The sequence below is a fragment of the Solanum dulcamara genome, chromosome 1 (genome assembly GCF_947179165.1).
Source record: "Solanum dulcamara chromosome 1, daSolDulc1.2, whole genome shotgun sequence".
Classification (NCBI taxonomy): domain Eukaryota; kingdom Viridiplantae; phylum Streptophyta; class Magnoliopsida; order Solanales; family Solanaceae; genus Solanum; species Solanum dulcamara.
The window spans coordinates 58905424-58977512 of NC_077237.1; the positions used below are offsets into that span (position 1 = coordinate 58905424).

Sequence of the window (72089 nt, forward strand, 5' to 3'; positions counted from 1 at the left end):
GTATTGACCACTGATGTATAGAACTGTTTTGTCTATTCAGGGGTACGACGGGGGCCCTGTCCCGCCATATGTTGTCATTGATATTGTTAGAGGTCTGCAGATATGTATATGTGGGTTGTGTATATCAGTTTGATTCAGTTGGGTCTACATGATGTATGGTATATATTATTATTTTATGGAATCCTTGTCGGCTTGTATGCCCTTTCATGTTATGATACAAACGAAAAGGGCTACAGGTTTATGAAAATGTTATCGCCCAATGGGGCTCTGTTACATTATATTGTTTTATTTATAATTTAATTTGACAACACCTGATAGTTAGGTATACGGGGGGTATTGGTCGGACCCCCATCGTGGCCTGTGGGGTTGGGACATGAAATAAGATACAAGTAAACCATCTCAACATTACATAATACGACTCCAAACAACTAGCTCAAAACTATGATACGAAAATAGAGATTTTAATCTTTATTTCACAAAAACTTTAGCCATACAAAACAGAGGGTCGTGTGGCTGCAACCATAATCACCCACACCCTTTTTAAAATACTTTAAATCCCTGCAACACGCAACCCAACTATCTTCACCCGCAGCACCACAATGACAACCCACTACTCGACTTCAATTTAGTTATAACCACTTCAATTTAGTTTGTTTCTAATGTCAAGCATCCTTATGCAATTTTTCCACTTCCAACATTATTTAAGACATGTAATATACCTCATAACGATATCATAAACTCCAATTTGAAAGGGAATCCCTTACCTTGCTCAAAACTCGTGAAACTCATCAAAACTTGCCTCTGCAGTTCCTTCAGCGCGCCTAAAATTTCGTGGATGTTTTCTAACGTTTTGGGATGATACAAACCATGAATTTTCATTACTAACACCTTCATAACATCGTACTATGCCCTAGATAATTAATTCAAGGAGCAAAATTGAAGAACTCACCTTTTTTTTCCTTCAAAAACCGTAGCTCTCTCCCTCTCTAGTTTCTTCTCTTGTTTTCTTTCTTGTTCTTGAATTTTCTAGATAAGTATGGAACTTTAATAAGTCATAATACATATATATATATATATATATATAGGCCACCTAAGGGGGTGACACATGTCAACCCCTAAGTGGTGACATATGTCAAGCCCTAAGTGGTGACAACTGTGAAGCCCTCAATAGGCCAACATACCCCTTTCCTCCAGTCACTGGATGCCATATGGCATGTGGGGTCCACCACTCTTGCTCCATCTTCTTCCATGTGACACTCTCTCATGCTTTCATGTGGCACTCTCTTTTCCCCCTCGTGGGTTCGTAATCTCGTCTTACTTTACGAACCTATGTAATCCTTACTACGTAAGCTTGGTATGTACTCTAGTAGCTTAAGTATGTAAGATTTCCAAGTTGGTAGCTTACGTAAATAAGTCATGTCCTATGACTAATCATTCGGTCTCCAACTTCTTCCGGATTCTTATCACTTTATTTCCAATCTTCTCTACTATGGGGTATCGCATTCTCCTTTCCTTAGAGTTATTTGATAGCGTTATATATTATCCGTCTCACATGGAAACTCTTAAGAAGCTTAAAAGTTCTTAAAAAGTCTTAAGAAGCTTTTAGAAGCTTTAAGAAACTTTAGGAAACCTTACGAAACTTAAGAGGCTTACGGTCCTTCCATGAAACTTAAGAGCCTTTCAAGAGACTTAAGAACCCGTTCCAATATACAAAAGTATGGGGTGTAACAGTATGGCATGCATTGTAAATCATAAGATGCAATGATTAAGAACATACATAGTAGGAATGCTAAATAAAGATATTAGGAGAACCATAATGAACAAAGCATTTAAAAGACTTATTTGAAAATCATAAAATAACATAATAAGCATATACATATGCGGGATAGGAACCATAACCAACAATAAGACCATGCGAGCTAGAACATGGAATCCCGTTGTCTTCACATACAACGAAGGAAAAGGTGAATCTACTTGCCAAGGTAAACTCCACCTAGCTAGGAGGTTCATGTACATATGATATATGTGGATCCACTAGCTACAATATAAGGAAAACTACGGTGGCACGTAGTGAGGCTGCTACTAAGGCTTTTGGTACCTCATGTCCGCTCGGTGCTAAGTCAAATTTCATTGAATATGTAACATATTAAACAAACTTAGTATATATGCTAATTTATTCATACAATTCATAATTAATAGAATAGTTCACTTCATAACATATTTGGAATGTGATTATTGACCTTTCATGATTACAATATCATACTTGCATAGTTTATATCATAAGGTCCTAGGTCACCACATAAGGCCTTAAGTTACCTTTTTCCATAATTTGCATGAAATTCATATATTATACATTCTTATAATTCGTGATCATGATTCATACTTGAATTTAGAGTAAAACTCATATGCATAATCAATTTGATTGCAAACCATAAGTATACCTTGAAAATATTAAACTCCAAAATCATAATTCATATAATTTACAATAGTAAATTTCTTCATGCATGGTCATTCATAATTCAACTTGAAATCATGTGATTTACGTAGAAATATACTTATAATGATCATTAGTAATGTTTGAAATAGAATTGACTCAGCCCAACCCAGTTCATAAAAATTGAACCTTAAAAGTAATGAGATATAATGACATTTTTTAAATAAACCTTGGAATCCATGAGTGTAAGGGACACATGAATCAATCCACACATAACATGATTAAAATTAGACTTGAATTTGAGAAAGGAGACTTGATGTTGAAGAAACCCTAACCAAAGCTTGATGAACTTTTGAGGAACCTTGGTAGAGTAGTATAGAACTAGTTTGGGGAAATAATGAGGGAATAAAAGAGTTTTAGAAGTTTTTAGGATACAATTGGTGATGAATCTAGTCTTTAAAAATGTCAACATACATTATTAGAATATACGGAAAATACCAAACTACCCCTCATTAAATTTTGGATTGGCCAACTCTACGACTAGGTTCTACGATTCGTATATGTAGTGATGAGTCATAGGAACGATTCATCCTATAATCCCTGAGAATGGTTTGAGAATAAGTCTCTAAAGTTATCAATATGAGTCTTTTTTACAACTCATCATTCAGGTTATGGGTCATCAAAGTAATTCATCTTGCAGGTCAGAAAACCTGCAAGTTTAGGTAGTCTCTAAAGTTTCCATACGACTCATAGAATGAGACATAATCTTCTCTACGACTCGTCCTATTGAGTGGTAGATGAGTTCTTGAGGCTCAATGGTTTGAAGGGTTTAAGGCGAGCATTACGAGTCCTTTCTACAAGTTGTAGACTCTTCCAAGAGTCATCATATGACTCATATACTCTCAATTTGTCTTAGCTAAAATTTCCAGGCCTAGACCCATGTATTCGACTCATTTCTACGATCTGTACAAGTCCTTATGACTCGTAGACCAACTCGTAGAGTTGGGGCCAGTCGACTTTTCATCGTATGGGTTCTTAAAATATATCCCTCTTCAGAACATTTATTCTCGAATGAGATTCAACTAGCATGGGAAAGAAATGGAATGACGACTAGCAACCCAACAAGCACATAAGGACACCTTAAAATACATAGAATATAAAAACTTTAAATTTAACATAAAACATGGATTTGAAAATCAACTTTCATGAAAATGCATGCATATGAATGACAAAGGAGTGACTGAATGCGTACGAGTTTAATCGACTCGATCATGAATAACTTACCTTAGGCTTGAGTGGGAGGAAAGAGATACGAATAATGCTTCATCATGTTTGCTTCTACTTTCCATGTGTCACTCTCTACTTTCTGATTTCTCCAAAACACCTTGACGGACTCAACATCTTTATTCCTTAATATCATCACTTGTCAATCTAAGATTTTCACCGGAACCTCCTCATAATTCAAATTCTCTTTAATGTTCACAATTTCCAATGGCACTATCACGACCCAAGACTAGGGCCTAGACGTTACACATCAAATGAGACACTCGGAGGTACCTCACCCAAGCCTCTTAGCATTCACATAGCTTCTCATTGCTAATGATATTAATCACAAGTAGAAATAAGAGGGCTAATGGGACTAAGGGGAAACCACACTTGATAAGAGTCAACAAAAACATTAGACAACTCCTACTTGTCCATCAATACCTCTACATCTTTATACTTGTAGGGGCTACGGCATGTCCCTAGCTTAACCTCATAATAAATAAATAAGTACAAAAAGGAAATCCAAATATTTATATAAATCATAAGCTAGAAAGAAATAGTGGTATTATTCTCGAAACATGGGAACTCACAAAAGTAGTAGTAGCCTTCAACGATCAAAGTAGCCACATAGAGGTGAATGTTGGGAAATGTCGGTCCCTACATGATGATATAATGTAGGCAAAAGAGTAAGCATTAGTAATTTAAATTTACTAAGTATGTGAGCATGCATAAACCTTTAAGAAACATTCGAACACTTATGTAATAAGAAACATAGTGAAATGCATGAGTAATCAATCATATACATAGCATTTGAAACATTCATTTTGTGGGAATATGACCATAACTGACATTTAAGACCATGCGAGCTATTACATGGAATTCAATATAAAACCATGTACGTTGGCACGGGGAGACTACTTGCCGAGTAGAACTCCATCAACTTTAATTATTTCTTTAACTTTATCATAAGGGATAATTGTGGATCCACTAGCCTAAATAGCCTATAAGAGCTCCTATATTGGTGCATAGTTAATGCAATATGACACTTCACTCAAGGACACTTTAGGTCGAGTTCCCATCTACATTCTACATTCGGTGCTAGGTCAAATCGCATGGAATAGCAAACAAATATCATAATGACATAAGCATTCATATAACTTTAGACATCAAAGAATCATTCAGTAGAATAGCTCATTAAAATCTTTCATTTGATTCAAATATGTGAGAATTTTCCTTTCACATAAAATCATTTTTTGGATAAGAAGCCCTTTATTGTCATTCTTTTATTTTATAAGACTCCCTTTTGTAATAAACATTGCTTTCATAAACTTTCATTTGGATTAAAAGCCTCAATTCAACTTCATTTCAATAATATGAAACTAGATAGGTTCATTTTGTTCAACCTTCAAGATAGATTTTAAACAATGCAAGAATGCATGAGAGTGATGGAAATGCATTTACATAGGTCAATATTAGTCCCTAAAATGACCACACTTTAATACTATAACACAGGAAAAGACCAAAATTCCCCTTTTAAAAACTGACCGGACTAGCCTCACAGAGACTCTACATGGTTCTTGGTGCCCACCACAGCCCGTGGTGAGGTCCCGTGATGATTGACTTGGGAAAAGTTTTTGGGTCTCTGAACTTTATTCACGAAGACCTTTATGGTCCATGAAGAGCATCACGTCCGTGAAACATGGCTGTGGTGCAGGTCTTGCAGGAGGCCTGTAGAGTGACCATCATAAAAAATTACTATAGTCTATGAAGGGCTTTATGGTCCATGGTGGTCATCATAGCCCTTTCCTTGGGATGTTTCTTGGGTCCTTTGGGGAGGGGTCACCACGGAGGGATTCATGGCCCGTGGTGCTCACCACAGTCTGTGGTCCCTTCCCTACCGATCTAAGCCTTTAAATCACCACAACGATGGCTCACCATGAGGAGTGGTGTGTAGCATGGCCCATCATGGCCTCCCTTGGTGTACACATGTTGCTACATTCTTTATTCCTCATTCTAAGACTTTCCAAATTTTCAGTGTCTTACAATATCTCCCCCTTGAGAACATTTGTCCTTGAATGGGAATTATTAGCATTGAAAAGGATATCGCACGAGGACTAGCAACCCAACATGAATACAATGGCACTTGAAATACATAAACATGAGATCTTTAAACTTAACATAAAATATGACTTAAAATTAAACTTCATAAACATGCATGCATATGAACACTTAGGAAAACTGAAACATAGGGGTCTCTAAACATTTGAGCTTGAATAACTTAGTACCTTAGGCTTTAGTGGAATGAAAAAAATGAGGGTAATATTTCATCATATCCGCTTCCGCTTCCAATGTAGCTCTTTCAACTTGTCGATTCCTCCAAAGGACTTTAACGGATGCAACTTCTTTGTTCCTCAATCTTTTTACTTGCTGGTTCAAAATTTTAACTGGAACCTCTTCATAGGGTCAAGTTCTCTTCGACATTCACTATCTCTAATGGCACAATAGAACTAGGATCACCCACACATTTTTCCAACATAGACACATGGAATACTGGATGAATAATGGCCATTTCCAAAGGTAACTCCAACTCATAAGCAACCTTGCAAACCCGTCACAAGATTCTATAAGGCCCTACATACCTAGGGCTCAATTTCCCTTTCTTACCAAATCAAACTATACCCTTCAAGGGTGAAACCTTCAAACACACCGAATCATCCACATTAAACTCAAGATCCATTCTCCTAGTATCAGAATAGGACTTTTGATGACTTTGAGTCATCTCCAATCTTTGTCTAATGACTCTCACCTTATATAAAGCATCAATAACAAAAGTGGGGCCTAACAAGGTCATCTCACCTACTTCAAACCAACAAATTGGATACCTACATCGTCTCCCATACAAAGCCTTAAACAATGCCATGTCAATACTTAAGTGGTAGCTATTATTATAGGCAAACTCAATGAGCGGTAGATGATCATCCCAACATCCTTTAAACTCTAGTACACAAGCCCTTAACATATCCTCTAGTGTTTGAATTGTCCTTTCAGCTTGCCAATCGATTTGCGGATGGAATGTGGTGCTTAATTTTACTTTAGTATTGAGATCCCTTTGAAATTATTTCCAAACATGAGAAATGAATTGGGTACCACGATCAAAAATAATTGACAATGGCACACCATGCAATCTCACCAACTCCTGAATATACAACTTAACATAATATTCGCGACTATAAAAGGTCATGACCGTTAGGAAGTGATCCGACTTAGTCATTCCATTAACAATTACCCAAATCAAATCATGACATTTTCGAGTATGAGGCAAACCCACTACAAAATTATTATTAACATCTTCCCACTTCCAAGTACGTATTTTGATATCTTGTGCTAGGCCACTCGTCCTTTGATGTTTGGCCTTCACTTGTTGGTGATTTGGACATTTAGACACGAACCTTTTTACGTCATTTTTTATGCCACCCAACCAATAAAGCTCATTTTAGTCTCGATACATTTTCATCTAATCGGGATGAATAGAGTATAAAGAATTATGAGCATACTTTAAAATTAAACCCCTTAAACTATCCACATCTGGAACACATAGCCGACCTTGGTAGTGTAATACCCCATCTCCTCCTTGTGAAAAGACCGCCACTTTCTTTTTCTTCACTGACTTTGTTAACTCCACAAATGTCGGGGCAAGGTCTTGTTTTGAATTAACATCCACCAATAAAAAGGATTCGGACCCATTATTAACAACCATACCACCATCATCGGCACCACTCAACTTCACCCCTAATCTAGCCAACATGTGAACCTCCTTTAATAACTTTCTCTTCCCTTCATCAACTTGGGACACACTACCCATAAACACTCTACTAAGTGCATCAGCAACCACATTGGCTTTACCCGGATGAGAATGCACACTCATGTGGTAGTCCTTGATGAGTTCTAGCCACCTTATTTGCCTTAGATTGAGGTCCTTTTGGGTAAAAACATATTAGAGAATTTTATGGTCGGTGAACACATCTACATGTACCCCATAGAGGTAATGCCACCAAATCTTCAAAGCAAAAATAACAGCCGCTAACTCAAGATCATGGGTAGTCTTTAACCTTACCGTGTTGCACCAAGACACAACCAAAACTAATCTTTGAAGTGTCATAATAAACCACAAACCCTTCTAATCCTGGTAGAGTCAAAATAGGAGGAAAGGTAAGTCGATCTTTAAAGTTTGAAAACTCTTTTCACACTTATCCGTCCATATGAAATTTGCCTTCTTTTAGATTAATTTCATCATAGGAGATCAGATGGAAGAGAACCCTTCAACAAATATTCTATAGTACCCTGCTAAACTCAAAAAGCTCCAAATGCCCAAAGGAGACAATGGTCTGGGCCAATTATTGACCATCTCCATTTTCTTAAGATCAATCTTGATCCCATCACCGGACACTATGTGACCAAGAAATGCCACCACTTTCAACCAAAATTCGCACTTACTAAATTTTGCAAATAATTGCCTATCTCTCAACGTTTGAAGAACAACCCTCAAGTGATTCTTATGTTTTTCCTCACCTCGAGAGTAAATCAAGAAGTCATCAATAAAGACCATAACAAAAGTATAAAGGTAGGGATTGAATACACTATTCATGAGATCAATAAACACCAATGGTGCATTCGTTGACCTATATGACATCACTACAAACTCAAAGTTACCGTATGTTATTCGGAATGCTATCTTGGGAATGTCAATCTCCCTCACTCTTAGTTGGTGATAGGAAGACCGAAGATCGATCTTGGAGAAGTGAGTTGCCCCTTGTAATTGATCAAACAAATCATCTATTCTAGCGATTGGGCACTTGTTATTAATGGTTACCTTGTTCAATTGATAGAATTCTATGCCCATTCGAAGTGACCCATCCTTCTTTCTCATGAAAAACATAAAAACACCCTATGGTAAAATGCTTTCCCTTATGAACCCTCTTTCTAACAAGTCCTTTAATTATTTTGTCAAATCTTTCAATTCCATCGGGGCCATTCAACAAGCAGGAATAAAGATAGGTTTAGTATCGGGGAGGAGATCGATACCAAAATCAATTTCCCTTTTGGGAGAGACACCAGAAGTTCACCTGGAAAGACATCAGGAAACTTATTAACTGTAGGACTGACTCAATGGAAGGACTTTCAGAGTCGACATCCCTAACCCTCATAATGTGGTAAATACAACCCTTAGCAATCAACTTTCGTCCCTTAAAATAATAAATGAACTTACCCTTCACTACCTATCATGGCCTTTTCAATCAAGAATAGACTCATTTGGGAATTTAAACTTGACTCGACGAGTCCTACAATCTATCGAAGTTTAAGATACATGTAACCAATCCATCCCAAGAATAACATCAAAGTCCACCATATTAAGCTCTATAAGGTCACAAGGATCCACTTTATCTAAGATAAACACAGGATAACCCTTACATACCTTCTTAGATATAACCAATTCACCAACGGGGGTAGATACCAAATAAGGCTCTACTAACATTTTGGGTAACACATCAAACCTATTAGCTAGGAATGGAGTAAAAAACAACAAATTCACAACCAGATCTATTAATGCATACATATCAAAAGAAAAGACCTTTAATATATCGGAAACAACATTAGGTGCTTCATCAATCTCTCATCTCTTATGCACAGCATAAAAGTGGTTGGTGCATTGGCTACCTGCTTGAGCTAGTTGACCATGAATAATTTGTCCTTTAGGCCTACCACTACAACCTATATAATCCCGAGCATGATGATCCAGTTTACCACACTTGAAGTATGCATTAGAGACGGCTAATCACTCCTCCCATACTTCTTGCAAGTGGGAGAAACATGATAACTAACATTCTCTCTTGGGACCCTTGGGTTAGCAACCTTATCCTTGTCGAACCTTGGAGGAGGATTATTGGTGAAACCTTGTCCCATGACTTGTTCTCCACCTTAGCCCTTTCCATTACCACTATAACCAGACCTTTGAGCATTGAACCCTCCTCCATCAACTCTAGCCTTCTTAAACCCTCTTGACCTCTCCCTCAACTTCTCTTCCTCGATTTGTTCCACATATGTCATTAGTTAGGAGATGTCCATCTCTTTCACCAACATGCCCGTCTTGCATTCTTTGGACACCAAGTTAAAGACAATTTTTGCACTCTTGCCCTTGGGTTTGAGACTATGAAATGAGCATACTTGGACAATTTCGTGAATTTGAGAGCTTACTCCCTCAAACTAATAGTACCTTGACTAAGGTTAATGAAATTTTGTATATTTTCTTCCCTTAGCTCCAATGGAAAGAAGTGGTCTAGGAACTCTTCCCATTTTATCAGCCTTATATTTTCACCTCTCTTAATGACCCACTGCTCATACCAAACTCTTGCTACACCCTTGAGTCAATAGGACACTAACTCATCCTTTTCATTTAGAGGCATACCCATAATGGCCACAATTCGATACACTTCTTCTATGAACTCCATAAGATCCTCATCAACTTTAGAACCATTAAACTCGGTGGATTCATCCTCTTAAAGTCCTAAATCCTAAAAGATGGATTTTGCACTTGAGGAGGAGGAGGAACGTCGTGATTCCCTTGGTTGGCTATGACTTGAACCAACAATGTGATGATAGTCCAAAATTCTGCATGGGTTACCCCTTCCTCAGGATGTGGAGAATAAAGGAACAGAGGAGCTTGGTTCTCATTTTGAACCCTTTTTCTTGGAGGTTCTCTCTCTCGAGGCATTATCTAGAGAATATAAAATAGTTCGTTAGTTAGAGAAAGTCTTAGGACACTCTAGGGCACGATATTGATTTGTAAGAAGTGAAAACTTTTACTAAATGTCTCATAGTTTCCTATTCATAATTGTGGCATGCTTCACACCATGAATAAAACCCTATTTGAGGCAGTATGGTAGACTCTGAGAACTATTTCAAAACCTCGAGCTCTGATACCAAGTTTGTCATTACTCAAGCCTAGGGCCTAGATATGACACAGTGAATGAGACACTTGGAGGTACCTCACCCAAGCATCTTAGCATTCACATAGCTTCTAATTGGTAATGACATTCAATCACAAGTAGAAATAATAGGGGTAACGGGACTAATGGGAAAACACACTTGATAAGAGTTAATAGATATATTAGACAACTCCTACTTGTCCAACAATACCTCTATATATTTAGACTTGGCGGGGACTAAGATATGTCCCTAGCACACCCTCATAATAAAGAAATAAGCACAAAAAGGAAATCCAAACGTTTATAAAAATCATAAGTTAGAAAGGAATATGGATAGCTTCTCAAAACATGAAAACTCACCAAGGTAGTAGTACCATTCAATGATAAAATGCCTATAAAAACCGGCATGGCCCGGGAACCTACAGATACCATTTACAGAGATAGGAGGAGACAATTTCTCTATCACCTCTATCTTCTCCTTATCGACCTCCAACCCTTTTTAAGAGATATGGTGACCTAGCACAATACTTTTTTGACCATGAAGTGGCATTTTTCCCACTTCAGAATTAGGTTAGCCTCTTCACATCTCTGTAACACCCTAGTAAAATTTAACAAAATGTCATTAAAATTATCACCTAGCACTGAAATAATTATCCATAAATACCTCAAAAGTATCCTTCACCATGTCAGAGAATATGGCCATCATCCAGCGCTGGAATATGGTGGTAGCATAACATAGTCCAAATGGCATACGCTTAAACATAAAGGTGCCATAAGGACATGTAAAGGTGGTCTTCTCCTGTTTCTCTGGTGCTATGGAGATCTGGTTGTAACCAGAGCATCCATTAAGAAAATAGTACCAACTTCTGCCTGCCAACCTATCTAACATTTGGTCCATAAAGGGCATTGGAAAATGATCCTTCCAAGTCCATTTGTTAAGCTTTCTGTAGTCTATGCAGACTCGCTATCTAGTGACTGGCCTAAGTGGGACCATCCCGTTCTTATCATTTGTGACAATTGTCATACCCCCATTCTTAGGGACACATTAAACAAGATTTACCCAGTTGCTATCAGATATAGGATAGACCACACTTGTATCCAACCACTTAATGATTTCTCTCTTTACCACCTCATGCATAGGTGGGTTTAATCTTCATTGGTTTTTAATGGGAATGCAATCCTCCTCCAACTTAATTTGGTGGGTACAAATGCCTGGAGTAATAACTATGATATTAGCAATTGTCCACCCAATAACTTTTTTATATCTCTGTAATACCTCCACCAGTGTTGTAACTTGTTCTTCACTTAAATCTATAGTAATAATGATGGCAGGGTGTTATGCTCACAAAGAAACACGTACCTCAAATGGAATGACAATTATTTGAACTCAAGCACATGTGGCTCCTCTATGGATTGTTTAGCAGGTGGAGTTGACATGTTCTTTATGTCAAGGTCAAGCTTCTAGGGAGCATATGAGTGGGAACCCACACCCTGCTAAGTATTTGCAGATTTATCATACCCCTTAATACCATCACCATCAAAATTCATGATTACAGTTTCTAAAGAATCAACAGCGAGCCGTTCCTCAATGGCCATATCAACGACACTTTCAACCTCAATATCAAGAACATACATCACGGTCATACCCTTTGGTTGTTTCCTAAAGGCACATACATTAAACTTGACTTCTTTATTATTGAGTCTGAATATGAGTTCGCCATGCTCCACATCTACTAATGCTCTACCAGTCACCAAAAATAGTCTCCCCAAGATGATAGGAACCTCAAAATCAATTTTGTAATCTAGTATGAAAATATCAGCACGAAAAATAAAACTGCCCCCTCACACCAACACATCACACAAAATTCCAACTGGGCATTTCATAGACCTATCTGCCATCAGCAACCGCATAGAAGTCAGTTTGGAGGCTCTCAAGCCCAACTGTCTATAAATGGCTAGCGGCATTAGATTTATGCTAGCACCCAAGTCACATAGATCCCTTGCGAAATTGAAAGCACCAATGGTGCAAGGTATGGTGAATGCACCCAGATCTTCTTTCTTTTCCACCAATGGCCTAGTATCAATGGTACCCATAGTGATGTAAGTTGTTGGCTGGCTTAAAATAAACCATCTTCTTCTTTGTAACCAAATCCTTCATGATTTTAGCATAACCTAGCATTTTCTCAAGTCTTTCTACCAATGGGATATTGACTGATATTTCCTTAAGAATTGAAATAAATTTCATAAACATGCCATCCTCGGCCTTTTTCTTCAATCTATGTGAGAATGGAGGTGGTGGCTTGCGAATAGGTGGAAAAGGGTGAGGTCTGTCAACTTCTATTTGTTGTGTACCACAATTCTCTTAAGCTTTTTTCTGTTCCAATACTATCTCATCAATCTCATCATCTCCAACAAACAAAACTTCCTTATCTATCTGATGTCTGGCCTGCTCGTATGTCTTAGAAGCTGTATCCTTATTCTGCTCATTGCCTGCAATAATAGTGTTAGAAAGTACCTTACCACTCCTCATTATCACTGCCATGCATTTCCCATCTTTTCTAGGATTTTGCACTATGTTGCTAGGTAGAATACCACTCATCCTCTGATTAAGTATTGCTGACAACTAGACCATCTGATACTCCAAATGTTTCATAGAGGTAGAGTGTAAATCTACCAACTAATTGATACTAGACATGTTGCCTCGCATATCTCTTACTCTAGACTCAGTCGCCTCAACTTTTTGTAGGACCTTTGCCATCATCTCTTCCATATTAGATCAACCATTATTGTTACCGGCTCAATCTCGGTTTATATGTGGCACATTCACCTCATTTCTATCATTCTTGAAGTTTTCTTTATTCTACCACCCTCCTTGATCATGATTTGCAGTTCGGTCATAGTAGTTTTCTCTTTTTAAGTTCTGACCTTAATTCCAGAGTTGTATGTTAAGAAACCCCCTAGGCTATTTAGAAACTTGGATTCCTTCTCATAGTTAAAGTTTGGCTCACCATATCGACTTCCAGTATCCACAAATTTCACCTTCTCTAATCCTCCACCTAACAGGCTCATTGTCAATAGGTTCATCTGTGTTCTCATGCGAGCCATGTCTTGATGACACTCATCCTTTTTTCGCTTTTTTCTGCTGAAAACTCAAATGTGAATCCTGAACAATCTGCATATTTCGTATACCAAGACCTATTATTCTTTACGATTTGATCTAAAATTGTCGTGGCCTCCTGAAATGTCCTAGCCATAAATGATACCCCACAAGTCACATCTATCACTGGCTTGGTCACGAAGTTGCAAGACTTGTAGAATATCTATTTCAAGTGCCCGTCAGTCAAATTGTGATTTGGACATTACTTTAGTTTTTGCCTGAGTCTTTTACAAGTCTCATACATGACTTTATTAGGTCATTGCATATGAGAATTAATATCATCCTTGATCTTCAGCTTCTTGGTTGGTGGAAACAACCTTTCCAAAAATGCCTCTCTCAACTCCCTTTATGTCATGATAAAATCATGTGGAAGTTCATTCAGCCATTTCATTGCCTCCCCAAATAGAGATAATGCAAATAAATGTAGTCGCACGACTGATTGGATAACCCCAAGGATTTCAAATAACTTGCAAATGGCGATGAAGTTCATCATGTATTGGTTGGCATGATCACTAGTTGTTCCACTAAATAGTTCCTTCAAATTCAGCATCTACATCATAGTACTAGTGATAGTGAACTTCACACCTTGAGGTAGTGGTGGGAGAACTGTAACTCTAGTAGCTCCTGCATCATCCGTATCAGCATTATCATCAATAAGAGAAAAGTTCACAGGTTTATGACATCTGCCCCACAAAGCTCCATTGAGTTCATCCCTGTTGTCATCACCATTCCTTACTTGATTTTTAGCCAGCTCTCTCAGACTTAGCTCCTTGCACTCTTGTGCATTTATCTGGCGAATTGATCTTTATAGTTTAGGATCATATGGAAGTAGAGGTTCACCCTTGCTTTGGGTGGTTGTCATGCACTATTTGTTCCCTAGAAAACACAAATAAGAAACCAAAAGTAAAATTTGGAAATAGAACCACAAACTAAAGTAACAACTAATAGAATATTTTGAAAACTGTATTCCCCTACAACGGTGCCATTTTGATGACACTCAATTATACCTCTCAAAAGAGATATAGATGATCGCTAGCAATATATTTTACCCAACTAAGAGTTAGGGTCGACCCTATAGGGAATAGGTTAAAACAAGTTCTATTAGCTATCAATTATTCAGATGTAGTAGCTATTTCTCAAAAATAAACTTGCATAAAGTAAAAGTGGGGGTTTTGGTCTTTCTTTCGAACAAGTTAAAAATGCATAGACGAGTAAATAAGATTGAAGTTGTAAAAATATGAAGATTAGACTAGGATTTTATTCCCTATGACTTGTAAGTTAATAGGCTAATCGTATTCATGATATTTTTAATTGTATTGCACGTAAAATCTAGTGAGTTAGGTAATATATAATTTATATCCCGGTCCTTTTTAGATGTATTTCATTCATCTCCTCTCGGTCTCAGAATCTATACTTTATTAACCCTCGCCCTGGATGCCAGAGTACTATCTCTCCTCGGTCTCAAGTAACTTATACGAAGTTTATCCCTTCTTGCGAAGCCAAACTCTTTGAATTTCTATTGTGAAAGTCTTTTCCTAATCACTACCTTCCTCCTGGGCAAGCAATGAATACGGGAAAGTTCTTAATTCATGCACTCACTAAGAAATACTTTTAAATGAAGAAATCACAATATATGCAAACGCAACTCACGAATCTCAATCCTACTTTCGGCTATGTTAGTTATGTCATCATCGTTCCCAAAACCCAAGTTGTAGGTTTAGATACTCATACTTGTAAGTAGAAGAATAAGAATTTTAGAAGAACTCATGAACTAATACCTACACAGACAAAGATGTCAATCTTGAATCAATCAGACGAATCACAAATAAAGGATGAAAACCAAAATGATTTATCAAGAATCAATCTCCAAGAGTAACTTTGAATAGATTCACAATATTCATAAACTACTGAAAAATTAGTAAAAACACTCAACCCTATAAATAAAATAAATTTAGGTATTTATAGAAACACAAAACCAAATCCTAAGCCAACCAGAAAAACTAAAGTCGGCAGGCTTCACGATCACTCCCCACGGACCTTACTGAACTTCACGGTCTATGGTTTTTACTATGTTCAATATTTCCTTTTGTGATGATATCCTTCAAAAATTTCAACCTATCTTCCATCAACCTCTACGGGCAGCCACTATGGACCATGGTGGGCTAGAAGGCCCATAATAGGTTCCGTGGTATTACACTTGCATATTTTCAGCATTTTCCTCAAGTAGACCCTCAGCATCACGGCAGCCACCACGGCTTGTGTAAGTCATGATGGTCCCTACTTCACTAAAATTCAACAACCACTTTCTCCTTATCAGCACTATGCCAGCCACCACGACCCATGTAAGGCACTACGATCTGTGGTGGGGCTCATATTCCTCAGCCTACAGCCAAACAGTACTTAGATCCACAAATTTGTCAAATGTGTGACTTAGTTTTCATGCAACATAAACAAAACACACATTATATCTATAAAAACATATTTGCAACGTGCACTAATTCACCATTTTGAACGTAGAAAATGTCGTGAATAGGCGACACATCAAGCCTCTGAATCATCACTATGGTGGATCACCATGAGGCATGGTGCATCCCACAGCCCATGATGGCCTCCCGTGGTTAACACCTGGAGCTATTTTTCTGCATTTTCATTCCTTTTTCCTTGTTCTAGGACTTTACAAATTTTTAGGGTCTTATGGTCACAATAGAGTTTGGACCACCCACAAATTTCCTCAATATTTATACATGAAATACCAGATGAACCATGGCCAACTCAAATGTCAATTCTAACTCATATGCCACTTTACTAATATTCTTCATTATTCTATAGGATCCGACATATCTAGGACTCGACTTCCCTTTTTTCCCAAAATGCATTACCCCTTCATAGGTGAAATGTTCAAATACACCAAATCATCCATCTCAAATTCAATCTCTCATCTCCTAATGTCGGAATAGGACTTTTGAAAACTTTGAGCAGTTTTCAATATTTCTTTTATGAGACTTACTTTCTCCATTTCATCAACTACCTAATCGGGACCAACCAATTCCATCTCACCAACTTCAAACTATCCCACCGGGGACCTATGTCTTCTTCCATATAAGGCTTCAAAATGAGCCATTTGGATGCCAGAGTGATAACTCTTATTGTAGGCAAACTCAATCAACGGCAAATGCACATCCCAACTTACTTTAAGATCAATCTCGCATGCCCTTAACATATCTTCCAAAGTTTAGATTGTTCTTTCTGCTTGTCCATTGGTTTGAGGATAGAAAGTGGTACTTCTCTTAAATCTAGTACCAAGACCTTTTTGGAATTACTTCTAAAAATATGAAGTGAATTGAGCACCTCTATGTGATATAATCGACAAAGGAACACCATGAAGTTTCCCAAGTTAACGAATGTACAATTAAGCATAGTCTTCAGCACTATAAGAAGTCTTAATATATAGAAAATGTGTCGCTTTAGTCATTTGGTCCACAACGACCCAAATAGAATCATGTTGTGTTTTTGTACGAGCCAAACCCTTCACAAAGTCCATATCCACGTCTTTCCACTTCTTTGCAGGAATCTCAATGTCTTGTGCTAAACCTCCTAGTTTATGATGCTCAATTTTAACTTGTTGACAATTTAGACATGTAGCCACAAACTTTGCTATGTCCTTCTTCATGCCATTCTACCAATACACTTTTCTTAAATCACGATACATCTCGGTGGATACTAGATGAATTAAATACCGAGAACCATGGGCGTCATCAAATATCAAATCTCTTAACTTGTGAACATTAGGAACACACAAACGAGCTTGGTAAGGTAGTGCCCCATCTTTCTGTTTGGATAAATCCTCAATGGATTTTTTGGCAACCGAATTCTTCAAGTCAACCAACACTGGATCATTGTCTTGTTTGGCCTTAACATCCGCCATTCTGAGCCATTATGTCCAAGAACACCTCCATCATTGGAGTCAACTAAACACATGCCTAAATGTTCCAATCTATGGACATCTTTAACCAACTCCCTCTTACCCTCATCAACATTATTCATGGACAACCGACTAAGACAATCAACTATAATATTTTTCTTACATTGATGTACAACACACTCATGTCATAATCCTTTAGAAGCTTAAGCTATCTTCTTTGCCTAAGGTTCAAGTCCCTTGGGCTAAACACTTGTATCAAGCTTTTGTGGTTGGTAAACACATCAACATACACCCCATAAAGGTAATGACGCCATATTTTCAAAGAAAACACAACTGCCGCAAGTTCAAGATCATGGGTTGGATAGTTCTTTTCATGCACCTTGAGTTGCCTGAAACCATAGGCTATGACCTTACCATGTTGCATCAAAACAAAACCCAAATAAACATATGAGGCATCGAAATAAACAACAAACCCATCCGAACCTTAGCCAATGTTAAAATAGGAGCCGACGTAAGTCGATCCTTTAATATTTGGAAAATTTTCTCACATTCATCCGACCATTGAAATTTCACCTTCTTTTGGGTCAATTTAGTCAAAGGACAAGCAATAGATGAAATACCTTCAATAAACCTCCTATAATATTTGGCTAGGCACAAAAAAACTTCTAATGTCCGAAGGAGATAATGGTCTAGGCCAATTCTTAACTGCCTCCATTTTTCTTGGATCTCCTTTAATCCCATTACCAGAAACTATATGGACAAGAAAGAAAACTTCTCTTAGCCAAAATTCACACTTACTAAACTTGGAAAATAATTGCTTCTCTCTCAAAGTTTGCAACACAATTCTTAAGTGACCCTTATGATCTACCTCATTTCGAGAATAAATCAAGATGTCGTCAATGAACACCACTACAAATATGTCCAAGTATGGCTTGAAAATACTATTCGTCAAATCCATGAAGATGGAGGGAGCATTGGTAAAACCAAACAACATTATTATAAATTCAACATGACCATACCTTGTTCAAAATGTCATGTTGGGGATATCACACTCTTTCACTCTAAATTGGAGATAACCGAAATGGAGATCAATCTTAGAGAAGTAACTTGCTCCTTGTAATTGATTGAAAAAGTCATCTATCCTTTGAATTGGATATTTGTTCTTTACGGTGACATTATTACATTGCCGGTAGTCTATACATATTTAGAGCGACCCATCTTTATTCCTAACAAATAACACGGGAGTACCCCATGGTGAAAAGCTTGGTCTTATGAAATCCTTATCCAAAAAATCCTTCAATTGCTCTTTCAACTCCTTAAGTTCCATCGAAGCCATACGGTATGGAGGAGTAGAAATAGGTTGAGTATCATAAAAGAGATCTATGCCAAAGTTAATTTCCCTTTTGGTAGAAATATTGAGTAATTTATAAGGAAACACAACGGGAAATTCATCAACTATAGGGACCAACTCAAGATTAGAAGTTTCGGAATCAATATCCCTAACTCTCACAATATGATAAATGCACCCTTTGGAAATTATTTTCTAGGCCTTAAGACATGAGATGAATCGACCATTAACCACCGAATCATTATCCTTCCATTCAAGAATAGGCTCATTAGGAAAGTGAAACTTAACCTCATGGGTCCTACATCATATGGATGCATAAGCGGCATCTAACCAATCCATACCAAGAATGATATCAAAATCGGTCATATCTTATTCCACAAGATCAAATTGAATAACTTTATGAAAGACAGACACGGGACAACTTCTAGAAACTCTCTTGGCTAATACTGAATAATCAATAGGAGTATAAATTGAAAAAGGTTCTAGTAACATTTTGCAGCACATATCAAATCTCCTAGCAAGGTAAGGAGTAAAAAAAGACAATTTGGAACCTGGAGAAAGCAATGCATAAACATTAAAGTTAAAGACCTGCAATATACCCGCGACCACATCGGGAGTCTTATCCACATCTTACCAGCATGAAGAGCATAGAATCGATTGTTATATTAGTTATCCTTAAGTCGAGCTTGGGATCCTTATTGCATTTGGACCCCTTGAGGATGACCTTATCAACCTTTGTTGGAGACATTAGGAAACTGAAATTGCTTATGGCCTATCTTGCAACATCCATGACAACCATCCATCACATCAAGCATTTATCCCCATGATTCTTTCCACACTTTGCACACTTAAGAAAAGAGTGGTTACTAACATTCACACCTCCACCTCCTTGAAATTTAGGGTATGGCACCCTATTCTTAGAAAACTTCTTTCCTGAACTTTAGCCCTGTTGACAGCAGCCACTACTACCACCACTGGTCCTAGAATTGGTCTCCATGATCTTTTTTCCTTCAATTTGTTCGACGAAAGTCATGAGCTAAGATATGTTCTTTTCTTTCAGAGGCATGGCAGTATGGCATTACTTAGCAACCAAGTTAGACATTCCCGATAGGAATTGACTCATTTGGGCACATGGATTGGAAAGTAATGAAGGTGCATACTTGGATAGCTTAGTAAACCTGAGGGAATACTCTCTTATTCCTATATTGTCTTATCAAAGATTGATCAACTCTATAACCTTTTCTTTCCCTAGCTCAAGAGGGAAAAAGAAATCAAGGAAAGCAAGTTTGAAAACTTCTCATTCAATAGGACCTTCATCTACCCTCTCCAACTTCTATTGAGTGTACCAAACTTGAGCAACACCTTTGAGTTGGTAAGCCACTAACTCAGCTTTTTCCTCTGAAGTTACCCCCATGATACTCACTATTTTGTAGACCTCATCAATTAACTCTTGGGGGTCCTCATCGACTTTTAAACCCTAGAACTCAGGAGGGTTCATTCTTGAAAAATCTCTTACTCTTCATACCAGAGTAGGAACATTCGGAGGAGCCACAATCCCTTTATTGGCCACTACGTGAGCTAGTATGATAAAGGCGGTCCAAAAATCTGCATCTGCCACTTGCTCAGGCAAAGGGCTATTTCCATAAAGAGTCGGAGGATCTTGGACCTCATTAGCATTGTTCCCCATTGGAAACAGTGGTCTTATTGGAGGCATTTTCTGAAAATCGCATAGGATAAACGTTAGGGAAAGGAAGTCTTAGAACACTCTCTATCGCATGACATACATCATAAAAGAAGTGAGGATTCCTAAAACACCTTATAGACTCCTATTCATAGATGTAGCTCTCTTCACAACCATGAATACGAATATACTTGATGTGGCATGTTTGACACCCTAGGACATCTTAAACCTTATGCTATGATACTAAGTTTTTCACAACTTGACCTAGGTCCTAGTAGTAACATGGCAATCGAAAACCCAAATATCTCCAACCAAGCATCTTGACATATCATAAAGCTTATATAAGGTAAAGTAAATGCGGAATCAACATAAGAGAGTTTAAATCTTGAATTATAAATAAAGAATATAACTTGACAACATAGGCTCAAACATTTGTCCAACTAATGATCCTAATCACGAACATGGGCAGGGTCTAAGACATGTCCCTAGGTCATTCCCAAAATGGAAAAATATAAATACCTTTGAAAGAAGAAACAACTCATAAACCTCCATAGATGGATGAAGACTCACTAAGACTTCGCCGTAGGAATTCAACTAGCCACGTGTGTGGGAATGATCCTCTACCTTAACCCCTACATTATGAGACAATGTACGCAATAATATGAATTTGTACATTTGAATGTACTAAGTATGAGGGAAGGACATGCAATGTAAATTATAAGATGCAATGATCAAGAACATATATAGTAGGGAGGATAAATAGAGCCATGAGGAGAACCATAATGATCAAAGCATTTAAAAGACTTAGTTGAAAATCATAAAATAACATAATAAACATATATATACGTGGGATAGAAACCATAACCAATAACATGCGAGCAATAATATGGAATCCCGTTGTCTCCCTATATAACGAAGGAAAAAGGGAATCTACTTTCCAAGGTAGACTCTACCACACTAGGCGGGTCATGTACATACGCTATATATGGATCCACTAGATAAGATATAAGAAAACATACAGTGTCATGTAGTTTAAGAGACATGATGCTTCTACATAGACTTTTGGTAGGGCCCCCACCTCAAGTCCACTCGGTGCTAAGTGAAATCCCACAAAATACATAACATAGTAAACATACTTAGTATATATGATAACTTGTTCATACACTTCATAATTCATATAATAGATCATTTTAAAGTATAATTTCAATGTGAGTATTGTCCTTTCATCATTATAATATCATACTTACATAATTCATATCATAAGGTCCTAGGTCACCACATAGGGACCTTAGTCACCTTTTTCCATAACTTGCATGAAATTCATATTTTATACATACTTATAATTTATGATTATAATTCATACTTGAATTTAGAGTAAAAATCATATACATAATCAATTTGATGGAAAACCATAAGGATACCTTGAAAAAAGTGAACTCCAAAATCATAATTCATTTAATTCACCATAGAAAATATCCATTTGCTATAGTCAAGTTGAACTGTGTGATGTGATACTATACACAAAAACCCCAATAGGTAAAAAAACTGTTTCATATACCTGTAGCAGCTTTCACCTATATTATAACATGAAAGGGCATGCAAGCTGACAAGGCTCTTATAACACAAAAATATTTGCAATACATTGTATGAGCACAACTGGACCAAACTTACAAACAACCCACATACACATGTGTACAGACCTCTATGAGTATTAACTGTATCATATGACGGGACAGGCCCCCATAGTACCCCTGAATAAACGAATATATACATTGAATGACTAACATCAAAAGTTAGGCTCCGGAATAGTGGAGCACTTCCAACATAGCTGAGTAGAAATCCTAAGCTGGCGGACCTCCAAAATGAACATATGTACTAAGTATATAAAGTATAACATAACATAACTGAGATAACAACTAAAATAGGGATGCAGGAAACCAGTATGACAGTTAACAATTCACTATACGCGCATCTTATGAAAAGAGGGCATGTATATCATCCTCACATATCACTCCTGGCCCACTCTAGGACTCGGTGTTACCATATCATTGTATATGGCATCATACCCTTGTATATGACATTATTTTATACATTACAAGTACATCTCTATGTTTTCATATGTATGCCTATCTATCATATCTGGCCTTTTAGTGAGGGTCTCAGTGAAAGAGTGGTGTACATGTCATACCGCACCCGACTCACTATGGAACTCGGTGTGATTATCACATAGTAATATATACCGAGGAACGTTCAGCCTGATCCATAATTTAAAATAATGTCGAGGAACGTACAACCTAATCCATAATTTAAAACAATGCCGAGGAAAGTACGACCTGATCTATATTTTAAAATAATGCCGAGGAACGTATGACCCGATCTATATTTTCCATCATATCATTATATATATATATCTGGCTCGATACGCGGTGATGAGCATCATCACATAAGGCGTCATCGTATGCTTCACTTTATCATATATGGTATTTCATCCTCGTATACTTCATACATATATATATAGCCGTCCTGGGACTCAATTAACGAATATGAAAGCTAGGCAAAACCGTGTTCCCGGCCCTCTTATGGGACTCAAAGGAAGATGTGTTACAATGTGCACGAGTAGAGTAGTGAGAAACCATATACAACTAAGTCATCATGTGAGACTCAATTAAACAGTCAAGTGAACCATCACTTGAAGACCAGAGTAGTAATCGTCCTAACTACCTTCTAAATATCGTTAGGGATCATATTAACTGGAGTTCTAGGAATTGTAGGCATGTATCGAGACAAGGTTAATCAACTTATAGAATTAGAGACATTTGTCGTCATAGAGACCTTAGGAATAGGAGCTGATGCATTCAATTATTATTCATTAGATAGGAGACTCGAGGGTAGTAGTTCAACTACTTTAAGAACTCTAACATCAAGTAGTAAATAAAAGTCATGAGTCATACTCGGAGCCTATAACTGGAACTACCTCCACCTCATATCATATACCATTTCATTTATACTTAGGACATTTCGGAAAGAAGAAGAGACAAGCTTTACATATACTACTGTTCATGATCTTGGAGCCTTAAAAGGTAATAACTCAACTATTACAAGAGTTTTAACATCACAAAGTGAATAAATCTATGAATTACACTTGGAGTTTCATGAGTGGAATTATACCCACATTTCATATACAAACCATTCATAACTTATACCTAGGACATGCCAAAATAAAAGAAGAATAGCTCTACATACCTGTTATGGGTTAATCGCATCCCATCTCGCTTCGTTACTTCTTTAACCGATTTAACACGAAAGTAATACTAAGGTTAGTGACTTTTGACTTTACATCCCTTAAACCTATGACCCATTATCCATAGGAATTACTTTCTTGTACACACTTCTCGACTAGTGTTGACTAGTCTATTAGTTAGTTAAAGAATTAACGGAAATCAGGCATCATCTCCTCTATAACTTGCCCTCTCCGAACTTTCAATTTAACCCCCAAACCTTAGCAGTCAACCAACAACAAAAATAATCAGCTCATATACAATTCAAATATGGCAACATTATGCAATACAAGCTTCGAACAACTCGCTTAAAACTAGGATACCAAAATAGGGTTTTTAGTCCCTATTTCATAAAACCTTTAACCGTACATAACAGAGGGTCGTGTGGCTGCAACCATAAGAACCCACGCATTATTTAGACCAATTTACATACCTGAAACACCCAATAAAATCACCTGCAAGCGCAGCACAGCAACCACAACACCCTACTCGACTTTGATTTAACTATGACGACCTTAGTTTAGTTTGTTTCTAACGTCAAGCATCCTTGTGCAATTTTTATACTTAAATCCACCTATAAGATGTGTAAAAAACTACATATCCACACCATAAACTCCAAATTGAAAGGAAAACCCTTACCTTATCCGAAATTATCCAAAGCTTTCCAAAATTCGCCTCGGAAGTTCTTCTAGCACGGCTGAAATGTTGTGGCTATTTGTTGTCCGCTTGGTGCTGAAAAAAACCTTAAAATTACATTATTAACACCCTCATAACATGTCAAAATACTTATCAAAACGTGGGAGAATAGAACCAAGCCATACCTTGCTAAACCTTGCTAATACTTGTCTCGGAAGTTCTCTTAACATGCTGAAATTTAGCGGACTATTTGTATCACTTCCTTGCTTCCCCAAAATGAAATTTTACTATCAAAAATAGCTATATCACCATAGTATACCTTAAATAACTAATTCACTGAATGAAATCGGGCCTTACCTTGAGAGCCCCTCAAACCCGTAAGTCTCTCTATCTAGTCTCTAAGTTCTCTTTTCTTTTTTTTTGTTCCTTGTTTTGGATAAACAATGACTCTAAGGGTCATATAAAATACATATATATGTTGTCTTAGGAGGTGAAACATGTCATCCCCTAAGGTTGACATGTGTCAATCCCTCATTGGGCCACCTCAATCATGCAACGACCCCTAGGCTGCCACGTAGCAGTGCCCCCCCTAAGCAAGCAGGTGGGTTACCTCCTTTCTTCAACTGCTTCCATGTGTCATCCTCTTCTCTCCCTCATGTGTTCGTAATATCATCTTACCTTAAGAATCCATGTAATCCCTACTACACAAGCTTAGTATGTACTCAAGTAGCCTAAGTATGTAAGACTTTTAAGTTACGTAGGTAAGTTGAGTCCTACGACTCATTACTTGGCCTCTAATTTCTTTCGACTTCTCATGAACCTATTTCCAATCTCCCCTATTATGAGGTATCATATTCTCCCTTACTTAGAATTGTTTGATAGTTTCACAGATTATCCAGCTTACATGATAACTACTAAGAAGCTTAAGAGATATTCCGAGCTTAAGAGTGTGGGGTGTAACACTTAAGTTGTTGTTAGTGAGTCCTCATTCACAGAGGATGAGACATTCTTTCATATTATACTTTAACTTCTTTATGAATCTGGTGAGCTACAAGCTTGTCCTAAGCCCCCATCAATGTCTAGTATAGAGACATGTTTATACATTAAAATTTGATATAGTCGATTTTGTACTTAGGGATTGACGTTACTTTACATTGAATTCTATGTTGAGTTGATTGTTCAGCTTATCTTATTATTGTGTTTTACCTTTTGTTTGTTATAGAAGCTAAGATGTCTTGGTTGGGATCCTTCGGGTTCCCGATCATCATGTCATGTGTAGGCCCTAGGATCAAGTCGTGACAATGAGAATTTAAAAACAGGAGTCTATAGGTTGTAAATAATTTATGGATCGTACACAAAAGTCATAAATTATCTTCATAAAGTTAGAATTTTCACAAGAACATGATGAGACAAGTCTATGGGTTGTAAATGTTTTCACAGATCCTAGATTGTGATAGTACTTCCATGCTTAGATATTAAGAATTGTTTGATACTTGCGGACACCTTTTATGGCTCGTATAATATTCTACATAGTAGATGGGTCTCGTAGAATCAATCTTCAAAAAATAAGTATTTTTCTCCTATTCGTATGGACAAGGTTCTACATTTGTAATGGAACCACAAACCGTATATGGTCCTCGTCGATACCTTTCGATTTAATTTAATCAAGATCATTTTTTTTCTTTTCCCATTTTTTTAATCCCAATACTATGTCGTTTTTACTATTCTAAGTGGGACTAAGGGATTCCTAGCGACCCTAAGCTGACATTCACTCATAACTCTACCAAATCAAGTTTCTTCTCTCTCACATTTCCTCTCAAGAAAGAGTTTGGGTTCCAAGCTCCAAGTCTCCATTTAAGGAATTACAGCTAGGGTTATTCAATTCAGGTAGGTGGGATTTCATTGATCGATTTATTATCACCCATTGAGCCCCATAGAAACCTCAAATTTTTGAGTTTATGAAAATTCTCCAAACCTAGGGTTTCTAGAATATTCATGGGTTCTTATTCGAATTTAGTTCTTCTTCATGATTAACCTTCAATTGCATGATTCTAATTATAATTGCATGTTTTCAATGGTATTTTCATGAGCCCTTAGTATATAAGTATTTTCATGACTTAGAACTATTTAGTTTTGTATGCATGTTTCAGATTATCAGGTTTCATGAATTTAGATACTTTCATATAAAGTGACTTTTGATTATTATCAGTTTATCATGATTCATGACCTACTTGGTACTTTTAGTTTATTAGTATAAGTCAGATTATCAGATTATTACTGTCTTCAATTATTGCATGTTTTCATGGGAGTTATACTTAGCACCGAGCGGATTTATGGATGAAAGATTTTGGTCAGTGTACTTTGGCCTTTAGTAGCAATCACTAAGTCCTAGAACTACGTAACACTATAGAATTATATGGTGTAAGACCCCAGAAGTTGGAAGACCAAACAAAAGAAAATGATACAGGGAAAAGTTACAGAAAACTATTGGTGCAGGTTCTTAAGAGCCAACCTACGGACCTTAGAAAGTTCTACGGGCCATAGGAAGACAATCATAGGAAGTCTTGACACCTTGGGAAAATTATTTCTTTAGAGAAGAGCCATTGACAGGCTGTAGGACCTTTGACAACCAGTAAAAGTAACTTATAGGAAGGTTCCTGTAGAAGGAAAATTTCACAAGTGTGAACCCACCCTATAAGGGGTTTCTACAGACCATAGGAGCTTCTACAATTTGTAGGAAGGACCCGTAGGGGATGTTCATAAACTCATATTTTTAGTTTTGGAGTGTTGTCAGGATGAACGGGTTCTACCATCCGTAGGACGATTGACGACCCGTAGACCAGGGTCGTAAGTTGGGTCCTGAGTTTTTGAATTTTTGGCGAAGTGTTCACCTGATTCTACGATCTATCCCTAGGATCCATCAACTGACCTGCCACCCATAGTTTCTCGGTCATGGGTCAATATGATAGATTTTAATGAAGGGTGTTTTGGTCTTTTCCCATTATTTTTAGCTATGTACCTGGACAATTTTGGGGTAATATACTAAGCCTTTAACAACCTATATCCTTCAAATTAACACCATTCCCTCTTATTTTATGCAAATCACTCTAAGGCATCAAGAATTCTTTCCCAAAAGGCTCTTCTTCTTCAACAAACTAGGATTCTAAGGTTTCAAACTTTTCTTCAAATTTCAAGTTGATGTTCATCAAGGTATGTGGGAATTCATCCATGGATTCATTACATCCATGGAGTCCTAAGAATTTCTCTCTTATTTTATCAATTCCAATTCTCTCAATTCTAGTGTTTTCATCAAATACCATATGGGTCAATTCAATCATGATTCCAACTAAAATGTTTCATCCGTGCATGATTTCAGTTGAATTGCATGTTTTCAATGTATTTTCCAATGAGCCATGAATTTAAAGTTTCAAGTTATGATTTTCAGATCAAGGAGTTATGTAAGAACTATGCAAGTTATGTATGATGATTCAAGTATATTTTATGTATAAAACATGAATTGTGAAAGTTTTTCTCACAATATGCAAGTTAAGATAAATTGGATACTTAGAAAGGTAAGTATCCACAAGTTTTAGTTATGATCATAGTTTTCAAGGAGCTATTCATATATAATTGTCTTAAACCAAGCCTAGGGCCTAGATGTGACACGATGATCAGGAACCTAAAGGATCCCAAGTAACCATCGTAGCATACATTGCATACATAAGGTAAAGAAACACAATAATATAAGTGGAAGAATCAAATTAACAAAAAGTAAAATGAAAGTAAAGTTTAGCCAAATGTCCAAAATGGACTTACATCAACTTAAACCTCTAAACATGCCTCTAAGTTTATCCTTGATGGGGGCTTAGGAAAATATCCTAGTTCACCTAAATTATAACAGAAATCAAGATAAAAACATGAAATGAAAGTCATGTCCTCAATGAATAAGGACTTACCAAGTCTCGACAACTAAACCAACTCTAGCCACGAATGTGAGGAACATGAGAATCGTCCGCCCTTACATTATGAGATAATGTAGAGAAAATATGTGTTAGTAAATAGAAGGTACTAAGTAAGTGAGTTATGAATGAAAAATTAATAGGACATGAGCAACGTGGCATAGAATGCATGGCCAATCATAATGAACATGATATAAGCTTGAAAGCATTTGAAAACATATAGAAATTTATGGTCAATGCATCATAAATTTCATAGAAAATCTCATATATTTACATACAACTTGAGTGGGATAAGACCTTTAACCAACATCTTAAGACCATGCGAGCTATAACATGGAATCCGATGTAACTCCCACATCGAGTAGAGAGGGTCTATTTTCCAAGGTAGACTCCGAGAGAACAACTTTAACTTTGTGAGCTATAACTGGATCCACTAGCTATGAAATAAGGCAACCTACGGGGGCAACATAGTTTGGAACTTTTAGTTCATATTAGGATTCCCTTAATTAACTAACTATGTTACCGAACCAAACTCTACCTAAAATTTCTCGCGATGCTTAGTCAATATCCCAATGGAATTCATTTTAAAATAGTGACATCATCATTAACTTCACCATGAAAATAATTATTAGAGTAGCTCATTAACTTTTATGATTCATTAAGAATCCATAACTTCAGTGAGAATTATCCTTATCACCATCTTAAAATGATTGTGTGAGAATGGTACTTATCACACCATAATACCTTTCTTGGATCATAATAGATCATCATAATTTTCATCATTAAATCATGAATCTCAACTTCATTTATATAAGATTTTCTTTTAAAATCATTGAACTCATAATTAAACTCGTGTAGATCATCTTTGATCTTCAAAATCATTATAGAAAGTAGCTTTATGCATAAGGACTCATAATTCATCTTGAAATCAGGCAATTCATGTAGATACATGCTTATAATGATCGTTGATGACATCTAAATATAAAATAATAAACAACCCAATGCAATTCATCAAAACTAGGGTTAATAGACAATTGAATTTTGTAGAACACTTTGAGGAAACCTTGGGACTCCATGGGTGAAAGGAGCCCATGGATCAATACACACATCCTTATTGAAATCAACCCAGAATTGAAGAAGAAGCTTGGTGAAATTCAAACCCTAGGTGGAAATTTTGAGGAGAACTTGGGAGAACCTTGAGGGAATTTGATTAGTCTTACCTTAGGGGAATTTTGAAGAAGGATTTTGAATAGAGGGAATTTTGAAGAGTTGGGTAGTTATTGGATTGAACTTGGCCATAATAGTTTCTAGATACATTGAACTAAACTTTGGGAAAAGACAATTTCTTCCTTCATTAAATTGGGATTTTGGACCTACGAGCTGGGTTCTACGACTCAATATCACGAGTCGTCCTGCTGGTCCTGAGAGGACCCTGATTTTGGGGTCTCTAATTCCTTTGTACGAGTCGAATCTATGAATCATCAAAAGGACTACGTGTCGTAAACTTCACTCATCTTGCAGGTCCTAGAAACTTGTAAAATAGTGTTCTCAGAAGTTTTGTTACGAGTCATCCTTATGACTCGTCAATAGGAAGATGAATTTTCTTGTGAAGTCGTAGGGCTTCTTCTAAGGATTGTTCTGAATAATTCTCAAGAGGTTACTCTACAACTCTTCCCTACGAGATATAAAAGTGACTACAAATCGTCTAGGGAGTCGTAGACTCAGAGATATTCATATTTTGAGAAATTTTCTTTTGTTTTGACTTTTCAGCTTCTGAGGTCTTACAATATCTCCCCCTTAGAAAACCTTCATCCTCAAATGAGATTCAACTAGCATATGAAAGACATAAAAAATGGGCCAGCAATCTAACATACGTATAATGACATCTTAAAAATGCATGGAACATGAGATTTTCAAACATAATCATATAACATGACTTAAAATCAACTTCATGAACATGAATGCGTATGAATGATATAGGAGGAAGTGAATACGTAGGAGTTCAATCAATTCAAATAAGATTAATTTCTTACCTAATCCTTGAGTAGACAGAAAGAGATATGGGTATTGTTTCATTATATCCACCTCCACTTTCCACGTAGTATTCTCTACTTGTTGATTTCTCCACAAAACTTTGATGGACGTAACCTCCTTGTTTCTTAGATTCTTCACTTGCCGATCTATGATTTCCACTAGAACCTCCTCATAATTCAAATTCCTTCCAATACTCACATCATCCAATGGTAAAATGGAATTCGGATCACCCAAAAACTTTCTCAACATAGATACGTGAAACACCAGGGCAACCATAACAAACACAAATGGCAACTCTAACTCATAAGACAGATTGCCAATACCCCAATATCTTATAAGTTCCAACATATCTAGGACTCAATTTCCCTATCTTACCAAAATGTATCATGGGTGAAACCTTCAAATAGACCCAATCATCCACTTCAAATCGAAGCTCCCTTTTCCTAGCATCTTAATAAGACTTTTGATGACTTTGAGCCGTCTTTAATCTCTCCCTTATGATTCTCACTTTCTCCAAAAACATCCATTACCATATCTGGACCAATCAAGGTCATCTCACCTACTTCAAACCATCCCACCAAGTACCTACATCTTCTTCCATACAATGCTTCAAAAGGAGCCATCTCGATGCTAGAGTGATAACTATTATTGTAAGCAAACTCAATCAATGGTAGATATTCATCCCAACTCCCTTTGAAATCAATAACACATGCCCTCAATATATCCTCCAATGTTTGGATCGTTTTTTTAGCTCGCCATCGATTTGAGGATGGAAAGTGGTGTTTAGCTTAAACTTTGTAACAAGACACTTTTGGAATGACTTCCAAAGGTGCAAAGTGAATAGAGTAACTCGATCCGATATAATGGAATAGGGAATACCATATAGTCTTACCAATTCATGAATATACAACTTAGCATCTTTTTTGGCACCATAAAAGTCTTAATTAAAATCATATTGTTTCTTAGTATGAGTTAAACCCATCACAAAGTCCATCTTATATCTTCCCTCTTCTAAGTAGGGATTTCAATGTATTGAACTAAACCTCCCGGCTTTTGATACTGAGCTTTAACTTGTTGGCAATTTGGACACTTAGCCAAGAACTCCGCTATCATTCTTCATTCCATTCCACCAATATACTTCCCTTAAATTGCGATACATCTTGTGGATCTTGGGCGAATTGAATACACAAAACTATGGGCCTCATTCAATATCAACTCTCTTCACCAATCAACATTAGACACACAAAACCGGCCTTGATAATGAAGCAGACTATCTCCCCTTGGGAGAAAGCCTGAATGGATTTTTTGGCAACCAATTTCTTTAATTCAACCAACATTGGATCACTATATTGCTTAACCTTGACATTTCCTATAAGAGACAATTCTGAACAATTTTGAATAAGGATACCCCCCTCATTGGAATCAACCAAACGAATACCTAATAGAGCTAACCTATGCACAACTTTAACTAATTCTTTCTTAATCCTTAATATGTGCAACACTATTAGCCTTACCCAGATTGTACAACAAACTCATATCATAGTTTTTCAACAATTCAAGTTGTCTACTTTAACCAAGGTTCAAATCTTTTTGCTTAAACACATATATAGATTGTTGTGGTCAGTGAACATATCTACATGGATACCATAAAGATAGTGTCTCCAAATATTCAAAGCAAAAACCACCACCGCTAGTTCCAAGTCATGAGTTGGATAGTTCCTTTCATGCACCTTAAGTTGCCTAGAAGCATACTCTATCACCTTAACTTGTTTCATTAAGACAAAACCAAGTCCTATCCTTGAAGAATCACAATACACAACAAAACCATCAGACCCTTCTAGTAGGGTCAAAATAGGAGTGGTAGTAAGATGATCTTTTAACTCTTGGAAACTCTTCTCACAAGCTTCCACCATTAGAACTTTACTTTCCATTGGGTCAACTTAGTTAAGGATGACGAGATCGATGAACACCCTTCTACAAATTTTCTATAATATTCGGCTAGGCCCACGAAACTTCTAATATCCGAAGGGGATAGCGGCCTAGGCCAATTCTTAACTACCTCAATTTTCTTAGGATCAACCATAATCCCTTCACCAAACACAATGTAACCAAGAAAAGGAACCTTTCTTGAACCAAACTCAAACTCATTGAACTTAGCAAATAGTTTCTTATCCCTTAGGGTTTGCAATGAAATCCTCAAGTGATTAGCATGCTCCTCCTCATTCCGAGAGTAAACCAAAATGTCATCAGTAAATATAAGAACAAACATATCCAAATATTATTTGAACACTTAATCTTCAAGTCCATGAACGTCACGGGGTTATTGGTCAATCCAAATGATATAACTAAGAACTCTTAATGGCCATATCTTGATTGAAATTCTGTCCGAGGAATACCACACTCCCTTACCCTTAATTGATGATAACCAAAATGGAGATTAATTTTCGATAAGTAACTTGCCCCTTACAATTGGTCAAACAAATCATCTATCCTCCGAATTGGATACTTATTATTTATGGTTACTTTGTTCAATAGCCAGTAGTCTATACGCATTCGGAGTAAACCATCCTTATTTCTATCAAAACAAATGGAAGCAACCCATAGGAATATACTTGATCTAATGAAACCTTTGTCTAACAAGTCTTTCAATTGATCCTTTAGATCCTTTCATTCTACCAGGGCCATTTTGTAAGGAGAAATATAAAAGGGTTGAGTATCGAGTAGAAGGTTTATGCCAAAGTCAAATTTTCTTTCGAGTGGAACACCGGGTAGATCATCAGGAAACACATCCAAAAACTCATTAACAATAGGGATCGACTCTAGAGTAGGGTCTTCGGAATGAGTATCCCTAACCTTCATAAGATGGTAGATGCAACCCTTGGAAATCATTTTCTGAGCTTCAAGGCACAAAATGAATTGACCATTCAATACGGAATTACTACCCTTCCATTCTAGGTCTGGCTTATTTGGAAATTGAAACTTGACCACTCGGGTCCATACCAAGGATAACATTAAAATTGGTCATATCAAGATCAACTATATCACATAAGGAAACTTTATGAAAAACCAAAATCGGACATTTTCTATAGACTTAGTTAGCCACAACTAACCCACCTATGGGAGTATAAACGGAAAAGGCTCTAACAATAGTTTGGGGCTAACATCAAATCTCATGGATGCATAGAGAGTAACAAAAGACAAATTACCTAGATCAGGTAAGGCATAAACTTCATAGTGAAAGAACCGCAAAATACCGGTAACAACATTAGGAGTCTCCTCCATCTCTTGTCTACTATAAAAAGCATATAACTGATTGTTGGGTTGACCACCTTTTGGTTGATTTTGTCCACCTTGTTGAACTTGGCCTCCATGCGTAACTTGGCCTTGAGGATAACTATATTTGACCTTATACTGCTTAGAATTATGACCCGTCTTTCCACATCGATAGCACACATTCAAACCCGCTAGAGGTTCTTCTTTGTGATTCTTCCCATATTTCTTGCATGCGGTTGTAAACTGGACAATAGGAGAACCTCATTGAGTCTTAGGTTTGGGAACCATATATTTGTCAAGCCTTGTACTAGTACCATTTGAAGATCCTAGACTAGAGTACCTTTGGAAAAAAATAAGGAGGCCCTCCACTTTCGGACCTAGCATGAGAGGAATCACCACCATCGGTCCTTGCTATTTTGGACTCCCTTAGCTTATCATCCTCTATTTTATCTGCATAGGTTATAAGTCTAGAGATTTCCATTTGCCGAATCAACATGGCTGTCTTACACTCCTTAGAAACCAACTCTGAAACCCCCGAATACAAACTTGCTCATACGAGCTCTTGGGTCGGCAACCATAAATAGAGCATATTTTGACAATTAGGTGACCTTGATTGAATACTTCTTCACACTCATACCATCTTGCTTAAGATTGATTAACTCATTGTATCTTATCCTCCATCAATTCCAATGGTAAAAACCAATCAAGAAAAACTCCACTGAATTCTTCCCAAGTCACGAGATCCACCTCTCTAGGCCTCTAACTCTTCAATTGATATGTATCTAACTATGCTCTCTCAACCAAGCTAATCTCCATAATCTCCATAATCTTGTGAATTCTATCAAAAAACTTTTGTGGATCCTCTTCCACTTTTGAACCCCAAATTGTTGCAGGATTCATCCTAATAAAGTCAAAACCCTTTGTAACACCCCATTCCTTTGAATTTTAGAATTAACTTCTAGTTTTGGAATAAGACTAAGACTTTTTAACATATTAGGGAGGATCTTTTGTGGATTAATTTAACTAAAAAAAGTTTGTATTTCAAGTATGAAAGTCAAGTTACCAAAGAAAAGTGAGAAAAAAAACTATTATAAATGTTGCTAAGGAATTCTCTGAAATTTTGGGTCAAATGTCTCAAACCTTTTCTCCTAATATTTAAAGAATTAGAATTTCCATTACCTATCAAATCGAAGGTCTACCTAGTTTCTAACAAACTAAACCACTCATCCATAGGACTTTAGAATAGTGCAATATGTGTGTTTTTATGAGACTACGCAAGCAGGCACCTCTAGGTGGGTCCCCCTATCTCTAAGTCGGTTATTCTTATGAAGGAGCCTCACCTTAATTATTTCTTCACTAGAAATAGATGAAAACTTAGAGAAAAACCTAACTCACCTTCCAAATACACCTTGGATGTTTAGATTCTCAACTTGGAAGTTTGACAGAAATTGGTGTATGTTGCGAGCTCATCATTGTGGTATAGTTTTCTTGTTGATTTAATTTGTTTGTGGTTGCTACAAGGATACATATTTTCAAAATTAATATTTTAAACATATAGGTTGATGGAATCTTATTTTTACAACCCTACTTCGTAATTCCATATCCTAGTAGCATTTCTATTAACTTTTGAGCTCCGTGGTGGTGTGTTTGATAGTGTGGCTGTGGGAAACCCCTTTGTATTAAATATTTGGGGTAATAATATTGTGTATTTATGGTGTTGTGTTTCTGGAGGTATTATAGTAATTGGTGTAATTATTATTCGGGTCGTATAGGATGTTTTTTAGGTTGAACGGCATGAAGAATGCCTAGTTAACTTGCCTCGGGAGCTTGTCGCTCCTTCGAGATATTGTTGGAATTTCGTAAATGCATTTAGCTGTTGATTATGGTTGTTATTAGACTCGTTTTAGGCTTTTTACTTTTCTGGTCATGAGTGTGGCATCAGAGCCTTATCGAATAGTTATTGCTTGTTTGCAAGCGTATTGATTTTCGCATTGTTGCATTTCCTTTGGTTGGCAAACATACATAGAGACACCTTTTGGGAGTTGGTTGAAGCATATGCTAAGGCAATTATTTATATTCTAGCATGATCCTAATGGCCTAAGCTTCTTATGATCTATTGATAGTTCTTATATTATTTGCAGCCTCATCCTATTGAGTTGGCTACCACCGTATGATTAATGTCTATCATCAACATTCTATTCCTTGCCTAGTAGCCTAGAAAGGCATGTCATGATTATTCTTTGATAAATTATGATTACTTGTTATCACTTTGGTGTTTTATCATCTAGTTGTCACTTATGATCTTGATTTAGCCTTAGTAGACACTGACATTGCACTGTTCTTAAGGATACAAACTGATTTGTTTTACCAAGCTTACGAGCTGGGTTGACCAAGCCTACAGGCCTAGTAGACTGAGACTACGGTCCAGGTAGACTGTGCCTACGGGATGGGTAGGTTGTACCTAAAAAGTATCATATATGCATTTAACCACGAAGACTCAAATCTACACTAATTCATGGCACAGGTACATTCAAATAGTTCATATCAAATTATCATTGGAATCTAGGTAAGGGGCTAATATGGGCATTTAGAATCTGTTTGCACTCGTTAGGACTTATAGTGATAGTGTTCTGTTTTCACCAGCTAGTCTTATGGGGGCCAGGTCAAGTTATTGATTGTTATGTGTTTATATTTCCTTGTTATAGGGAGATAAGGTATTGTACTTGTGTTTCACACTGCCCTTTTCAGTCATTACTTATACTTTAGTTTCTATTTTCTACTGCTTAACATACTCGATATATTACTTCGTACTGATGTCCCATTTCCTGGGGGCACTACATTCATGCTTGTAGGTTCTGAGCGACACCTACAAAGACCTGCTCATTAGCATAGCGACCTATCCATCTAATTGGTTAGCTCCCTTCTTCCATGGGTTGGCAAAGTCTCAGAGGTTTATTTTTTTCTTTTAGTTTATAGTTTCTAGGTAGGTTGGGGCCCTATCCCACCAAATATTATATCCATATAGGCTTGGAGATTAGTCAGTTAGGTTGTATAGCAATGATGGTGGCCATATTTGCCTTGTATGTTTGTTAGCTACGTCTTGTTAGCCAATTAGGCCTTGTTGTTGTGTTGTTAACCGTTAGTTGCTTATTGGCCTAGTTTACGTTGTGTATACATGTTTTAGTTATTATATAGAGATCATGGTGTCCTTGATAGCCCGCATAGCATTTATGCCTTTCTTGATATTATGGCTGCCTCAACAACCTAAACAGGACTTATTTGTTACCTCCTTATTGCTTCATATGAATTATTTGGGAGTAGTGTTTTATTTCTAGAGTTGTTGGCAGGGGCCTTGCTGGTCGAGGGCTTATTTTTAAGCTGAGATATAATTATATTTTTTCTTAACTACGTGTGGCTACCATGTGCCAATAGCAAGTGGTTTAGTAGGGTCAGCTCAGGCCAAAAACTTTGCATTAGGTGTCAATTGTGCCCTTGAGTTTGGATGCAAAAAACTTGGTATCAGAGCAACGTCATGTCCTACGGAATCTACAAGCCATGTCTAGTAGATTCTTATTTTAAAATGTGTTGTTCACCACATTATATAAGCAAGAAGCTATAGGCATTACTCAGGAATGTTACTATTTTTCTACCCAAGTTGTGCTATAGAGCTTAGTCATAACGGTTGAGTTTTTCGACTAATGATTGTTATTATCCTTGTATAGAGCAAGAAATGCTAGTGACTCATCAGAGAGAAGCGGGCTGTAGATTATATGAACTCGCAGGGAGGGTACGAGCATAGTTCCACCTACTGGGGAAGCTCAGACGGAGGAAGTAGGAGAGACATCTTTAAATCCCTCTCTAGCACTATCTTCACATCAAGAGGCCCCCGGGATCTACAGGACTTCAAGCTGAAAGTCCAGCTCCTTCTATTCCTACAAATCAGGAATTCATAATTAAAGTGTATATGTTAGCTCGATTAATAGCCACACTGCGCCAGCTAGTGGCAACAGATGTAGCCTGAATTTATGAAGGGCACAAAAGATTGAGGGTTCGAGAGTTCCATGATTTGAGTCCTCCCTAGTATATATAGTGATTGACCGCAGAGAGGACCCTCAGTACTTTATTGACTAGTTGTATAGGATTTTTAATGTTATGCATGCTTCAACTATAGAGTCTATTGAGTTAGCAGCATTCAGGCTTAAAGACATAGCAGCTTTATGGTATGAGGGTTGGGTGAGGTCAAGAGGGGCCAGTACACCCCCAGCTACTTGGGATTGCTTCACTGAGACCTTTTTAGATCAATATCTACCTAGAGAGATCCGAGATACTTGATTTGAATAGTTTTTAAACCTTCACCAGGGTAGTATGAATGTTAGAGATTATGGGATGCAATTTGATTCCCTACAAATCAGGAATTCATAATTAAAGTGTATATGTTAGCTCAATTAATAGCCACACTGCGCCAGCTAGTGGCAACAGATGTAGCCTGAATTTATGAAGGGCACAAAAGATTGAGGGTTCGAGAGTTCCATGATTTGAGTCCTCCCTAGTATATATAGTGATTGACCGCAGAGAGGACCCTCAGTACTTTATTGACTAGTTGTATAGGATTTTTAATGTTATGCATGCTTCAACTATAGAGTCTATTGAGTTAGCAGCATTCAGGCTTAAAGACATAGCAGCTTTATGGTATGAGGGTTGGGTGAGGTCAAGAGGGGCCAGTACACCCCCAGCTACTTGGGATTGCTTCACTGAGACCTTTTTAGATCAATATCTACCTAGAGAGATCCGAGATACTTGATTTGAATAGTTTTTAAACCTTCACCAGGGTAGTATGAATGTTAGAGATTATGGGATGCAATTTGATTCCCTATCTAGGTATGCCCCGATGATTGCATATACAATGGAAGCTAGGATATGCAGGTTTATATGATTGTTAGGGATAGTCAGGACCTAGGGAGAGTTTGTAGACATCGAGCTTGCAGCAGTATCACCTCTTAGATTAATCTAGACCAGTTATGCAAAATTGTGATACCTGTGGTAGATCATATTTTAGGAGATATTGCCAGGACTCTTGTGTCCAAGAGGATCATATACAGAGGTATTTTCCATTTAGAGACCAGCAGGGTCTAGGATAGTAATTCGGATCAATAGTAGGGTTATCTACTTCAATGCATTCTGTAGAGAGAGGGCCAAGTCTTTATCAGGTAGGGGTAAAGGCAGAGGGGGAGCGTCTAGTTATGACACTGGCTAGAATCGTACTTATACATTAATGGGTCAGCAGGACACAGAGTCATCCCTAGATATTGTGAAAGTCATGCTAACCATTTTTTCTCACTCTATTTATGCCTTGATAGATCCAGGATCCACATTATCGTATGTTACTCCAGTTATTACTGGGAAGTTTTCTATAGTACCAGAGTTATTGCAAAGGCCTTTTGTTGTATCTACCCCAGTCGATGACTCTATTAATTCTAAAAAGGTCTATTGAGGTTGTATAGTAGAGATTGTTGGTCGTCAAACCTCTAGACCTAATAGAGCTATAGATGCTACCTTTTGATATTAGTATGGGTACAGATTGGCTAGCATCCTGTTATGCAAATGTCGACTGTTGAGCAACTATTGTTAGATTCCACTTTCTAGGCAAGGTAGTTTGAGAATGGAAGGGTAACATAGTGTCACTAAAGGGTATATTTATTTCATATATTCGAGCAAGGAAATTGATTTATAAAGGCTGCATGTATCATATTGTTAGGGTTCAGGATATTGATATAGAACCACCGGCCTTACAATCAATTCTAGCGGTAAATGAGTTTGCAGATGTCTTTCCAGATAGGCTACCTGGTATTCCCCCAGAAAAGGAGATTAATTTTGCTATTTATACATTTCCATATGTCCAATCGATATCAATTGCTCCATATAGAATAGCACCAATAGAATTAAATGAACTGAAGGAGTAACTAAATGATTTATTAGATAAGGGTTTTATTAGGCAGAGTGCGTCATCGTGGGGTGCACCATTATTATTTATCTGAAATAAAGATGGTTCATTGTACATGTGTATAGACTATCGATAACTCAATAATGTTACTATAAAGAACAAATACCCTTTTCTAAGGATTGATGACTTATTTGACCAACTACAAGGTGCCCGATGTTTCTCAAAGATTGATTTACGTTTAGGGTACCATCAAATGCGGGTTTGGGAGAGTGATATTTCGAAGACAACCTTTAGGACCAGATATGGTTATTTTGAGTTTTTTGTGACAACTTTTGGATTGACAAATGCCCAAGCAGTATTTATGGACCTAATCAACAATATATTTAGGCCATTCTTAGATTTGTTTGTGATTGTGTTTATTGATCATATTCTCATATATTCACGATCATAGTCATAGCATATTAACCATCTTCGAGTAGTGTTTCAGGTACTTTAAGCTTAGAAATTGCATGCTAAGCTTTCAAAATGTGAGTTCTTGTTGTATTCTGTGGCCTTTTGGGCCATATTGTATCAGATACTAGAATACACGTTGACATGCAGAATATTGAGGAACTGAAGACTTGGCCTAGACCTACGATCCTAACAGAAGTTTGTAGATTTCTGGGTTAGCAGGCTATTATAGGAGGTTTGAAGAGGGGTTCTCTTCACTCTCAGTACTTTTTACTAAGCTAACTAAGAAAGCAGCCATGTTTCAATGAAATGCAACATGTGAGAACGACTTTCAAGAGACTAAAGATAGATTGACTTCAGCCCAGTTCTGACCTTATTAGAAGGTCTAGAAGGCTATGCAGTGTATTGTGATGCTTCAGGCATCGGATTGGGCTATGTTCAAATTCAACATGGTAAGGTAATCTATCACAATCCAACCCCGTAGGCCGCGACTAGGGTTCGATCTGAACCCCCGTATACGGGTCTATTAGTTGTGGTCAAGTTGAACTGTAATTAATATAATACCATGCAACAGAACCCTATTGGGTGATAATATTTTCATAAATCAGTAGCCTCTTTCATTTGTATCACATCATGAAAGGGCACGTAAGATGATAAGGCTACCATACATATAAACTTTTACAATATTTCATGTAGACCCAACTGAACAAAACTTACACATACAACCTACATATACATGTCTGCAGAGCTCTAACAATATTAGCGACAACATATAGCGAGACAAGGCCCCCGTTGTACCCCTCTATACATCAAAGGCCAGTGCCAAAAACTAGGCTCTAACACAATGGAGCCTCTTTCAGCTGAGCTGAGCGGGATCCTAAGCTGATGGACTCCCAAAACCTGTACCTATACCAGCGGGCATGAAACGCAGTCCCCCCCTCCCACCGAGAAAAAGGGGTCAATACGACATATGTACTGAGTATGTAAAACATAACACAATACGACTGGAGGCATATCTAAAATAGAAAAGTAGGGGATAAAATATCAAATCAAAAAACTATACCTGGGAAAGTAAAATCAAGCATGCTCAAATTTTCAATATAGACGGCCCTATTAGGGATCCAGTGAATCATATCTGTAGAACCATCACCTCCTTATTAAAACACATCGTCATATAATCACATATATACAAATTTACCCGGCCCTCTAGTGAAGGCTTATTGAACAATGCAGTTGAATTGTGCACGAATTCGATAACTAGCCTGAAACTTAGAGAGGAAGTGTTATAGTATACACGAGTAGAGTAATGAAAAACAAAATACAGTTTAAATCATTATTTGAGACTCAATTAAGTCATCAAGTGAACTATCACCTGGAGATCAGGGTAGGAATGTAATTATGTCAAGTGCCCTCTAACTATTACTCGGGGCTATATCAGTTAGGATCTCAGGGACCCTAGACATATACTATAGTAATACTAACCGCTTATGACTTCAGAAGCACTTGTCTTCATTTAGTCTCTCAGACTAGGAGCCTGTATAACTATTATCTCTTTAACATATATAAGTTTCCAGGGAACTAGTTCAACTATTATAAGAGTTCGATGTTCAAAAGTAAATAAGAGATTTTCAAGGATGGAGTTACCCCAGAGCTCGTATCATATTTAACTTACAACTAAGACATGCCAGAAGAAGAGAAAGAATAGGCTTTACATACCTATACAAAAAACATGTCAAGAGAAGCTTCACATACCTCTTGTGAGTTACTCTTTATCCCGTTCGCCTCGTCGTCCTTTGAACCTATTCAACATGAAATTAATACGAATATCAACCACTCTTATCTTTCCATCATCTTAGTTTGAACCTTAGTATTCATGGAATCTATTTCCTTGTTCATCTCCTCGACTAGTTCTTTAATTAGTTAAGGCGTTAACGAAAATTGGGCAGCACCTCCCCTACAATATTCCCTATCCAAATTTCCAATTACATCCCTAATCACTACAGACCACCAAAAACAACAACTTGTAGCAAATTTTTAACCAATTCACATGAATAATATACAACATAAACTCCAAATGACTTGCTCGAAACTACGATACCAAAAGAGGGTCTCTAGTCTTTATTTCGCAACACCTTTAATTATATGAAACAAGGGGTCGTGTGGATGAAACCAGAAGCACCCACACCCATATTAGAACACATTTATTCCCTGCAAAAAAAAAACCACACACCTGCAGCATCACACCACAAGAACAACACTTTACTTCGACGATAATTCAACTATAATGACTACAATTTGGATTGTCTCCAACGTCAAGCATTCCTATACCATTTTTACGTTTCCAGACAAACACAAGGCTATAATACACTCCATACAACACCATAAATTCCAAATTTAAAGGAGAAACCTTACCTTACCCAAAATTGGCCAAAATTGCCAAATTGCAACTCAGAACTTCTCCAAATGTGCCGAAACTTAGCGGGCTGTTTATGTTACTTCTCCGCTGCCCCAAAATGAAATTTTTTGTTATAAAACATTATATAACCGTGGGACACATCAAATAATTAATTTATGGAATGAAAATCGAGGATTACCTTGGCAGCCCCAAACCCGTAGCTTTCTCTTCTTGGCCCTAGCGTTTTTCTCTTCAACTTTCTCCTATTTTTTCCAAGTTTAGGGCTGAAGGCATGGTTCCTTATGCATAATAAGATACATATATACATCTCCATGTTGTTGAGGAACACCGTAGATAATTAATTCATGAAGAAAAATTGAAAAACTTACCTTTCATTTCTCAAAACCGTGGCTGCCTTGTTCCTTGTGTTCTTCACGTTTTTTTACTTTCTTTTGTCTGAAGATTTTTATGATAAATGTGATTAATAGTCACTTAACACATATATATACACCTCTTCAGAAGGTTCCACGTGGCATCCCCCTAGGGTGACATGTGGCAGCCTCCTAGGGTGCCACCTCAACCTATGTGGCCAATCACATCCTGCCATGTGGCAGTGGGGTCCACCCCAAGATGCTGCGTCACCTACTTGGCCCTAAGTAGGTGAATCACCTACTTTTCCAAGTAGTTTCATCACCTACTTGCTTCGAGTAGGCGCATCGTTTCCTTATTTCTCTTTTGTGAGCTCATAATCTCGTCTTACTTCAAGAGCCTATGCAATCCTTGCTACTCAAGCTCGACGTGTACTTAAGTAGCTTAAGTTTGTAGGACTTCTAAGTTAGTATCTTACGTAGTTAAGTCGAGTCCTACGACTCCTTACTTGGCCTCCATCTTCTTCTAACTTCTCATAACCCTATTTCCAACCTTCCCTACTATGGGGTATCATATTCTCCCTTCCTTCGAGTTGTTTAATAGGCTTGTAGATTATCCGTCTCACATAGTAACTTCTAAGAAGCTTAAGAGACATTCTGAGCTCTAGTGTGTGGGGTGTAACATCCATTCCCCCTTTAGAACATTCATCCCTGAATGGTAAATAAAACTTCCCTCAAGACCTTATACCGATTGTAGGTAGATTGTTTTCTATTGCGATCACACATATTTTCATCCAAGTAATTAATATATGAGTTTCAGAAGTTGGGGTTACCTATAGACATCGGGAATGGGTATGAATACTTGTGTTTTATGTCCTTTTCAATTTCTTAGGTCATCCCCTTTTTTGGTTTTAGTTTTGCCACAGTATCTTGATGAAAGGAACGTCTTTAGTCTACAATCTTCTAGTTTGCTGATCTAAGATTGCGATAGGTTGTTCCTTGCAGGATTCTATTTCCTGGACATCATCTATGGAACATACCCTGGGTGGCTCGTCATTACCCTTGCAAAGCATCCTTATCTGATGGGCTAGGCATATAGTTTCCAAATAAGGTGGTAAGCTCAACTTACCGGCCACTTTGCCCACCTTACGAGTAATTTGATACAGTCTAATGTATTTTGGGATAAGTTTCCTTTTCTCCTCAAATCTTATTACTCCCTTCCTAGGTGACCCTATTACAAACACCTAATCATCAATTTGAAATCTAACTGCCGGTGTCGAGTATCTATATATCATTTTTTTCGACTCTAGGCTACTAATTTATAGCTTGCTCAATCATGTCATGGCCTTTTCGCTTAGTCTCTCTAACATTGAACCATCCTATAGGGGACTTACACATCTTGCTCTACCAATCTTATATGGGGCCATTAGGATACTAGAGTAGTAGTTATTATTGTAGGTAACTTGATAAGTGATAGATAATCATCCCAGCTATCTTTGAAGTTAACAACACCAGCTCATGACATATCTTCTAGCGTTTAAGTGGTATGCTTTAGCTTATTCATCGGGTAAAGTAGTGTATAAAGACTTATTTGTCTTCCCAGTTTCTTCACGGACTGATTCTCGGTAGTTAACTGTAACCTGGGCTCCTTCATCTAGGATAATAGCTATGGGGACTCTGTAAGGTCCTACCGCTCTTTTACCATATAATTTTACACGTTCTTAGCTGATTAGGTAGCCTTTGATTGAAGGAGGATAGGTTAATATCGTTAATCCCTAGGTAACATTCCCTCTAGACTCATCTGTCAATGGAGTACGAAGTGAGTCTTGTAGCCTTGGTCATATTATGGAATTTTTTACCTTATGTATTACTTCCTGTCTTCCATAAATGACATCTACTGGTACCCTTACCTTTTGGGTTTTGCTTTTTTGCCCTCAAAGTTGCTGCCAAGTGGTGTCGAAATTCCCTCAATATAACTTATAGTACTCTAGGTACGTAATTTCATATCGTTTCTCCGCCGCTAGTTCAGATTCTTCCATCTCGCATGACCACACCAATACTATCGCACTAAATTCCACCAGAATTTAGAAGTTAAACGTGCTTGGGCGAGAGAAATACTGGGATGGGTGACCTCTTTGGGAAGTCCTCATGTCGTGTTTCTTGGTAATCCTTGCAATAATGTGCGGGGCACTCACCTTAGCCCAAGTTTTATCTTAGCATCGTCTCACCAGTCTTTATGTGTTGCCTTGCCCTTTCCTCTGTTATCTTGCAACTAGTATAGGGGTAGATCTTTAGTTCCACTATGACCATGTCCCTTTTTGGCCATTTTAGTTTAACTCCTCCTATTGTATTCACCCCTTTTTGTACGCACCCATTCATGAGGGTTGGCTACCAAGTAGCGCTAGAGTTCATTCATATAGTGACCTTTAGAGCCACTTTGAGTTCTACCTATCATTAGCTGGCATAGTTTTAAAGGAATTTGACATATAAGCTTGCTAAGCCTATAGTAACCAGCTAGTCCTGTCCATCTTATTTAAATCATTTCATAATTTTTCCTTACCCCCACTTGTAACCTTCTTGATTCTCGTGTCATTTTTTACCTTTACAAGAATATGAGAGAGTGCAAGAACTACCTTGTCGCACTTCTTTCTATTTCCTTATTTACTCCTTGCTGATCTTATCTCCTACCATAGGAGTCTTGCTATTTCTTTTCCTTGGTTATTTATCTATCGCAATATCATTTGCGACCAACTCTACAACCAACATTTGGCTCGTGATCTAGCATGTTGTCATTATCCTTCGTAGTGTCCCTTGAGTTATTCGATATTCTTTCATTGCTATATTCTTTTGCTTTTATACATACCAACCTTCTAGTGTTAGATTGTCCAAGGTCTCATTAGAACTTCTTAATGCTGTCTTACATACCATTTTGACTTCTATCCAATTATTGGTGGCTTCCAGATCTTTCTAACTTGGTTCAGCAAGGGATCTTATTATAGTTTAAACATCTGTCTCAAGCATGTTTCCCAATCAGTTGCCTCCATCTTATCCTTGCAGTTCTCTCACTTGCTTCCCCCCTTTAGAGGGTACTTATACTTTTACTTGCTTATACCTTGCTCTATCTCTCTAGGTCCAGTCTCAAATTTGTCCAATCTCTTTCCCCAGTCTATTTGGTACTGTATCATGCCCCCATCTTTCTACGTATTTTATAATCTGATTATCCATGTACGGAACCTTGACTAACTCATGAAGCGATGAGAACTTTTCCATACATGGTGCAATACCTCATTTATTAATCTGTACTTGAGTAATGGGACCTATGGAACAACTCGTCCAAGTCCACATTTCACTTATCTTTGTAAAAAGTTAATATACACTTGTAGCCACTCTAAATTTTCTTTTAACTAGGCAACATTTGTATTCTGACATTCATTGTCCAAGGTTCTCTTGGAGTAGTAGCTTTCCCAACCTATACCCTTTATTTTTTGGGGGAGAATGGAAGTTGCGCCATTTATTCCTTAAGTTTGCCGTCTTTGTCCTTTAAGGGTTCCATTATTTTCGGGGCAACGTTCTGTACATGCTTCATTCCTTTATACCTTATACCCCTTGCCCTGACTGTGTACCCAATATAGGCTTTTAACTTAGTCCACCTATTAAGTGTGCCTTACCAGCGGTCTTACTTTATCCCTGTATTGTTGTACTACACCTTTAAACTCATACTTACATATCCCCCTTTTAGTTCATACTCATATTCAATTCATAACATCACTTTAGGGTGCTTCTGTTAGCACTTTGTTTTCCACTTAATTGGTGGAGAACTAATAAACTGTTATCGTAAACCATTTTCCAACCGTCGTTGGAAGATGTAGAATCTCTTAAACATCACAGGACCCATATGTTCTCCCCCTAGGTTTATCCTCGAGTTATGAACAACTTATCCAATTTTTAACTAAAAGTTGGGGCTTAGTACTTTTCAAGAAAAGTGAACTCAATTGCTGGACATTTTATCCTTTACCCGGAGTTTTTCTTTCCTTTGCTACAACACAAATACGGCTGGAGATACCGTGATCTGAACTTTACTGCTCATGTAGGCTTTTGTTTCTCTGAAATAAAATTCTCCAAGTAGGAATGGTGCCCCTTGTCGATGACATGAAGAGTACCTCCTACAACTTTAATTAAACATAATAGGGGTACTTGGTATCCACTTCCAGGACATTTTATAAAGCTATGTTTCATTCCTTTTTCTTGTCCTGGGAAAATTTTGGTAGAGTTTCTTCTATATTTCTTACTTATCCCAAACCTGCATGCAGAAAATACCAACAATGCCTCACAGGGCCAACAAATATATATATTCGTATCATATCACAGCCACACAGGGCTTTCAATATCATCTTATATCGCAGCCACACGGGGCTTTCAATATCCACAATAGTATGAAAATAATGGACTTACCTCATATGTCCAACTTCGAACTGCATTTGTTGCCCTGTCTATTTTCCTTTCAGGTTTCGCCTTTACATTTTAATCATATATCAATACCTTACCCAACAGATATCTTTGTGCCTTTACTTACCTGCGTGCTCCATAACTTCACATGTCGTCACTTACTTCCTTCTGTTGATGTCGTCCTTCTGATAAAATCCAAGGTTAGTATAAGGAGATTTTCCTATGACTCGGATCTATAGTACGATCTCAGATGTGAAAGAAAAGTAACATCCTAAATGTCCTGTAGCCTCCTATTTATAGATGTGGCGCGCAACATATCGATAACCAAGACTCTACTAGACACGGTCTACAGACAATCTCATAGGCCACAACTGGGGTCCAATCTGAACCCCCGTATATGGGTCTATCAGCTATGGTCAAGTCTAACTGTAATTAACATAATACCATACAACAGAACCCTATTGGGTGATAACATTTTCATAAATCAAAAACCTCTTTCATTTGTATCACTGTTATACCCCGTACCTTTGTGCTTTGGAATGTCTTCTTAAGCTTCTTGAAAGTTGTCCCATGACCTAGAGTATCTATAAAATGATTAAATAACTCTAAAGAAGGGAGGACATGACGCCCCTTCAGAGTGAAGGTTGGAAATAGGTCTATAAGGATTTGAAACGAGTTGGAGGCCAAGTAATGAGTCGTAGGACTCGACTTACTTGCGTAAGCTATCAACTTGGATGTTTTACGTACTTAAGCTATTGGAGTACGTGTTGAGCTTACGTCTCAAGGAATACATAGGCTCATAAAGTAAGATGAAATTACGAACCCACGAAAATGAAGCAAGCAAGTGACAAGTAGGTGACACACCTACTTGGGCTAAGTAGGTGACCTACCTACCTATGTAGATGACACATGTCACCCCTGGGGGCTGCTACGTGTCCCCTTTTAAGGACACATATATATACATGTGTATTGCTGATCAACATCATTTTCTGTATCTTAGCCTTAGAAAAAGTTGAGAGAAGAGCTAGAGAGCAAGAATAAGGGAGCTACAGCTAGGGTTCTTCCAAGGTAAGTTCCCCAATTTCTTTCGGTGAATTAATTATTTAAGGTATCCTATGGTGATATGATGGTATTTAACAACATAAAATTTATTTTTAGTGCAAAGAGGAGGTTTTTGTTCTTGTTAACAGACCTATTTTTGAATGATACTGCTATTAGTAAAATGAGTATAACTCCTTGTATAAGGCTTCGTTTCAAGTGATTCAAGATTGTTTGAAAAGCTATTTCATAGGTATATAACTTTCATTTAGCTATATACCCTAGTTTTGATTGTATCTGCTCAAAAAAGGGTGATGAAGTATGGGGGAGGTGCTGCCCAGATTTTTTTTTTGGAAATCCTACACGGATTGCTATTTGTATTTTTGGCATATATTTTTTGTACAAAATTTTGGTATGGGTGATTTGAAATTGTATTCGACCTTAAGACTTCTATAGCTTTCCTTGACGCCAAAAATCTTGTTTCTCTCAATTACCTCTTTGAAACTAAGCGACAATATAAGACAGTAGGCTGTCCAGAATTCACATTTTGATAGTTTTGGCGAGTTTGATGAGTTTAATGTAAGGTAAGGTATTTCCTTTTAATTTGGAGTTTATGATATTTTTATTAAGTGTATTACACGTCTTAGGTGTCTATAAATATGAAAATTCCATAAATATGCTTGACGTTAGGAACAATTTAAATTGGAGTCGTTATAGTTAAATTGAAGTCGAGTAAGGTGTTGCACTTGTGGTGCTGCGGCTGTAGGTGGTGTGTTGATGTGTTTTAGGGCCTAAAAGTGTTCTAAAATACATGTAGGTTCTGCTGGTTGCAGCCACACGACCCTCCACTTTGTACGGTTAAAAGTTTTACGAAATAGAGACTAGAAACCCTATTTTGGATATTATAATTTTGAGCGAGTCATTTGGAGTTTGTATTGTGTACTGTTGATATGAATTGCTTGTATATATGCTGCAGGGTGTTGTTGTTTGTTGGTTGTAGTGATTAGGGACATAATTTGAAATTTGGATAGGGCATGTTATAGAGGAGATGCTGCCCAAATTCCATTAACTTCTTAAATAACTAATAGACTAGTCGAGACTAGTCGAGGAAGGCGAATAAGGAATTAGTTCCTATGGATAGTTGGTGACAGAATTAAAAGGTGGAATGTCAAAGATTATTAATACTAGTATTACCTTTGTGTTAAATAGGTTCAGAGGACGACGAGACAAGCCAAATTCAAAGCAATCGATAAGAGGTATGTTGAGCTACCCTTTCTTCTCTTTTGGGATGTCTTAGATGTGAGTATTATGTATGTGAAATTGGGAGTTATTCCATTCGTAAAGCTCCGAGTACAGTTCATAATTCTTATCCACTTCATGATGGTGGAACTCCTATAATAGTCAAACTATTTCCTTTTTAAGGTTTTTTTATTTGATAAAAGAAAATGTATGTAAAGCCTATTCTTTCTCTTCTTTTGGCATGTTTTCAAGTTAAGTAGTGAATGATATGAACTTGAGGGTAAATCTACTTATAAATTCCAAGCGTAATTCATGACCCTTATTTACTTCTTAATGAAAGCACTCTTATAGTAATTGATCTAGGACCTCTCAAGCCTTCCATATGTTAGGAAGTGAGGAGTACGTAAAGTCTATCTTTCTTTTCTGTTGGCATATCTCAGTCCTAAGTGGATTGTGTATGTAATGTGGGAATAATTCCATTTATAGAACCCTGAGTATGGTTCATCAGTCTTATTCACTTCTCGATATTAGAAATACTGCGATAGTTGAGTTATGGACTTGTAAGTCTTCTACCTGACAAAAAGTAGTACACGTGAAACCTATCCTTTCCTTCTTTTGAAACAGTAGGATGTAAGTGAAGAGATATATGGTATGAGTTAGAGATGATCCCATTTATAGGTTTCGGGTATAAATCATTACTTGTACTCAATTCTTGAGGTTAGGATTGTTAAAGTGGTGAAACTACTATTTCTCGACCCTTCTATTAGCTGAGTAATGATTGGATGTGTAAACTCTTATACCTAGAGACTCTTTGACACATCTTATGATGATATTCGGGAGATGGTTGTTACGTTACCAGGTTTTTTGTGTACGTATATACATTATTATATGTATAGGGATCGGGCCATACGTTCCTCGGTACTAACGTGTTATATGTATAGGGATTGAGTTGTACGTTCCTCGGCACTAACGTGTTATATGTATAAGGATCGGGTCGTACGTTCCTCGATACTAACGTATTATATATATGGATCAGGATGAATGCTCTTCGGCACTAACATTTTATATGTTTAGGGATCGGACCTGATGTTCCTCAGCACTGACCTATCATATCTATATGGATCAGGCTATACATCCTATAGCGCTAATAGTATGCATATGCCCACGATGATAAACTGATGCATATGTAACATCGGGTCCCCAAGCAGGCCGAATACAGTACGTGATAATGATATATATGACCTTACTTTTTAAGGTGCAGGTACAGTACCCTATTATATGCTATACTTGATTTCCTGCATGCCTATGTCAGTTGTTATCTTAGTTACATTATGCTTATATACTCAATACATATGTCGTACTGACCCCCCTTTCTTCGGGGGGCTGCATTTCATGCCCGTAGGTATAGACACAGGTTTTGGGAGTCCGCCAGCTTAGGATTCCACTCAGTCAGTTTGGAAGAAGCTCCATTGATTTAGAGCTGAGTTGTAGTACCAAACCTCCTATGTATATATTTGTTTATTTAGGGGTATGGCGGAGGCCCTGTCGCACCATATGTTACTATTAATGTTCTTAGAGGTATGTAGACATATGTGTGGGTTATACATGTAAGTTCTGTTTAGTTATGTCTACATGATGTATTGTAAATATTAAGATACTATGGCAGCCTTGTCGGCTTGTATTCCCTTTCATGATAAGATACAAATGAAAGAAGCTACAAGCATGAAAATGCTATGACCCACAGGGGTTCTTATGTATAGTTCTTATATTAATCGTTACATCCGTTAAATACATATACGGGGCCCAAGTCGGACCCTAGTTGAGGCCCATGGGGTTGGGTCATGACAATCATATCATGAAAGGGCACGTAAGACGATGAGGCTGCTATACATATAAAATTTTACAACATTTCATGTAGACCCAACTGAAAAAAACTTACATATACAACCCACATATATATGTCTGCAGACATCTAACAATATTAATGATAACATATGGCAGGAGAGGGCCCCCGTCGTACCCCTGAATAACAAAAAAATACTATACATCAACAGCTAGTGCTAAAAACTAGGCTCCGATACAATGGAGCCTCTTCCAGCTGAGCTGAGTGGGATCCTAAGCTGACAGACTCCCAAAACCTATACCTGTAATTGCGGGCATGAAACGCAGCCCCTCCGAGAAAATGGGATCAGTACGACAAATGTACTGAGTATGTAAAACATAACACAATACGACTGGAGGCATATCTGAAATAGAGAAGAAGGGGATAAAATATCAAATTAGAAACCTATACTTGGGAAAGTAAAATCATGCATTCTCAAATTTTCAATATAGATGGACCTATTAGAGATCCGGTGAATCATATCTGTAGAACCATCACCTTCTTATTACAACACATCATCACATCATCATATATATACATACGTACCCGGCCCTTTAGTGAGGGCTCATTGAACAATGCAGTGGAATTGTGCACGAATTCGATAACTGGCCCGAGACTCGGAGAAGAAGTGTTACAGTATACACGAATAGAGTAGTGAGAAACAAAACACAGTTTAAATCATTATTTGAGACTCAATGAAGTCATCAAGTGAACTATCACCTGGAGATCAGGGTAGGAATGTAATTATGTCAAGTGCCCTCTAACTATTACTCGGGGCTATATCAGTTAGGATCTCAGGGACCCTAGACATGTACTATAGTAATACTAACCGCTTATGACTTCAGAAGCACTTGTCTTCATTTAGTCTCTCAGACTAGGAGCCTGTATAACTATTATCTCTTTAACATATATAAGTTTCCAGGGAACTAGTTCAACTATTATAAGAGTTCGATGTTCAAAAGTAAATAAGAGATTTTCAAGGATGGAGTTACCCCAGAGCTCGTATCATATTTAACTTACAACTAAGACATGCCAGAAGAAGAGAAAGAATAGGCTTTACATACCTATACAAAAAACATGTCAAGAGAAGCTTCACATACCTCTTATTAGTTACTCTTTATCCCGTTCGCCTCATCGTCCTTTGAACCTATTCAACATGAAAGTAATACGAATATCAACCACTATTATCTTTCCATCATCTTAGGTTGAACCTTAGTATTCATGGAATCTATTTCCTTGTTCGTCTCCTCGACTAGTTCTTTAATTAGTTAAGGCGTTAACGAAAATTGGGCAGCACCTCCCCTATAATATGCCCTATCCAAATTTCCAATTACATCCTAATAACTACAGCCAACAAAAAACAACAACCTTCAGCATATGTTTAAGCAATTCACATCAACAATATACAACATAAACTCCAAACGACTTGCTCGAAACTATGATACCAAAAGAGGATCTCTAGTCTTTGTTTCACAATACCTTTAATTATATGAAATGAGGGGTCATGTGTATGAAAAAAGAATCACCCACACCCCTATTAGAACACATTTAGTCCCTGAAACAAACCCCCACACACCTGCAGTATCACACCACAAAAACAACACTTTACTTCGACGGCAATTCAACTATAACGACTACAATTTGGATTGTCTCCAACATCAAGCATTCCTATACAATTTTTACGTTTACAGCCACACACAAGGCATATAATACACTCCATACAACACCATAAAGTTAAAATTGAAAGGAGAAACCTTACCTTACCCAAAATTGGCCAAAACTGCCAAATTGCAACTCTGAACTTCTCCAAACGTGCTGAAACTGAGCGGGCTATTTGTGTTACTTCTCTGCTGCCCCAAATTGAAATTTTTTGTTATAAATCACCATTATATAACCATGGGACACCTCAAATAATTAATTTACAGAACAAAACTCGAAGGCTTACCTTGGCAGCCCCAAACCCATAGCTCTTTCTTCTTGGCCCTAGCTTTTTTCTCTTCAACTTTCTCCTATTTTTTCAAAGTGTAGGGCTGAAGGCATGGTTCTGTATGCATCATAAGATACATATATACATCTCTATGTGGTTGAGGAACACCGTAAATAATTTATTCATGGAGAAAAATTGAAGAACTTACCTTTAATTTCTCAAAACCATGGCTGCCTTGTTCCTTGTGTTCTTCACATTTTTTTCCTTCCTTTTGGCTGAAGATTTGGATGATAAATGTGACTAAGGGTCACTTAACACATATATATATACACCTGTTTAGAAGGTTCCACATGGCATCCCCCTAGGGTGACATGTGGCAGCCTCCTAGGGTGCCACCTTAACCCATGTGGCCAATCACATGCTGCCATGTGGCCAATCACATGCTGCCATGTGGCAGTGGGGACCACCCCAAGCTGCTGTGTCACCTACTTGACCCTAAATAGGTGCATCACCTGCTTGTCCAAGTAGGTGCATCACCTACTTACTTCGATTAGGCACGTCGTTTCCTTATTTCTCTTTCATGAGCTTGTAATCTCGTCTTACTTCAAGAGCCTATGCACTCCTTGATACTTAAGATCGATGTGTACTCAAGTAGCTTAAGTGTGTAGGACTTTTAATTTATTAGCTTACGTAGGTAAGTCGAGTCCTACGACTCCTTACTTGGCCTCCAACTTCTTCCGACTTCTCATAACCCTATTTCCAACCTTTCCCACTATGGGGTATCACATTCTCCCTTCCTTGGAGTTGTTTAATAGCATTGTAGATTATCTGGCTCACATAGTAACTACTAAGATGCTTAAGAGACATTCCGAGCTCCAGAGTGTGGGATGTAACATAATCGCTTATACTTCTATAGAGCTTAGGAAGCATGAGAAAAACTACCCGACCCATGATTTAGAGTTGACCACAGTTATTCATGCCTTGAAGATCTAGAGGCATTTCTTACATGTGTGCATGTTGATGTCTATATAGATCATAAAAGTCTCCAATACATTTTAAAGCAAAAGGAGTTGATTCTACGACAATGCCAATGGCTTGAGTTTTTAAAAGACTATGACATAGACATCCTATACCATCTAGGGATGGTGAAACTAGTAGCATATGCCTTAAGTCATAAATCTATGGGAAGTTTAGCATTATTGAGAGTAGATAAGAGGGAGATAGCCCGAGAACTTCATCAGTTAGCTAAATTGAGGGTTGGATTATTGGATTCTGATGATGAGGTCACAATTCAAGACACAACCATATCATCTCTGGTTGTGAAGGTAAAGGCATGACAACATGAAGATCCCATCTTTGAGTAGCTCAGGGGAAAGGCTCAGTATCAAAAGTCTTTAGCCATAAATATAGAAGAAGGAATCCTTAGATATGGACATCGGTTGTGTGTTCCATATGTTTCAGGTCTTTGGGACTAAATTATGGAGGAAGCACACTATTCTCGATAATCTATTCGCCCAGGTTCTACAAAGGTGTACAACGATATCACAATAATGTAGTGATGGTCTAGGATGAAGAAAGATATTATTGAGTTTATAGAAAAATGTCTTAATTGTTAGCACGTGAAGGTCGAGCACCAGAAACCTAATGGACTGACTCAAGAGATACCCATTCAACTATAAAAGTGGGAGGTAGTAAATATGGACTTTGTTATAGGTTTGCCTCACTCATAATGGAAGTTCGATTCTATTTGGGTGATTATTGACAAGCTTACGAAATTAGCCCATTTCTTGTCGGTTAAGACCACATTTTCAGCTGAAGATTATGCAAGGCTAGATATTAGAGAGGTTGTTAGGTTACGTTGTGTCCCTATATCGATTATATCAGATAGAGGAGCATAATTTACAACATAATTTTGAAAATCTTTCTAGAAGGGTATGGAGTCGCAAGTAAACCTTAGTATAGCACTTCATCCCCAGACAGATGGCCAAGTTGAACGCATCATCCATATATTCGAGGATATATTACGGGTATGTGTATTACATTTCAAAGGAAATTATAATAGCTATCATTCCAGCAGTGGTATGGCACCGTATGAGGATTTATATGGAAGAAAATATAGATTCCCTCTTGGTTGGTTCGAGGTTGGAGAATCAGGATTGTTGGCACTATACTTAGTGCAACAAGTCGTGGGAAAAGTTAAGATAATTAGAGAATGGTTATTGATAGCTCAGATACGTCAAAAATCATATGCCAATGTTAGTTGGCGAAACTTCGAGTTTGATGTTGATGATTGGGTCATTCTAAAAGTTTCTCTAATGAAGGGAGTTATGAGATTTGGAAAAAAGAGAAAATTCAGCCATAGGTACATTTGGCCTTATTGCATCTTGCGATGGATAGGTAAAGTTGCCTATGAACTAGAGTTACCTCTAGAGTTAGAGACAGTACATCCAGTATTTCATGTTTCTATGTTACAAAAGTATATAAGAGATCCAACACGTATAGTGCCCACAACAGATGTTAAGATTTCAGAAGATCTATCTTATGAAGAAGTCCATATTTCCATAGTTGATCGTCAAATAAGAAGACTGTGAAATAAAGATATAGATTCTTTGAAAGTGTTGTGGTGGAGCCGTAATGTTGAAGAGCTGACATTGGAAGCTGAGGAGGAAATAAAGTCTAAATATCCCTATCTATTTATTCCTTCAGAGGAGTAGCCCCACATTTGAGTTCATGAAGTATGTTACTGTATGATTACTTTTTCTATTACTGATGGTGCTTCAAATATTATTAGCATTCAAGGATGAATGTCCCTAAAGGGGGAATGATGTAACACCCCATTTATTTGAATGTTGGAATTAACTTCTATTTTTGGAATAAGACGAAGACTTCTTAACATATTAAGGAGGATGTTTTATGGGTTACTTTAATTGAACAAAGTTTGTATGTCAAGTGTGATAGTCAAGGAAGTTACCAAAGAAAAGTGAGAAAAAAACAACTGTAAATGTTGTTAAGGAATTCTCTAAAATTTTGGGCCAAATGTCTTAGACCTTTTCTCCTAATGTATCAATAAATATAGTTTTACCAAATCAAATTTCTATGAGTCTAGTTTCAAAATAATTAAACCTCGCATCCATACGACTTTAGAATAGTGATATATGCGCATTTTCGTGAGACTGCGCAAGCAGGCACCTCTAGGTAGGTCCCCCCTATCTCTAAGTCGGTTTTTCTTATAAAAGAGCCTCACCTTCATTATTTCTTCATTAGAAACAGATAAAACCTCAGAGAAAAACCGAACCCACCTTCCAAATACACCTTGGATGCTTATATTCTCAACTTGGAAGTTTAATGGAAGTTGCTTTACGTTGTGAGTTCATCATTGTGGTGTAGTTTTCTTGTTGATTTAAGATTTATTTGTGGTTTCTTCAAGGAGACATATTTTCAAGATTATTATTTCAAACATTTTGGTTGAGGTAATCTTATTTTCACAAACCTCCTTCGTAATTATGTATCCTAGTAAGGTTTCTATTAATTATTTTAGCTCTGTGGTGGTGTTTTTGATAGTGTGGATGTTGGCAACCCCTTTGCCTTCAATATTTGGGGTAATAATGTTATGTATTGATGTTTTTAAGGTACTGGAGCTAATACGGTAATTGGTGTAATTCTTATTCAGGTCGTATTAGATGGTTTTTAGGTTGAACGACATGATGAACGCCTAGTTAAGATGCCTTGGGAGCTTGTTGCTTCTTCGAGATGTTGTTAGAATGTCGCCAATGGATTTAGCTAAGGATTATTGTTGTTATTAGACTCTTTTATTCTATGGAATTTTCTTGTCACGAGTGTGGCATTAGAGCCTTATCATTGCTTGTTTGCAGTCATGTTGATTTTTGCGTTATTGCATTTTCTTTGGTTGGCAAAGCTGCATAGAGACAGCTTTTGGGAGTTGATTGAAAGGTATGTTAAGGCAATTATTTATATTCTATAGTGATCCTAATGGCCTAAGCTTCTTATGAATTATTGACAGTTCTTATATGATTTGTAGTCTCATCCTATTGAGTTGGCTACCACTGTATGATTAATGTCTATCAGCGGCACTCTACTACTTGCCTAGTGGCCTAGAAAGGCATGTCATGATTATTCTTTGATCAATTATGATTATTTGTTATTTCTTTGATGTTTTATCATCTAACTACCGCCTATGAGCTTGTTTTGGCCTCAGCAGACACTGACATTGCAGGGTTCTTGAGCATACAAACTGATTTTTTTCACCGAGCCTACGAACTAGGTAGACCAAGCCTATAGGGCGGGTAAAAAATACTACAGTATGGGCAGGTTGTACCTAAGAGGTAGCAAAGTGACTATTTTCACTCATTAAGACTTATAGTAATTGTGTGTTGTTTGCACTTGTCGGGCTTATGAGGGCCAGGTCTAGTTATTACTTGTATGTGTTTATATTGCCTTGTTATAAGGAGATAAGGTATTGTACTTGTGTTTCACCCCTGCCCTTTTCATTTAGTACTTATATTTCAGTTGTAGTTTTCCTGATATACTTGGTACATTACTTCATACTGAAGCTCCATTGCCAGGGGGCACTACCTTCATGCCTGCAGGTTCTTAGCAATGCTCACACAGACCTACCGAGTAGCATAGCCCCTATCCAGTTGATTGGTTGACTCCTTTCATCCAAGGGTTGCCAAAGTCTTGTAGGTTTGTTTTTTTCTTTTTGTTTATAGTGTTTGGGTAGGTTGCAGCCCTGTCCCACCAAGTATTATACCCATAGAGGCTTGCAGACTAGTCAGTTAGATTGTATAACAATGATGGTGGCCATCTTGGCCTTGCATGCTTGTTAGTTATGTCTTGTTAGACAATTAGGCCTTGTTGTTGTGTTGTTAGCCATTAGCTGCTTATTGTCCTAGTTTTCATTGTGTATACCTATTTCAGTTATTATATAGATATCATGGTGACCTTGACACCCTTGTTGTCTCCGTACTCATATATAGGTTCACGGGAGCAACTACCTCACGATTTGCTTGAGTCGTCATGCTTGAGAAAGTACTTTAAAGGTCGCATGGCACTCGACATAAGTAACTTAGTCATACAAGGGATCATTCAGAGGTTGTTTCTCCTCTTCAACCATATTCCATCAAGTGGGGTATCTTCGTGGAGGCACTGTTTTGAAAACCATAAAGAACAAGCGTTGGAGGGAAAAACTTAAAGTACCACTCACACCTCGACATATATCATAAAAGAAGTGAGATTTTTCCAACATGCATCATAGCCCCTATTCATAGATGTGACATGCTTCACACCAATGAACAAGACTCTACTCTATGCAGCATGTTAGACTCCCTAGGACACTTGAACATTGTCCTCTGATACCAAGTTTGTCATGACCCAAGCCTAGGACCTAGACATGACACGGCAATTAGGAACTTGAAGGATCCCAACAAATACATCTTAACATAAATTGCATATATAAGGTATAGATACATGACAAGATAAGCGAAAGAATCCAATCAACAAAAATTCAAAGGAAAGTAAAGTCTAGCAAAATGTCTAAAATGGACTTACATCAACTAGAAAATCTAAATATGCCTCTAGGTTTATCCTTGACGGGGGCTTAGGACAATCTCCTAGCTCACCGTTACTATAAGAAAATTCAAGATAACAACATGAAATGAAAGTCATGACCTCGATCAATAAAGACTCGACAACTAAACAAACTCTAGCCATGAATTTGAAAAGTGTGATTAACATCCGTCCCTACATTATGAGCAATGTAGGCAAAATATGTTTTAGTACATAGAAGGTACTAAGTATATAAGTTATGAATGAACAAGTAATAGGACATGAGAAATATGGAATAGAATGCATGACCAATCATAATGAACATGATATAATCTTGAAAGCATTTGAAAACATATGAAAACTTATGGTCAAACCATCATAAAAATTCATAGAAAATATCATATCTTTACATACAACTTCTGTGGGATAAGACCTTTAACCGACATCTTAAGACCGTACGAGCTATAACATCGAATCCGATGTAACTCTCACATCGATAAGAGATAGGCTACTTGCCAAGGTAGACTCCGTGAGAACAACTTTAACTTTGTGAGCTATATGTAAATCCACTAGCTAAGCCATAAGGCAACATATGAGGGCAACATAGTTTGGGACTTTTGGTTGCTACTAGATTCCTTTGGGTAACTAACTATGTTACCGGACCGAACCCCACCTAAAATTCCTCTCTATGCTATGTAAGTATCCCAAACGAATTCATTTAAGCATAGTAACATCATCATTAACTTTATTATAAAAATAATCATTAGAGTAGCCCATTAATTTTAGTGATTCATTAAGAATCCATAACTTCGGTGAGAATTCTCCTTATCACTATATTAAATATGATTGTGTGAGAATGGTACTTATCACACCATAATACCTTTCTTGGATCATAATAGATCGTCATCATAACTTTCATCATTAAATCATTAATCTCAACTCAATTCATATAAGTTTTTCTTTAAAAATCATTGAACTCATGTAAATCATCTTTGAACTTGATAATCATGATTGGAAGTAGCTTTATGCATGGTAATTCATAATTCAACTTGAGATCATGTAATTCATGTAGAAACATGCTTATAATGATTATTGATGAAATCTAAAAACAATATAGCAAAGATCCCAACGAAATACATCAAAACTAGGGTTAATAGACAATTAAAATTTGAAGAAAACTTTGAGGAAATCTTGGGACTCCATTGGTGAAAGGAACCCGTGGATCAATACCCACATACCTTATGGAAATCAACCCAAAATTGATGAAGAACCATCGTAAAGTTGAAACCCTAGCTGGAAATTTAGAGGAAAACTTGAGAGAACCTTGAGGGAATTTTATTAGTATTTCCTTGGGGAAATTATGAAGAATGATTTTGAATAGAAGGAATTTTGAAGAGTTGGAAATTTATAGACTTGAACTTGGCCATACTAGTGTCTAGATACATTGAACCAAACTTTGGAAAAACACAGTATTGCCCTTCATTAAACTCAAATTTTGGACCTACGAGTTGGGTTCTACGACTCGTAATGAGTTCTATTACTCATCATCATGAGTTGCCCTATCGGTCCTGAGAGAACCCTGATTTTGGGGTTTCTGATTCCTTTCTACAAGTCATGACTATACCTCATCAAAAAGACTATGAGCCGTAAACTTCACTCATCCTGCAGGTCCTAAAAACATACAAAATAATGGTCTCTAAAGTTATTTTACGAGTTGTCCTTACGACTTGTCAATAGAAAGATGACTTTTCCTGTGAAGTCGTAGGGCATCTTCTGAGGATGGTCCCAAACAGTTCTCAAGAGGTTACTCTACTACTCGTCCCTACGAGTCGTAGAACAGACTATGAATCATATAGGGAGTCATAGACTCATATGCAGTCATGTTTTGAGAAATTTTCTTTTGTTCTGACTTTTTGGCTTCTGGAGACTTACAATATCTCCCCCTTGAGAAAATTCATCCTCGAATGAGATTCAACTAGCATAGGAAAGATACAAAAAGAGGGATAGCAACCCAATAATAATACAATGACCTCTTAAAAATGTATGGAACATGACATTTTCAAACTTAATCATAAAACATGATATAAAATCAACTTCATGAACATGCATGCATACGAATGATATATGAGGAACTGAATACGTAGGAGTTTAGTCGATTCTAATAAGAATAACTTATTACCTTAGGCTTGAGTAGAGGGAAAAAGTACAGGTATCATTTCATCATATCCTCCTCCGCTTCCCACGTAGCATTCTCTACATGTTGATTTCTCCATAAAACTTTAATGGACATAACCTCCTTGTTTGTTAGCTTCTTTACTTGTCGGTATAAGATTTCCACCGAAACCTCCTCATAATCCAAATTCTCTCCAACACTCACATCTTCCAATGGTATAATGGAATTCGAATCACCCACAAACTTTCTCAACATAGATACGTGACCAGGTGAACAATAGCGAACTCAAATGGAAACTCTAACTCATAAGACACCTTGCCAATATGCCTCAATATACTATAATGTCCAACATATCTAGGACTCAGTTTCCCTTTCTTAAGAAAATGCATCACAACCTTCATGGACAAAACCTTCAAATAGACCCAATTATCTACCTCAAATTCAAACTCCCTATTCCTACCATCAGAATAAGACTTTTGACAACTTTGAGCTGTCTTCAATCCCTACCTTATGAGTCTCACTTTCTCCGTAGCATTCATCACCAAATATGGACCAATCAAGGGCATCTCAGCTACTTCAAACCATCCCACCGAGGACCTACATCTTTTTCCATGCAATACTTCAAAATGAGCTATTTTGATACTAAAATGATAACTATAATTGTAGGAAAACTCAATCAATGGTAGATGTTCATCCCAACTCCCTTTGAAATCAATAACACACTCCCTCAATATATCCTCCAAAGTTTGAATCATTCTTTCAGTTTGGCCATCGGTTTGAGGATGGAAAGTGGTACTTAGCTTAACCTTTGTACCAAGACCCTTTTGAAATGACTTCCAAAGATATAAAGTTAATTGAGTACATCGATTCGATATAATGGACAATAGAACACCATATAGTCTTACCAACTCACAAACATACAACTTAGCATAGTCTTCGGCCCCATAAGAAGTCTTATTCAGCAGAAAATAGGCAGACGTAGTAATTCAATCTACAACAACCAAAATAGAATCATATTATTTCTTAGTATGAGGTAAACCTATCACAAAGTCCATATTCCCATCTTCCCACTACGAAATAGGGCTTTCAATGTCTTAAGTTAAACCTCCCAACTTTTGATGCTCAGTCTTATCTTGTTAGTGATTTGGGTACTTAGCCATGAACTCCTCTATGTCCTTCTTTGTCATGACCCAACTCCATAGACCATGAATGGTGCCCGAGTTGGGCACCCATATGTACCCTTAGCCCCACTTAGCGTGTTAGCTGAATAGACAAAAGTAGGAGTCAAAAAGGGATCGCTAGAGAGCGCATGAGAATAGATATAGCACAAGAGGGCCGTTAAGTCCATCACAGAACACAATGCCCAAAACATATATACATAACCCACATCACAACTCTACAGACCTCTACATAATGATAGCCTAGTCATATGATGGGACAGGGCCCCTTCGTACCCTTAAATGACATGTACAAATGTACAACAGAAAAGTTAGTACCAAAATAGGGCTCTGGACAAAGGAGTACTGACAACCAATAGGGTGAATGTCCTAAGTGAGCAGATTAGCAAATCGAGCATCTGTACCTGCGGGAATGTAATACAGCCCCCCCTCGGAAAGAGGAGGTCAGTACGAATAATGTACCAAGTATGTAAAGCATGGACTGTAATAAGTAAAGCCATTACTAGAACAGAAGGAGCAAAAATGAGCAAAAAAATCTAGAATATCAAAATGCTTTTCATAACCATAGATAATATATGCAGAAAACATATGCCATATCCAGCCGCATCATGGGACTCGGTGAACAAATTGTGGTCATCGCCTAGTCACTAGCGCCATAGCACATCATAACTCAAGAGTAGGGAATATCTCCATAACAGATCATATCATATCATATCATATGTGTACATGGCATATCATAACTCCACAAATCCTATATACAGGTCATACCTTCCCCTTCTTATTGGGGCACGATGAACAATTCAAAGAAGTGTGCATGATAATAAATCCTGGCCCAGGCTTAGTGAAAGAAGCATTGAGGCATCCACGAGTGGAGTAGTAAGAAACTAAATATAATATAAAATACAAAACATTTCCAGAGACTCGATAGCATAACTCTGATGCCAAGTCATATAAGAGAAATTGAGCGATAATCATAGTGCATGTCTTTCAGATGTCACGATGATCTATGTCAAAATAGTCTTTCTGAAATTATTTCCATATTTCAAAATATATTATGGGGCTCAATGGAATAATTAAAATAAGCTATCATTCAAAATCAAGATAAGAGTCATATCAAGTACCTTTTGAAAGTCACTATGGATTAAATCAAAATGGAACTTCTGAAATTATATACTCTCATCAAAGCGTAATAAAATTTCCTTTGAAAATCAAGAAATTGGCCATCCTAGTGGCTCTAGGAGTAGGAACTTCCTTGGAATCATAAAAAATTCATATATTTATTTCATAAAGACCACTCCAAAAGAAATATTAGCTTTTCATACTTATGTCAAAACATTCCAAGATAAAGAATAAGTTTTAGATACTTATGCCAAAAATATGCCAAACAAAGGAAACGTTAGCTTTACATACCTCTTACGAATTACTCTTAACACGTTCCCCTCGTCGTCTCTTGAACCTATTTAACATGAAAGTAATTCTAAGGTTAGTGACCTTCGACTTTCCATCTTGTAATTCTACCACCAATTACCCATAGGAACCAATCCCTTATCCATTCCCTTAGACTAGTTCATTACTAGTTCCGAAGTTAGCAGAAATCGGGCAGCATCTCCCCTATAACTTGCCCTATCCAAACTTCCATTTTAACCTCCAAACCTTAGAATACAACCAAAAAAAACAATCAGAAGAATATATACAAGTAAACCACTTCAACATCACACAACACAAACTCCAAACAACTTGCTTAAAACTACGATACCAAAATAGGGTTTTTAATCTCTATTTCATAAAACCTTTAACCACACGAATCAGGGTGTCATGTGTCTGAAACCATCAGCATATAGAGTAATTTTTATTCATGTTCCAGCCCTTCTATACTACAAAACAACACCCAACACAACACCACAATAACAACAACTCTAGCCAAACTTTAACCCATTAAAATCGCGTTAAACCATCCCTTACATGACCTGCAACTTTCTTTAGTGGTAACATGTATATTTTCATCTTTCCAATCCGTATTTATACCTTCATAAAATTTCCAAACCCTTACCAAAACGTGGGAGAAGATATCCAATCCATACCTTGCTAGAACTCGCTAAAACTTACCTCAGAAGTTCTCTTAACATGCTGAAAATTGACGGGCTGTTCGCGTCCCTTCTTTGCTGCCCCAAATAGAAATGTTACGCTATTAAAAACCATCATGTAGCCGTGTTATACTTTAAATAATTAATTTATAGAACGAAAGTCGGAGGCTTACCTTAAATTGGCCAAATCCATGATTGCCTTCTCTCCTTTCTCACATTTGTTTTCACTTCTTTGTTGCTGATTTTTGGATGAAAATGACTTAATAGCCATCACAACATGTATATATATGTGTCCTTAAGAGGGTACACATGGCATCCCCTAGGGGTGACATGTGACATCCCCCCTAGGGTGCCACCTCATCCATGCACCCACTCACATGCTACCATGTGGCAGCATGGGGTCCACCCCAAGCAAGTGAGTCACCTAATTGGTCCAAGAAGGTTCATCACCTACTTAGTCCAAGTAGGTGCATCATCTACTTGCTTTTAAGTATGTGCTACGCCTCCTTCCGCTTCTTCCGTAGGTTCGTAATCTTATCTCACTTCAAGAGCTTATGTATTCTTTGCTACTTAAGCTCGATGTGTAATCAAGTAGCTTAGTATGTAAAATGTCCTAATTAATAACTTTCACAAGTAAGTCGAGTCCTACGACTCACTACTTGACCTCCAACTTCTTCCGAATTCTTATAACCCTATTTCCAATCTTCTCTATTATGGACTATCTCCTTCTCCTTTCTGTAGGATTATTTGATAGCATTATAGATTATCCGACTCACATGACGACTTCTAAGAAACTTAAGAGCCTTCCAAGAAACTTAAAAAGCTTAAGAAGCATTCCAAGGTACAAAAGTATGGGGTGTAACATCCTTCCCCCCTTTAGAACATTCGTCCTCGAATGTGAACCAAAACCTTCCTCCAGATCTTATATGGACTATATGGAGAGTTTCTCTGTTCCATTTCCATAACATATACTTTTATCAAGCAATCAATATCAGATTTCCAAAGGTTAGGATTACTTGTTGACGTATGGAATAGGTACGGATACTTGTGTTTCATTTCCTCTTTCATTTCCTAGGAGTACTACTTCCACCCAAGCACGCTTAACTTCACAGTTCTGATGGGATCTGGTGTATTAGTGTTGGTATGATCGCATCCATCCTTTAAGGTCTCCACTAATGGTTCCTCACACGGTGTTAGATACTGTGGCTTCTATCTATTTACTATTGGGCGTTCCTCACATAGTCTCAGATACCGTAGCTTCTATCTATTTATTGCTGGCCTCGAGATCCATCCATTCCTTATGGGATCTCATTTGAAGTTTAAGCGTTCCCATTTACATATGATAGCGTCAGTTGATTTTCTCTTATGCTTGTACTTCTCTTATCCACTTCCCCCCTTTTAGGGTGTACCCATGTCTTCCTTTGTTTATTTTCAACTATTCATGCACAAATGATTCTATTCCAACATATTTAAAATGCTGCACCATATCCACACCCTTTATTAGATCATCCATACTTTAAGTTTCCCCTATAAGAAACCCTAGTACCACCATAGGGTTCTTAGTATTCTCAATAGATAGTATATAATTTAGTCCAAGTACTGGTACTTGAGTCATACAACTTAATATAGCAGTTTAGCCGAAGCCACATTTCATTCACCCCAATTAGTACGTCATTAGTGCTTATAATCATGTCTGATTCTCTATTCGGGGGAACTTATACTCTGATGCCACATGTTTCACGTTTTGTTATCACCCTTGTTTTTTCCAAAGGATACCACTTGTTCCTTTGATAATTTCACAGTGCTTCAGTTGTTTTGCAATTTCTATTCCCTATCCTCGAGGGATCCCACTATTTTCCAAGGTGGAGGTACATATACACAATACCCTTTTCTGCTTCATGAGCTTCCATCCTTATCATTACTGTGGATATGATCTTTCAAGATATATTACAACCTTATATCTCATTCTTTTTCTATTTCCAAAAAACAATCGACAGATTTTCCTCTATATTCCTTACTATCCCAAACCTGCACTCAGGAAATACCAATAATGTCTCACAGGGCCAACATATATTTATTCATATCACAGCCACATAGGGCTTTCAATATCAATAACCATATGAAAATAATGGACTTACCTCATATGTCCAACTCAAACTGCATTTGTTACATTTTCCTGTCTACTTTCCTTTCACCGTTCAACCTTATATGTCAATCATATTTCCATACCTCACTTGTCATATTCCCTTCGTGCCTTTGCCTAACAGCGTGCCCTGTAACCTCCAATATCATCAGTTACTTTCTTCTATCGATGTTGTCCTTCTGCTGAAATCACAAGTTAGTAGGAGGAATTTCATTCCCTATGACTCGGCTCTATTGCACGATCTTAGATATGAAAGAAAGGTAATATCCTAAATATCCTGTAGCCTTCTTTTTATAGATGTGGTGCACAACACACCGATAAATAAGACTCTACTAGACACGGTCTATAGACACTCTAAGGATGAACTACTCTAATACCACTTTTTTCATGACCCAACTCCATAGGCCGTGACTAGTGCCCGAGTTGGGCACCCATACATACCTTATCCCCACTTAGGGTGTTAGCTGAATAGACAAAAGTAGGAGTCAAAAAGGGGTCGCTAGAGAGAGCATGAGAATAGATATAGCACAATAGGATCGTTAAGTCCATTACGGAACATAAAGCCCAAAATATATATACATAACCCACATCACAAGTCTACAGACCTCTACAGAATGATAGCCCAATCATATGATGGGATAGGGCCCCATCGTACCCTTAACCAATATGTATAAATGTACAACAGAAAAATTGGTACCAAATTGGGGCTCTGAACAAAGGAGTACTGCCAACCAACAGGGTGAATGTCCTAAGCAAGCGGATCAGCAAGCAAACCGAGCATCTGTACCTGCGGGCATGTAATGCAGCCCCCTTGGAAAGAGGGGGTCAGTACGGATAATGTTCCAAGTGTAAAGCATGGACTGTAATAAGTAAATCCATTACTAGAACAGAAGGTGCAAAAATAAGCAAAATATCCAGAATACCAAAATGCTTTTCATAACAAAAGATAATGTATGCGGAAAACATATGCCATATCTGGCCCTATTATGGGACTCGATAAATAAATCGTGGTCGATGCCCCGTCACTGGTGCCACAGCACATCATAACTCCAGAGTAGGGAATATCTATGTAATAGACATATCATATAAGTTGGTTATATCAGATCATATAATATCATATGTGTACATGGCACATCATAACTCCAAAAATCCTATGTACAGGTCGTATCTGCCCCCTCACGTCAGGGTACGACGAACAATGAAAAAAAGTACACATGATAACAAATCCTAGCCCAGGCTCAGTGAAAGAAGCATTAAAGCATCCAAGAGTGGATTAGTGAGAAACTAAATGCAATATAAAATACAAAACATTTCCAGAGACTCGATAGCATAACTCCAATGCCAAGTCATATAAGAGAAATTGATAGATAATCATAGTGCATGTCTTTCAGATGACACGATGGTCTATGTCAAAATAGTCTTTCTGAAATTATTTCCATATTTCAAAATATATTATGAGGCTCAATGGAATAATTAAAATAAGCTATCATTCAAAATCAAGACAAGAGTCATATCAAGTACCTTTTGAAAGTCACTATGGATTACATCAAAATGAAACTTCTCGAATTATATACTCGCATCAAAGCGTAATAAAATGTCCTTTGGAAATCAAGAAATTATCCATCCTAGTAGCTCTAAGAAAAGGAACTTCCTTGGAATCATAAAACATTCTTATATTTATTTCATAAAGACCATGTCAAAAGAAAGATTATATTTTCATACTTATGTCAAAACATGCCAAGAAAAAGAATAAGCTTTACATACTTATGCCAAAAATATGCCAAAAGAAGGAAACGTTAGCTTTACATACCTCTTACGAATTACTCTTAACACGTTCCCCTCGTCGTCTCTTGAACCTATTTAACATAAAAATAATTCTAAGGTTAGTCACCTCTGACTTTTCATCTTTTAATTCTACCACCAATTACCCATAGGAACCAATCCCTTATCCATTCCCTTAGACTAGTTCATTACTAGTTCCGAAGTTAGCGGAAATCGGGCAGCATCTCCCCTATAACTTATCCTATCCAAACTTCCATTTTAACCTCCAAAACTTAGAATACAACAAAAAACAAAAATCATCATCATATATTCAAGTAAACCACTTCAACATTACACAACACAAACTCCAAACAACTCGCTTAAAACTACGATACCAAAATAGGGTTTTTAATCTCTATTTCATAAAACCTTTAACCACATGAACCATGGTGTCATGTGGATGAAACCAGAATCATATTGAGTCATTTTTATTCATGTTCCATCCCTTCAATACTAAAAAAAAATCCCAACACAACACCACAATAACAACGACTCTAGCCAAACTTTAATCCGTTAAAATCGTATGAAACTAGCCCCTACATGACCTGCAATATTCTTTAGTTGTAAATTATATATTTTCATGCTTCCAATACATATTTATACCTTCATAAAATTTCCAAACCCTTATCAAGACGTGGGAGAAGAGAGCCAAGCCATACCTTCCTAGAACTCGCTAAAACTTGCCTCGAAAGTTCTCTTAACATGCTGAAAATTGACGGGCTGTTCGTGCCCCTTCTTCGCTTCCCAAATAGTAATTTTAAGCTGTTAAACACCGTCATGTATCCGTGGGATACCTTAAATAATTAATTTATGGAATAAAAGTCGGAGGCTTACCTCAAATTGGCCAAATCTGTGGTTGCCTTCTCTCCTTTCTCACATCTTTTTTCTCTTCTTTGTTGCTGATTTTTTGATGAAAATGACTTAATAGTCATCACAACATGTATATATATGTGTCCTTAAGAGGGAACACATGTCAACCTCTAGGGGAGACACGTGGCATCCCCCTAGGGCTCTACCTCATCCATGCACCCACTCACATGCTGCCACGTGGTAGCATGGGGTCCACCCCAAGCAAGTGAGTCACCTACTTGGTCCAAGTAGTTCATCACCTACTTAGTCCAAGTAGATGCATCACCTACTTGCTTTTAAGTAGGTGCTACGCCTCCTTCCGCTCCTCTTGTAGGTTCGGAATCTTATCTCACTTCAAGAGCCTATGTATTCCTTGCTACTTAAGCTCGACGTGTACTCAAGTAGCTTAGTATGTAAAATGTCCCAAGTAATAGCTTTCACAAGTAAGTCGTGTCCTATGACTCACTACTTGACGTCCAACTTCTTCCGGATTCTTATAACGTTATTTCCAATCTTCTCTATTAGGGAGCATCTCCTTCTCCTTTTCTTAGGATTATTTGATAGCATTATAGATAATCTGACTCACATGATGACTTCTAAGAAACTTAAGAGCCTTCCCAGAAACTTAAGAAGCTTAAGAAGCATTCTAAGGTACAAAAGTATGGGGTGTAACATTCTTCATGCCATTCCACCAAACTTCCCTTAAATTGCGATACATCTTGGTGGATCCCAGGTGAATCGAATACAAAAAACTATGGGCCTTATTTAATATCAACTCTCTTAACCCATCAACATTAGGTACACACAATCGGCCTTGATAGTGAAGAACACCATCTCCCCCTTGGTAGAAAGCCTTATTGGCTTTTTTGGAAACCGATTTCTTTAATTCAACCAACACCGAATCATTATCTTTCTTAGCCTTGACATCCTCTATAAGAGACGATTCCAAACCGTTTTAAATAAGGATAACGCACTCATTGGAATCAACCAAATGAACACCTAATCGAGCCAACCTATGCACATATTTTACCAATTCTTTCTTGCTTTCCTCAATATGTGAAACACTATTGATTGACAATCTACTTGGTACATCGACAACCACATTAGACTTACTCGGATTGTACAACACATTTATATCATAGTCTTTCAACAATTCAAGTCATCTCCTTTGCCGAAGGTTCAAACCCTTTTGTTTAAACACATATTTTAGAATTTTGTGGTCAGTGAACACATCCACATGGACACCATAAAGATAGTGTCTCCTCATTATCAAAGCAAACACCACCGCCACTAGTTCCAAGTCATGAGTTGGATAATTCCTTTCATGTAACTTAAGTTACCTAGAAGAATAGGCTATCACCTTACCATGTTGCATCAAGACACAACCAAGTCCTACCCTTGGACCATCATAATACACAATAAAACCATTGGACCCTTTCGGTAGGGTCAAAATTGGAGCGGTAGTAAGACCATCTTTTAACTCTTGGAAACTCTTCTCACAAGCTTCTGAGCATTGGAACTTCACTTTCCTTTGGGTCAACTTAGTTAAGGGTGAATAGATCGATGAAAACCTTTCTACAAATGTTCTATAATATCCGTCTAGGCTCAAAAAACTTCTAATATTTAAAGGAGATAAAGGTCTAGGCCAATTCTTGACCATCTCAATTTTCTTAGTATCAACCATAATCCCTTCACTAGACACAATGTGACCAACGAAAGAAACCTTCCTTAACCAAAAACTCACACTTATTGAAATTAGCAAATAGTTTCTTGTCCCGTAAAGTTTACAATACAATCCTCAAGTGATTAGAATGCTCCTCCTCATTCTGAGAGTAAACCAAAATATCATCAATAAAAATAAATTACAAACATATCCAAATATTTCTTGAATGTCCTATTCCTCAAGTCCATGAACATCGCGGGGGTATTGGTCAATCTAAACAACATAACTAAGAACTCATAACGGCCATACCTTGTTTGAAATTCAGTCTTGGGAATATCACACTCCCTTACCCTTAATTGGTGATAACCAGAAATGGAGATCAATCTTAGAGAAGTAACTTGCCCCTTACAATTGGTCAAACAAATCATCTAGACTCGAAATTGGATACTTATTCTTGATGGTTACTTTGTTCAATTCCCAGTAGTCTATACACATTCGTAGTGAACTATCCTTCTTTCTAACAAATAAAATGGGAGCACCCCATGGGGTGGAGACATACTTGGTCTAATGAAACCTTTGTCTAGCAAATATTTCAATTCATTTGTTAACTCTTTTAGTTCTACCGATGCCATTTGTTAAGGAGGAATAGAAATGGGTTGAGTATCGGAAAGAAGGTTTATGCTAATGTCAATTTTCCTTTCGGGTGGAACACCGGGTAGATCATTGAGAAACACATACAAAAACTCATTAACAATAGAGACCGACTTTAGAGTGGGGGCTTTGGAATTAATAGCTCTAACCTTCATAAAATGGTAGATGCAACCCTTGGAAATCATTTTCCGAGCTTTCAGGCATGAAATGAATTGACCCTTGAACACGGAATTACTACCCTTCCATTTTAGGTCTGGCTCATTTGGAAATTAAACCTTGACCACGCCGGTTCTAGAATCAATAGA

The 72089-nt window shown here is 37.4% G+C and overlaps 1 protein-coding gene across 1 annotated transcript; it reads right to left on the reverse strand.

Moving 5' to 3' along the window:
- Positions 1-20629: 20629 nt before the first annotated feature.
- LOC129893369 (uncharacterized) lies at positions 20630-34467 on the reverse strand. The gene is made up of 3 exons (XM_055968889.1): positions 34312-34467; positions 33861-34214; positions 20630-20827 (listed from the first exon to the last, which is right to left on the reverse strand). The coding sequence occupies exons 1-3, from the start codon at positions 34465-34467 to the stop codon at positions 20630-20632; spliced, it is 708 nt and encodes a 235-aa protein (XP_055824864.1).
- Between the last annotated feature and the right edge of the window lie 37622 nt (positions 34468-72089).

Coding starts and splice junctions, on each gene's coding strand:
- LOC129893369 (XM_055968889.1), bottom strand. CDS start 34,467: ATGTTGATTCGGCAAATGGAAATCTCTAGACTTATAACCTATGCAGAT. Junction 34,215..34,311: donor CTCCTTATTTTTTTCCAAAG/GTACTCTAGTCT, acceptor CCTATTGTCCAG/TTTACAACCGCATGCAAGAA. Junction 20,828..33,860: donor ATGCATCCATGAGATTTGAT/GTTAGCCCCAAA, acceptor TGCGATTTTCAG/AAAATGCCTCCAATAAGACC.